Here is a 71,202-nt window from a genome sequence, read left to right as displayed (position 1 = left end):
GTGTGCACATGCACACCCACATACCCACACACAAACACACACGTATGCACGAACACACGCATGCACACACACACACACACACACACGCACACTAAATAAAACGTAATATTTTATTAAAAAATTATCCTCCCAGCCAAATACCTTCCCCATCTCCTTAAACAAAGGCCCAGACAGTTTCTTGCCTCGCCTCATATGGCTCCAGGAACAAGCCTTGAGCCTGTTCTCCCAAACCTTCCCGTTGCAGTACCCCTAACAGCAGCTAATGGCGGTGTCCACGGGGAGGCGGGACGCTCTGCCAAAGATGTCTGCAGCTCTTTTCCGTTCTTGTTCTCTTTCATATGTAATAAATTTTGTGCACACTCTGCAGATAATTAGGAGTGTTCTAATAAGATGGGTAATACTAACTGGTGTTTATATCACTAGGGACATGCACCCCCCCAGATCAAAAACAAAGTGTGCCCATTGTTTAACTAAGAATTTAATGTGAGAAGATGACAGTCAAAAATTGATTGCCTTTAAAACGCAGATAGTAACTAAGACCTGGGCAGCCAAAGGAGAGTTTAGGCTTATGAAACACCCAAAACTGAGAGAAAGGGGCCTCCAAGAGCTGGTACAGAGGCCTCTGCTCGTGTTATTTGGAGGTCAGTGGCCAATATAGTTATAGACATTAGAAGAAACTGCAACCTAAAAGTAGGCATAGCCTCCATAGATGGCTCCAGGAGTCAGTGGACTCCGGCGTCAGTAAGAGGAAACATGAAGGTGGGCTTCCCACACCCGGCTTGCAGCCCCTACCCGGCACACATCCCGAGGCTTGCAGCCCCTACCCCAGCACACATCCCGAGGCTTGCAGCCCCTACCCCAGCACACATCCCGAGGCTTGCAGCCCCTACCCAGCACACATCCCGAGGCTTGCAGCCCCTACCCCAGCACACATCCCGAGGCTTGCAGCCCCTACCCAGCACACATCCCGAGGCTTGCAGCCCCTATCCGGCACACATCTTGGCAGGATTGATGGGGTTTGCAGTCTCAGAGTGGGCAACATCAGCAGAGAAGGGTAGGAAGGGAGCTGAGAGGCCACAACTGACTAGCTGCCACACAACCTCTCTGCCCCAAGACAGTTCAAGTTGATGCTGTAGGAGAATGGACCACTACCTTCATTCTCTAGAGGCCTCCACCAAGCACTGACATTGGCTGAGACCAGCCAGGCAAACTCTGGTACCAGGTGCCAACTCAACAGCTTTCTCTGACCTTGAACACACCACTTCTTCAGTTTGTCTATTTTTACCATAAAGAAATTGAATCAATTTTTATTTATTTATTTGGTTTTTCGAGACAGGGTTTCTCTGTGTAGTTTTGGGCCTTTCCTGGAACTCACTTTGTAGACCAGGCTGGCCTCGAACTCACAGAGATCTGCCTGCCTCTGCCTCCCGAGTGCTGGGATTAAAGGCCTGTGCCACCACCACCCGGCTTTCAAATTTTCTTAAAACTCATCCCAATCTGTAATTCTTGGAGATCAATTTGGAAAGATTCCCCTCTAATCAGCATTGTTTTTGTGGGAGAGGGGGTCCCCGTGTCATGAGATACTGGGATCCAGAAGAAACAAAAGGTGAGTCGTGAAAGAGATGTAGGAGAAAGGAACAAAATCTGGAACAAGGCCACGGTGGCGCACGCCTCTAATCCCAGCACTCTGGAGGCAGACGCAGACAGAGGTATGGGAATTTGAGCTTACCCTATTCTACATAAATAGTTCTAGATCATCCAGGGCTACATAGTGAAACCCTGTCTCACAAAAGAAAAGTAAAAAGAGGAAGAGGAGGAGGAGGAGGAGGAGGAGGAGGAGGAGGAGGAGGAGGAGGAGGAGGAGGAGGAGGAAGTAAACGAAGAAAGAGGAAGAAGATGAGAAAGAAGAAATACAAAGAAGCCAAAGAGGAGCGATGGGTGTTTAAAAGGCGGAAGCTCACAGCAGGAGCATGCCGGGCATCTCTGTGACTCTGATCATGCGTGACGGACGGCTGCTTAATGGCTTCTGGTGGCTGTGACTTGGAAGCTCCGCATACTCTGGTAACTCCTGCACAGGCTGGAGACAGAATGGGCCCCAGCCGCTTCAAGGAAAACCCAGCAGTCTGCAGGAACGAGCTAGAGGCCCGATGCTGAACACCTACCCTCTCTTCCCCTCGGGGCCGTAAAAACTGAAGATAAGAGGCCTGTGCGTCCTACCATCTGCCACAAAGCATTTCTTGACATCCGACTCCCTTCATATAGATGAAATACTTTGTGCTTCTTGGCAGAATGGTGTTATTTCAATGCGCACGTATAACTCACTCCCACGCTGAGGGACGAATTGCTTCGAACTGAATCACAGAAAAGGCAGGTGACAATGCTGTGGCTGGTCTTTGTAAGTGTAGGGTGGACATCAAAACGCCGCCCCCCATAACTCTCCATTGAATATGGTCACAAATCACCTGATAATTAAATATTCTCTTCAACCCGTGGCTGATTTAACGAAGGCCAACCCCATCCTAGCACTGTTAGTCTGAGCGGGAAGAGCCTTTTCCTTTGTTTCATTTCCAAAGGTTTTTATTGCTAGAAGGTATTTGGTTATACTCTTTATTAGGCTGATAAGTTTTGAATTGCTTTTCACTTTATTATCACATTAGTTCCTTCTTAATGGTTTTACTGGAACGCAGAAGTCTCCTGAGTTTTAATAACCTCTCTTTTCTCAGTACTTATAGTCATGGAATTAATTGTATAGAATCATGATCCTTCACTGAATGTGTCACTGGGCCAAAAGAAGGAAATTCAATAAGAAGAATTGGACCTTGAAGAGTGATTAACGATTCATCCTGCTACAGATTTCTTACTTTAAGACTTTCATTTGCTTTGCAGGGGCAGAATGTCCCTTCTCTCCACCTTAAGAACTTCACTCAGGTTAAGGACCTCAGAATTCCCTGAAGTGGGGAACAGTAAGATTAACTGTTTAAACATCAGCTAAATTGTTTTTAACATATGAAAGGACTCCTTTTACCTTCCTAAGAATAATCTCTTTGTCACTGGCTTTGTTTAACGGATGGTAACAATAATATGTGTGGAAGCAAATTACCATATTATCAGGAACCAAAATTTCTTTGCATCTTATTTTCCTGCTAATTTTCCTTGCTCTATGGTGATAATAATTCTCCCAAGAATAAATACCTATTAATTGGAATACTGAGGTCAAATCCTCTTTACTAAGTCACAATTTAATTAATATTAATTAATATTGAAAGAATAAATGTTGGCTGTAACAAGCTCTAAAAGAACAGAAAATTTACATAATTTCTTGGATATTGTCAAACAATAAGACTATCAAGTGGAAATAGTCAAATTTTCCAAAAAGAACAAATAATTAAATACCAGATTACAGAAATAAAAGTTGAACAAATGAAAATCATATCTTCCAAATAAATCATTGAGCACATAAATATTTTTAATGATAGAAACTTTTATTTTTATCAGCATATAAGTGGATATACAGCTAGACAGATGGATGGATGATAAATAGATATTTCAGTTAACTTCTCTCCAGCAGCAGCAAATGAGAACGTTACCTCATGTCAAAGTCTCCCTCCTAAATCTAACCCATAATGGATGCACAATAAATGTCTACTAAATGAGTGGGTTTGTTCAATTAATGGATTTAATCAGATCAAAAGAACTGAGCCCATCAAAAATAACTCCTTGGTCTGACAAAGCTAAATGTTTTGCAGGTGGTCAATTATTAACAAAGTTCATCTTTCAGGATCTGAATTGTTTCTAAAGATATGTAAGTAAGCAAAATATTAAAGTGAGAAGCAAATTAAAACACAACTATTAACATGATGCATATTTCAACATCCTTCAAAGCACATGTAAATGGATTCACTAGTGAATTTTATAAAATGTTTAAAGAATAGTTAATTTGAATACCTTTAAAATACTACAAAATAAACATCAAAAACATCAAAGGGGTGGGTGGGGTATCTTATGCCTCTAATCCCAATCCCAATCCTTGGGAGGCTGAAAGCAGCAGAATTACTGGAAATTGAAGGCCAGCCACACTACATACTAAATGCCAGGGACGCGTGGGCTGAAGAGAAAAACCCCATTTCATTAAACAAAACAAAAGTATATCAAGGAAGAAGGAACCTTTGCCAGCACCTCTGAGTCCAGCATTACCCTAATACCAAAGTCAGACAAAGTCATCATGAGAAAAGAAAACTGCACAGTAACATCTGTCCTGGCTACAGTCACAAGTCCTCAGCTGAGTACTAGAACGCAGGAGCGTGTAAAAACTACTCACTATAACTAGGTGGGATCTACCCTAGGAGCACAAGACTGACTCCATACATGAAAATCTACCAAAGCAATACATCATAATGACAGAAGACACACACACACACACACACACACACACACACACACACACACACACACAGCATTTGATTGCATCCAACACCATTTCATGAAAACAATGTTCAACAAAGTAGGATGAGGGGAGAGCTTCCTTACCTGGTTAAAACTGTACACAGCCCACAGATAAGACTGCCTTTACTGCTGGAAATGGGAAGCTTTCCCCCGCAACTAAGGAAATCCTGAGAGCTCCATAAACTAACTATCATATCTAATATGTGCAAAATTTGTCTGCTGAAACTATGTAACACCAAAGAAAACAATTTTGGCTAGCCTAAAACTTGTGGCAATCCTCCTGCCTCTGCCTCCCAAATGTTGGGATTACAGCATGTACCAGCACCTCCAGCCTCGCCAGTTGGTTTTCAACACAGTAAAATTACAGTAACTCAGTTGAGAAAGAAACTAGCAGCAAAGACAAAGACTTTAATCCACACCTCACTCTATAAACAAAAATTAACCCAAAGTGGACCACAGACCTAAATGCAAAACTAAAAGCATAAAACTTCCCAAATTAAATACACCAGAAAAAGCTCTATGCCCTTGACAAAGATTTCTTAACAAAGACACACTAAAGCACAACTCAATTATTTTAAACACTTAATTATATTGAACTTTATCAAAATTCAAAACTCCTGTTCTGCAAAAGATATTGTTAAGTGATAAAAAAAGAAACACCATAGACTGGGAGAAATATTGGAAAAAACACAAGCCTGGTAAAGAATGTATATTCTATGGGGGCTGGAGAGCTGGCTCAGCAGTTAAGAGCATTGACTACTCTTCGAGAGGTCCTGAGTTCAAATCCCAAGAACCACAGAGTGGCTCACAACCATGTATAATGAGATCTGATGCCCTCTTCTGGTGTACAGGCAAACATGCAAACAGAACACTGTATACATAATAAATAAATCTTAAAGGAGAAGGATTTCTGTTCTAACAAAAGACCTATCAAAGCTCAATATGAAATGAACAAATAATCTAAATCCTGAAAGAGACAAAAGCTTCTTCACACAGACACTCCAGTCAAGGCAGCAAAAGCCTATGAGATGTTCCCAGGGTACATCATGAGGAGCCAGGAGAACACAGCAGGAAGAAGGAGTGAGGAGGACTGAGGTGGGAGCACCTGCCACCTCACAAGCTGCAGGCATACTCTGGTGCTTTCCTACAAAGCTGGCATGTCCTGAGGAACCCTACTCCAGTGGCTTCATCTGTAATCATCAAAAAAAGGAAAGAAAATAAATAGGTCAGCAAAGAGAGGTATATCCATACAGGGGACCCTACTCAGTAACATGAAGGAATCGCAAATGCATGAGCCCAGGTAAAAGGAGCCAGTTCAAAGAGCTGTCTCCATGACATCACTCATCCAAACATCCTAGATGACTAAAAGCCCAGGCACAGAAAGTGGACCAGTGGTTGCCAGGCAGGAGCTGGGGACCGGAGCCCTCTTCAAAAGGACACAGGGAATCTTATGAATAATGGATTCATTCTGTCTTAATTGCGGTGATTATCACATGACTCTGAATTGTCAAAACTCACAGTACTGTGAACTAAAAGATGTGGATTTTTCCACGTAAATTATAGCTTAAATGTTAGAGTGTATGGCATTTATAATTTATCACAGACACCTTTGACTATGAAGTTACATTTCTATAGTGTTTATATATATGTTACGATTATCAGCCTGTGCACAGAAGACAGTTCCAGTTTCTGAGGACAGACTATTGGTTTTTCTGAACAAAGGACTGAAAGTTGACACAAAAATACCAAGCTGGCTCTGAAGCTTCCCCCTGCTGTGGGGAAAAGTGTTCCGAAATTGCAAATCACACTGTCCTTTGTTTTCCCTCACATATAAACTGAGCATCAAACCTTCTTTTTTGTCTGTGTTCCGGCAACAGTTCTGGCAAAGCAAAAGCTTTGGGGAGAGACTTTATCACAATTCGTGACTTGTTTCATGCTTGCTAGCAGATTTCGGGATCTGAGGAGTAGTCATATGGATGATCTGAAACTTTTGTTTACTGTTATCAGCCTAAATATTATCTGCTGTGTTTGATACCAAAGTGATTCTTTCTGCTTGAAATAAAAAGCAGAAACATCTGTTTTCCTGGAAACTCTCCCTGTACAGGGTCAAATTTCATGTCTTAAGTGGCACCAAATTAAAAAAAAAAAAAAAAAAAAAAAAAAAAACTGGAGAGATCATCACCAAACAATTGAAAATACAAAATCCCGAATGTGAGTCACTTGACCATGCTGAGTAAAATATAAATCTACTGCACACTTATCTCTTCCCACGATGTGCTGAGCGCCCGAGCGGCTCCTCTTCTTCCGTCTAAGCACTAATGGGTGGAAATGTTTGCCTTTCCTTTACTGGAGACAGCAGCGATGCTGTATCAGCAGGCAGGCCACAGCACAACACACACTGAAAACAAGGCCGCCCAGCAAACTGTGAGCACAACAAAGAGGTTTCGCTGGGCCTGAATTTTGCAATCAAAAGTTAAATTCTGAAAAATTGAATTGTGGAAGGAAAAAAGCCTCCACTGAGGATGGAAAAAGCACCTGGCACAAACCAGGGCCTGGAGGACCGGAGATCTAAGACATACACAGCAAATCAACACCAAGCTGAGTGTCAGAGGAAGGTAACTTGACTTCCTCTGTCTGACACTTGGCAGCTTGACTCTCCACCGGTTGCAAAACTGTTAAGCAGGAAAGGATTAGTTACATGTAATAAAAGCAGGAACATAGCAAACATGAAATTCACACTTCTCTTGGAATCTACTACCTCAAAGCACACATTTTAATTAACACAGCAAAGGAAAAATGGTTAGTCGAAAAAAATATTCTCCTAGTTAATCATTTGTTAAAAGGAATTTTTTATTAAAAATTGCAAATTTCAGGCCAGCAGGATTACTCGGAGTCAAAGATGCTTGCTGCTAAACATGCCAGCCTGAGTTTGACCTCCAGGATCCACACAACAGAAGGAGAGAACCAACACCCATAAGATGTCCTCTGACCTCCACGTGCTGCTATGTACATACATACATAATGAATAAGTTAATGTAATTTAAAAGTTATAATTTCCTAATTTGGATCCATTAACCCAGGAAGAAGCTAACACTGCTAGAACTCCATGGTCATAAAAAGTAAATAAAAAAAAATTTTTTTTTAAACCAAACAAGGAGCAAAATGTACTCCAGCTAGGGATTTTTAACCCACAGAGGGGCAGCGCTCCCATTACCTGCTGTGAAGGAACCAAGACCACAAGCATGTAAGCATATACAGTATTATCAGCCAAGCCTCCAAGCGTACAAGCATAGGCAGTATTATCCAGAGACCCGAGCGCTCCTGTAAAGGAAGCAGATAAATTCTTACTGAGGATGCTGGAGAAAACGTGTGAAACAAGAGGTGATGGGGGTATGGCATGTACTGTGAGAAGAAAGAGTGGACAAAATCAGTTCTGAAACTTCAGCCCAAGGAGCCTGGTGTTGACCTGTGGTGACAGTGGGACACAGAGGGGTTCTGCAGACCGCAACAGGAAGCTGGGGCACATGACAAGATATGAATTACAAGGAGCCAATCACTGTCAGCATGGCTACTTTGTTTTAAACTGCAGAGACAAAAACCACTAGGGCCGGGGATAAAAAAGGAAATAGTGGATCTAGGGATGTAACTCTCTCTGTGGGAGAGCCTTTACCTCACACCCACAAATTCCCAGGGTTCAGCCCCAGCCCAAAAGAAAAAAAAAAGCAATCTAGTAAGAGGAAGCGTGAAGTGCAGTAAGCTACGGGGTCAGCTCCCCTGACAGCCTCTCCCAGATATTTAGTTCAGGGACATCTGCAGACCACCTAAGACATGCAGACAGGTGTGATGCTGCAAGCTGACCATGTAAGACTGGCACCCTGGTGACATGCTCACCTGCAAGGCCTTTAGAGCACCCAGAGCAGATCAGTCACTAGAAGAGCAAAATCCTACAGTGCCGTCAACAGAGCCAAGCAGACATGGATGGTGTGGTGGAAAGTCCCAGAATCTGATGGCAATCCTGTCTCATTCAAGCTGAGACTGTTTCTCTCCAGCAACACAGAGGAGAACACCTGCCCAGGTTATTAAAGTTCCAGTGGCATAAAGTACACAGGGACGACCAAACAATTGAGTGATTAAATTAGCCTCCCCCAAAAAGCTTTTAAAATCCACAGCAGTGGGCAGATCTGACATGGTAAAAAAAAATTTAAGAGAATATATATTAAAGGTCCTTCACTGCTGCAGAAACATGAAACACACTTGGGTCAGAAAATAGCTCTACTTATGTGGTTTATAGAAAAAACACAACAAAAATAATAGTATGTGGGAAATATAGCTTATTGAAAGCATGACTGAAATCCAAGTGAGTTGTCATCAAGGGCTTAGTTGAGGACAAACTGAAGACAATATGGGAGAGTCTATTCTTTGCACTCGGGGCCACACCTTCGGACTAGGTCCACCTTCAGAAGCCACTTGAACAGATGGCATCTAACCTAAGGTTAAGTACAGTTGGCAGCCTAAAGAACTGGGAATAGGAGAAAGATTCACTAGGGATAGGAGGGTACCCTTTAACTGCCTGAAGTTAGCCTCATGAAGAAAGCGTTCAGTGTGCTCTGAGTTGCTCTGAAGATTAAATTAGGGCAGTGAGGGCGGGGTGGTGGCAGAGTGGCATGTTTCAACCAGGTATAGAAAAGTTAAGCCCTACATTAAAAAGTGCTGCCTTAAAATTTAGTAGGAGTTAGGTGTGGTGGTGCACTCCTTTCATCCTAGCATTCAGGAGACAAAAGCAGGCAAGTCTCTGTGAGTTCAAGACCATTGTACACAGTGAGTTTCAGTCCAACTACATAGTGAGGCTTGGTCTCAAAAAGAAGACTGGGAATGAACTGCCCAGCCCTGGACACTTCCACAAGCCTCGGAAGGTATGTAAGATGTGCTTCAGACAGGTGTTAATGGCTGTTTACAGTCAAAGCCTACAGTTCCCTTCAGCACTGTTGGTGTATGACACTTGCTCTTCTGCCCAATAGATCCTTTGTTAAACAACACCAGGGGCAGACAGGCTCTTGGCTTGTATCTTGCCGACAGCATTTGGTACTGGTCATAACCAGTCAAAATTGGTCATTACTGGTCACAAAAGGCACTGAGCATTTAGAGAAGGCAAGCAAAGTCACTGAAGTCAAAGTACAGTCCTCTTGGACATGGCCACTAGGGAGCTAGAGTGTGAAGTAGGGAAGGGCAGTGGGAAGGTGTCGCCCTCTAGGTGGTCTACCAACACTTCTCCTCTCGCTCCTGGAGAGAGTCTCTGACTGCTACCTAACTCACCCACTTTTTGTTTCTTTGAGCTGCTGATTTAATCTCAAAACCTGTGTTTCTTCCTTTTATAATTTTCATTTGTTATGAAGACAAAGCAGGTCAAAGGGGAAGAAAGATGATAACATGTAAAAAATATCAGGAGACACGCTAAATAGCTCAGCAGGTAAAGGGACTAAACTGCACAGGACTATGACCTGGGTTTGATCCCTGAAACCTATGTAAATGTGGAGAGAACTGACTCCACAAAAGTATATTTTGACCTTCATATGCATGCTATGGTATGCACATACACACACACACATTATTTTATTTTATTTTATTTTCATTTTCTTGAGACAGGGTTTCTTTGTGTAGATCTGGCTGTCCTGGAATTTTCTCTATATACCAGGCTGGCCTGGAACCCAGAAACCTGCCTGACTCTGCCTTCCAAGTACTGGGATTAAAGGCATGTGCCGCCACCACCCAGCAAATTATTTTTTTATGATGAGTGAACACTATTTACACATTGTTCATCATAGACACCCAGGGCTCCATCTTCATGAAAGCCTACATGCTGATGGATTTACCTTGCTAATCCCCATAGTACTACTGACCAATCCAATAGTCACATCAGCTTAGATTTCAGCTCCATGCTATCACTATTTCCCTGAATTTATATGAGCTTTTTAAAGTTGCATCTTGTCTTAGTTAAGGTTTCCAGTGCTTTGAAGAGACACCATGGCAATGGCAACTCTTATAAAGAAAAACATTAATTGAGGTGGCAGGTTACAATTCAGAGGTTCAGTCCATTATCATAATGGTAGGGAGCATGGTGCTGGACCTGAGACTCCTACATCTTGCAGGCAACAGGAAGTCAACTGACACACTGAGTAGTATCCTGAGCATAGGAAACCTCAAAACCCACCCCCACAGTAACACTTCCTCCAACAAGACCACACCTCCTAATAATGCCTTGTGAGATTGCAGGGTGGGCAATTACATTCAAACTACTACATTCCACCTCCCAGTCTCCATAAGCTTGTAACAATATCATAATGCAAAATGCATTTAGACCAACTTCAGAAGTCCCCATAGTCAATAACAGTCCCAAACTTGTTTCAAAGTCCAAAGTCTCTTCTTAATTGCAATTCCCTGTAAAATCAAAATCAAAAAGCAGATCACATACTTCCATCATATAATGGCACAGGATACGCATTACCATTCCAAAATGTAGGGAAAGGAGCATAGTGAGGAAATACTGGACCAAACCAAGACCAAAAAACAGCTGGGTAAACTCCAAACTTTGCATCTCCGTATCTGATGTCAAAACACTCTTCAGATATCCAACTCAGTTCAGGTTGGTTTGGCTGCAACACACTTCTTTCTCTTGGGCTGATTCTACTCCCTGTTAGCTCTCCTCAGCAGATATCCCACAATTCTGGCACCTCTGTCCAAGGAAATCCAGGCTTCAACATCACAGCTTCATCCAATAGCCTCTCTACTAGGCCCCTATTCAGGGACACCCCTTAGCCTCAGCAGCTTTATTCCCTAACTCCTTCCTTCTATCTTTAACTCTAAAGCCAGAACCACACAGCCAAAGCTGCCAAGTTCTGCTGCTTACTGGGAATAGAATATAGCCCCCTCATTCAATTACATCTTTACCAGCTTTCTGTCTTACAATGCCTACGCTTGGCTATCCTGAAACTTGCTCTGTAGACCAGGCTGCCCTCAAACTCAGAGAGCTGCCAGCCTCTGCCTTTGGAGTGCTAGGGTTAAAGGTGTACCCCTCCACACCTGGCTCTAAGCTTTTCTTTAGTTTCTTTAGTTTCTTTCCATAAGTTAGAAACTTAGCTGGGTGGGCCCTTGCCCTGAGGTCACCACTCCCTTTATTCCATTTCTTAATCTGTTTATCTCCATGAATATGAGACTTACGTCCATTCCACTTCCTGGTGCTCTTTTTCTCCTCAAAATTTACATTTTGTAATTTGCTCTGCTCAGTTTGCGCCTTTTCATTATAAATCTTTACTTAACACTAATAACCACACAACAGAATCTACACTAGCCTGTTCTGAGACTTCTGCCATGGGAATTAATCCAAAACTCTTCACTTTAGTCTCAGGCAGACCCTTTGGATAAGGACAAAAAGCAGCCACTTTCTTCACCAAAATATCACCAGAATGATATCTATGCAACATACTAATATTCTTTTCCTCTGAAACTTCTTGAATGGGCCACCATAGTTTAAATAACTCTCAGCACCACTGTCTTCCATGCTCCTCCTAGTATGGCCCATTAAGCAGTGCTTAAAGCATTCCACTGCTTTCATAATCCAAAGTTCCAAAGTCCAAATTCCTCCAAAGAAACACATAGTCAGGCCTATCACAGCAATACCTCAATCCCTGGTACTAACTTCTGCCTTAGTTGGGGTGTTCATTGCTGTGAAGAGACACCATGACCATGGCAACTCTTATAAAGAAAACATTTAATTGAGGTGGCACAGTGACAGTTTCAGAGGTTCAATCCAATATCATCATGGTAGGGAATATGGCAGTGTGCAGACAAATGTGGTGCCAGAGCTCCTACATCTTGCAGGCAACAGGAAGTCAACTGACACACTGAGTGGTATCCTGAGCATAGGAAACCTGAAAGTCCACCCCCACAGTGACACACTTCCTCCAACAAGGACACACCTACTCCAACATAGCCACACCTCCAAATAGTGCCTCTCCCTATGAGATTATGGGGGCCAATTACATTCAAACTACCACACATCTCTTTTATAAATCAAAGCTAATCTTCTATTTGGGTGTATAAACTTAAATTTTCATCCTTTAACAAAAAATCAATTTGCTAGGTAGCTTTATATTGCTATGACATAATATCTGATTTACAAGAAAAAAATATTTGTTTTGGATCATAGTTTTGGAAACTTTTAGTCTATGGCAGCCTAGACCCATAGTTCTCAGCCTGCAATAAAGCCTAACATTAAACAGGGAAGAGGAGGAACACATGGTAGAAGAAGCCATGTAAACAGAAGTTCCTGTCCCACCAGCAACTACCAAATACCCAGCAGCCACTTCCCAAATTACCACACAGAGGCTTATATTATAAATACTCGGCCAGTAGCTCAGGCTTATTACTAACTAGCTCTTAGACTTAAATTATCCCATAATTCTTATCTATGTCTAGCCACATGGCTTGGTACCTTTTCTCAGTATGACATTCTCATCTTGCTTCTTCTGCATCTGGTGGCAACTCTCTGACTCTGCCCTTCTTCTTCCCCTCCTTAGTTTGGTTTTTCCACCTAACCTTAGCCTGCCTATTGGCCAAACAGCTTGTTTATTAAACCAATCACAGTGACAAATCTTCACAGTGTACAGAAGGATCCACCCACAGCAAAGCCACTTACCCCCAGGGAGGCCAGGAAGCTAAAGATAAAAAAGAAGAAGCCAAGTCTCCCAAATTCCTTTCCAGGGAATGTCACCAGTGACATAACTTCCTTCAGCTAGACCACACGTCCCAAAGGTTACACTAGTGCCCAACAGGAAAATACCTCCAACTCCACTTTTAGCATATGGGACTCATAATAAAATTATCTGGGTTCCGACAGCCTTTGGTAGGACCACCCCTCTAGTTCTGTAATCCACAGCACATGTAGCCTCTTTGGCCAAGTCGACTCTGTGCCTCAGTTTTCCTTAGTAGACAGCCCATGATCCTGACATCTCCTACACCCTGTAGCCTCCACTGTAACTTAGGCTTCACCTTAGGCACCTTCTGTAATGGCCTGTCAGATAACTGCAACTTGTGACATATTACCTAGCCTCAGCAGTTCTGGAACCTTAGCACAAGTCTCCATGACCCCCTCAATCTTGCATCTATCGTGCCTGATGAAAAAAGCGTAGTTTCATGCGGCTAAGGTTCCCAAGTCCTGCTGCCAGCTTGAGATGTATCCTGGCTGCCTGAGTGGCATCCTCCTCTGTATGCCTTCAAGGGCTAACCTTGGGAAGCACTACCCTAAGCAGTTGTTTTTGAGCAGGGATCCTGTGGTTCAGGTCCTCTCCAATCAAATGAATTTGCATTTTCACAGGTTAAAGCCTTTGATGGGTAGAGTCTTGACATCAGGGCAGTTCCCATATGGGCCCAGTGCAAAGTGAAGGGTCTCTCCTTAATGGTGTTTACATTTATCGTCTTTCTATTGTTGTGAGAAAACACTATGACCAAGTAATAGAAGAAAAGGTTTATAGGGGCAGGCATGGAAGCTGAAGCAGGATTCTGAGGGTTCACATCTTGAATGGCAAGGAGGAAGCAAAGGACAAACTAGGAATGGCTGAGTCTGAATTCTCAAAGCCTGCACCCCTGTAACAACTTCCCCCATCTAGGCCCCACCTGTAAACCTCTCCAACAGCACCAACAAGTGCTCCAGTGTTCAAACATCCAATAGTACGGGGACATTCCCATTCAACCCAACACAGTGTTAATCTCTACAACAGCTGTTGTATTTCCTATTTACATTGTACAACCACCAACTCACTCAAACGCCTTTCCTCACCAAACCACACAATCTGCCATCTTTCTTCTCCAGTTCTTGCTTCCTCTCTCACTGCCAACCCAGATAAGGAAGTGAACAATCACCACTCCAAAGTCTGAATGCTATCCTGTCCTGAGGCTCCTCTGCTAAATAAATTAGTCTGTTACTTTTTAATTTGGCTTCAGTCTATTTCTTAAGACACAGGTAAAATGTAGCCATCATTGGAATATAATACAAAGGACCTGTCACTCATTTCTAGTAGAGTACTTATTCCCCCTATTGCTGTGGAATGTTCTCTATGCTGTGAATGTGTTGTTCTGATTGGTTAATAAATAAAGTGCTGATTGGCCAGTAGCCAGGCACGAAGTATAGGCGGGACAAAGAGAGAGGAGAATTCTGGGAGGAGGAAGGCTGAGACAGAGAGACTCTGCCAGCCGCCATGATGAGAAACAGATGTTAAGATACCGGTAAGCCACAAGCCATGTGGCAACTTATAGATTAATGAGTTAATTTAAGATATAAGAACAGATAGCAAGAAGCCTGCCACAGCCATACAGTGTATAAGTAATGTAAGTCTGTGTGTGTTTACTTGGTTGTGTCTGAGCAGCTGTGGGGCTGGAGAATGAGAGAGATTTGTCCTGACCGTGGGCCAGGCAGGACCAGGAAAACAATAGCTACACTCTATGAAACCTCACAAGCCAGGTCTTTAATGTCTGCATCTCTCCATATTCTGGTCTTCCAAAACTCCCCCAAGAATGGCCCTTTATGCAGCATTCTGTCTTCATTAGCACAAAGCTCCAAACTCTTAGACATCCATCCCATAACCTAGTTTCAAAGATCCAAACCATGTGACAAGGTTTTGTCAAAGCAATTACCCCACTTCTGATAACAATTTCCTATACTGGCTACTTTCTTCTCTACTGTGACCAACATACCTCACAAAAGCAACTTAAGGCAAGAAGGGTTTATTATAGCTCACAGTTTGAGGGCACAGCACATCACTGTGGAGAACATGGGGCAGCAGAGGCTCAAAGCAGCTTGGTCACAGCACACCTGCAGTTAGCACACACAGAGATGTGAGTGCTGGTATCCACTCACCTTTCTTTTCTCAGCCCAAGACCTCACCTCATGTAATAGCTCTGCTCACATTCAGGATGGGTCCTCCCTCCTCGGTTAAAGTTCTGGAAACATCCTCACAGATATAGCCCGAGGGTCTTTCTCTAGATGATACTAAGGCCCATCAAGTTGACAATGAGGCTTAACCATAATATTCCAAATGCATGTGCTGACCTCTTAACACCTGGTGTCTCACAGCATGACACTGTTTGGAGATGGGGTATTTAAAGGGGTAAAGACTAGGGATATGGCTCACCGGGTGTTTGCTGGGCAAGCATGAGGACATGAGTTTGGACCCCTAGTATACATGACAATAAACGTCTGTAACACTAGTACTAGGGAATGGAGGGGGGGGGTCAGAGATTGGAGGACACTGGGGGCTTGCTGCCAAATTTAGCCAAATCCATAACTCAGGGTCGATGAGAAAACTTGTCTCAAAAAATAAGGTGAAGAGCCACAGAGGAAGACCCTCAACATCAACCTCTGACTTCCACAGAAGCATGCACATACATGTGCATGTACCAGCACACAAGCATGTGTGCCCAACACACACACACACACACACACACACACACACACACACACACACACACACACAAATAGGGATATTAGAGTGAGCCTAATGCAATTTGTCTTGTTTTCTTACTAGGAAAGCAGATGAGGGTGCACAGGAAGACACCAGGGATGTGTCTTTGAAAATCTATGTGAAGACACAGCAAGGAGGCAGCTATCCACAAGCCTAGCAGATAAGCCTCCAGAGACACCAACCTGTCAGTACTTGCACTTTGGACTCCAGCCTCCAGAGTAAGGAATACATTTCTGTTGTTTAACCCCAGTCTGTGTATATTTTCATGGCAGCTCCAACTAATAGACATACATGCATGCAATGCTGACTTTCTAATATGGCATGTTTGCACCGGAGTGTCTGTGAAGAAAACTGTAAAGCAGTTCTGCTCTTTGAAGATACTGCTTTGCTGACCCTCTTTAAAGTGGGTAGATTATCCTTCAGCATATGTCTCCAATCAAGGACCACCCTTTGCCCACCAGAGACAAGCCTGATTCAAAGAGGCTCAGAACCCAAGCTTCAGAGCTGCTCAGACGCTGCTAATGTCTGAGTTCATGCAGTCAAAGGGATCGGCTAATCGCAGCACGGCCTTGCCCATGCTCTGGCCAAGAAGTGCAAATAAGGAAAACACATGTGTGTCTTTACTGTCAGTCAGGATTAAGAGATTAAGTAGTGCATGTGCCTTGCCCAATGTGTCACTGACCTCATGCCTTAGTTTATCCAACAGAGAAATGCCAGGTCTACACTGCAGAGCTCACATGATTTTATTCTTCCCCTTTTTCTGAAACAAGGTTTCATGTCATCTAGGTTGCCTTTGAATTTACTATGTAGCTGAGTGTGACCTTGAACTGCTGCTGACCCTCTGCCTCCATCTCCCAAGTGTGGAATTACAGCTGTGTACCACCACAGCCAAGAAATTTTCCTATGTGTGCAAGGCCTATGGCAGACAGTTAACACACAATGGCAGTCATCATCACAGTTTCTCGGCGACAGACTTCTCATCACTAACATGTTCAGGAAGAGAAAACTCACAGTAGGCCAGCTTTGCCTTTCTGAGCTGTCATGGGTATGCAGTGCGGTGAGTAGGGATTGTAGACGTAAACCTGACATTTCTCCAGTACAAATTAGCTTTTTTCAGTCTTCCCAAAACCAAACTTATGTTAAAGAGATTCTCTGACAAAATGCAAATACCTTTGAAGATGCAGTAGGTAGGTAATCTATCTCTTAAGTTGAATACCTACGTGAACAAAAGGCCCTGTGACAAACTGATCTGTAACACATCAGGGACCAGTCAGAGTGGGAGCAGAGAGGGGAGAAGATCACAAACAAGCCGGAAGCTTCGCCTGTCTTGCTTGTGATTTTGCCAACTGATACTTACACTTACAGGGATTTAGTCCAATGCTTCCTGCCACACACTGTCATTCTACACACACACACACACACACACACACACACACACACACACACACACACACACCACACACACACACTACAGAGTTGAATTTACAGCAAACCCTTTAAGACTTCACTACCTAAATGCACCCACCAAATCGCAGAGATGTGTGCAGTTCTTGACTGTTCTGAAGCAGTGTTTTCATAAAGACTTGGACTTGATGCTTATTTTCCATCGCGATATGACAGAGAAGAAAACTACCTCAATGTCTCCCTTCCACCCTTGGATTAAACCCGCAGATCAATGAGCCATTGTTTGATCAATCCTTCTTGGATAATGTTCACACCATAATATTAAATTAGAAAAATAAGACATCTAATTTCCCCACCTATAAAAGTTATATGGTCCTTTTGTTCATGTTCAATTTGCATCAGCTCATTGAGTCACAAGTGTGCCGCTTCCAAGAGAATCATAATGTGTCATTATTACAGAGCACCTCAATCCAAAGTCCTCAGAGGACTCTCAAACCACCAGTTTCCAAGCTGAGAGACAGCATTGTGTTATTCAGATTCAGCTATCCTCTCATTTAAACAAATGTCCACCTTCCTGTTTAAATATATGATCCACACTGTCTTTAGGGATAATGCTTAAACCTGTTTGGGCGAGTGTTATTTTCATCAGTCCTGAAGGTTACCTGTGTTATAAATGGAATCCTTCCAGAACAGTTCATTCCATCTCTACATGTAAGGGCAGACTGGGCTCTGTTCCCAAGGGTCTCTGGTCCTGTGGACTGGCCCCTCCCACTTGGACTCCCACTCAGGAGTCTGTTAACTTGTCCTTCCAGTGAGCCCTAAAGTTTCTCTGGCATCCCTTAAGGGATGTCTGTAGCCAGTCTTCGTGTTCCCTACTCTAACGGAGTCCACATAGTTCCTGCCAGCAAAGAGTCTACCCAACAGTGTGCAGGACTCAACACAGATTCTCAACCCTGTTCTGGCTGATTTGGGGAGGTTTGGAAGGATGTTACAGCCCCACATGGTTGCTCTCTTGACATGACTGGAAGTGGACAGAGTCCCCTAAGGGAGAATTGGAAACCATTAGTGACCCATGCTGACAAGAGGCTTCAAGAACTAGGTCCATGGGTGAGCAAAAGACTCGGTGAGTAAAGGCCCTGGCCACCAACCTGGTGAACTAGGTTTGATCCCTCGGACACCCGTGATAGGAGAGAACTGATTCACACAAGTTGTTCTCTGACCTCCACATGTGTGTAGCTGTACCCTCACACACACCATGTACACACACAAAAATAATGTAAAATGATATTTTTTAAATGAGCTACATCCATTCTAGCTAACCACCAGTCCTGAAATTTTAGAGCCCAGCTTTCCTGAGGCCTCACACTTCATGGCTGTTCTAGTAGAATTTAACTTCATTCATCAGCATCCCACTTTTTCTACAAACGTAGTGAAAAACAGTTATGAGCAACTTACATCTGTGGGCATGGGAAGTTCTGTCAGAATTATGCTCCACTTTATTATATTGACCTTAGAGGTCTGATCAAATGAGTCAGGGGGCCTACAAAGAGTGGAAAGGCCCCCATCACTTTGGTGATGCATGTGTGCTGCAAACATTGCTTCTGCAACATCCCCACCAAGTGGCTGTCCAACTCCTGCTTCCCATCCCAGGAAGGAACTTCATGATCCAAGGCAAGCCTAACTTCAGGTGACTTCATGGACTGCATTTCTACTGGGCATGGACTTCCTGTCTACATCTTCCCAGGGATCCTCAAGGCTCTCCAATGCCAAGCAGCACAGTCTGAAACCAGGGCAGATGAGCACAGTGAGGAGCTCATGCTCATGAACAATGGATCAAAACATTTATGAGTGACACTGGGCATTGCCCACGCTAGGCAAGAGCTCCACCCTGGCTACCATTCTGTCTTCTTCAGCTTTGAATTTGACCAGGGTGGCACTTGTCCCTAATTCCAACCTGTTCAGACATGAACCTATTTTTAAGACATTCACATAGTTCTCATGAGCAAACCTGATCGGTGTCCTTAGCCTAGTAACTGATAACAATTCAAACTAGCCACAGAGAAGCCATATCTTTTAGTAGAAAAGTCCTCAAAGACTAGTGCATGACCTCACAGAAGCTGGTCAAAACACTCGTATGACACTCTGAGGTCACTGGACCTAGCATCAGCTAATGCTTACCACATTAAAGGGGAAGACGGTAAGTTATAAATGACTGCAGTTTGATCCTTTACAAACCCATCAGGAACGTATCTAGAAAACTGTGGGATATCTCCAGGCTACAGAAGACCCCACATCTACTCACTACATATGCCTGGTAAGGAACAGTGGTGGCCCCTCTCAATGTGTGTCCAGAATATAACAGCAGTAGCTAGATTAGGAGGTGAGAGCAAGAGATGGACAGCAAGATCTGTGCTTCCACCAAAAACCACCCATCCACCCAGAACTCACTCTTCAAGGGAAAATCAGACCTGGAAAGCCAAAGTCAACAACTGATTTAATGCCTACACCTTCCATGGGCTCCTCAAACAAACAAAGCTTCCATTTCTGAAATTTGCTGTTTCTGCCTCTACAGGAGAAATTCTGGAGGCCTGGAGCCAGGCATGTCTTCTCATCATGAACCAGGACAGCTTGGACAGACATCATGCATGTGATGAACAAGTGACAGAATGCCCGTGTCTCCAGTTGGTCCTCACAAGAAAAGTATCAAATGTTCCTCTTAAAATGAAATTCCCACTGGGACACCTTGGACTTAGGTCTCAGGTGTAGGAGTGGAGCCTGTTCTTTCCTGTGTAAGAACAGGTAAGTCGAGAGGCTGTGCCACCATCCAACATTCATTTTTCAGTCCATGAAGCCTGTCTACTCACAATCAAAGGCTTTCCCTGACTTGTCTTCTATCTAAATCAGTCAAGTCTCTTCTCAGGAGAAACGTTCCACAAATGGCTGTTCTCATAAAATAAGTGACTGGTAGAAATAATCTGTAACTTCCCTGCATAAGCTTTCCTCGGTGTCTAAATATAAACACCATTGACTGACCAAAGACAGACCTGTGTTCAGTGTGTCAGTGTCCTGGCAGCAGACACCAAGGCCCCCTGCTAACAACAGGAACTCAGTCACTCACTGTTATGTCCTTCCTAACTTCTCCCTGGGCCCAGGAACTTTTCTAAATGCCTCATCAAATCTAAGATATTACTCATGATAATGCAATGACACCAAACATACAATACTGCTAATTAAAGCCAAGTGCAATTTGTCACAGCTTCCCCAATTTTAAAACATGTGCATGTCACATAGTCTGTTTACATACAGTTGTACATGTACATATACATATTCGATCGATAATGTACAGTGAGCCACCAACATTAGGGCAAAATATTCCTTATAAATATTATCTTTTAGAAAATTAATTTAGCTACAAACTACAGAAAGGAGATAAATCTCACTCATGAACAAAACCATAGGAAACTGTAGGCATTTGCATAAGTGCCCCCTTCCTCTTCATTTAACTGGCATTAAACCACACTGTTTCGAGATGACAGCCTTCTGGTCCATAGACATGACTCAGTTATTTATATCTTTGAGCATCCTAGTGTATGAGACAGCAGTAAACCCATTCAAAATATTCCACTAAACAAATTGTACTAGGAAGGTAGAGGAGGAAGGATTAGAGGTTCAAGTCATCCTCAGCTTCACAGCAAATTCAAGGCCAACCTACACTATATCAAACTGCCTTTAAACCTAAATGTTTTTCTGAGCTCCTGTTCATTTTCTCCAAAAGGTGAGGACAGCAATGATGACTTCTCACTCCATGTCAAGGAAAGCGAAGGTCTACTGGATGACCCACTGGACGCTCATGGTCAGGACCTCCTTTCCCGTCCTCTGAAAGTGCTCATGTCGTACGCCCACACGGTGTCGATCCCCTCTCCAGTAGTGTGGTCTGGAGTCCAGTGTGGGAAAGGGAACCGGCAGGCAATAACTCTAGCATCGTCCTCAAGTTCAAGCTCAAGTTTCTTCTCCAGTTGCGGCATCTGTGGAGAACAACAGTCATCACATCCCCTGAACAGTGACAAAGGAGACAACTTCAGAATGCCTTTCTGCACTTCAAGTCCCTGAAAATACTTACAAACACATCACTTCAGGCACAAACACTTACCGAGTAACCTATCAACACGAAAAGACACATTAACAGCAGTTACAGGGACATCTTCTAGTACCAATTATAAGTAACCTATCTTAGCAGATAGGTATAATAAATCCTTGGTTTTCTGGCAAAAATCATGGTATGGCAATAATTGAAATACTAATTATTTTAAATGATTTATCTACTTAAGCACTTCAACATAGCATGTATTTCATATATTTAAGACACATTTTTCTATACTTTTAACATCTCTGAACTGGGACACATCAAACAACTGACATTATCCTAGAATTATAATCGCTGTTTTTTTTTTTTTCTTTACAGTAACAGTACACTGTAGCATCAACATTTTGAGTTGGTGAAATATTGTCTAATTAGACCATGAAAAAGTATATATACTACCATTTAGAAATAATTTTAAGCCGGGCAGTGGTGGTACATACCTTTAATTTCAGCACTCAGGAGGCAGAGGCAGGAAGATCTCTGTGAGTTCAAGGCCAGCCTGGTCTACAAGGTAGTTCTGGAACAGGCAGAGCTACACAGAGAAACCCTGTCTCGAAAACGCAAAAGAAAAAAAAAAATTTTAAATGTGTGCATAATGTACTAATGATGCATATCCTCCCTTAGGGGTGGTGTTCTACAAAGTACAGCCAGGACCTGACACACTACCCACCCCTCTCCCACTAAGCTACATCTGGAGCCACAACTTTAGTGAACTTCTAAACAATATAGATATTATATCAATCTCGTATAATTTTATTACTCAATCTACCAAGTGTTTTTAGTATTTGCTGAAAGTATTGACATTTTAATTACATCAACAAACAACTATTTAAAATTATCTGTAGTTTGTAAAAATGTATTAATACCCTCATATTCTAAAAATGTGTTTCACTTTCCACTTTTAACTGATTTTGAGATGGTATCAATTTGTAGACAAGCTGCCAGAAATGAACACACAGAACCCATGCGCAGTCCACTCCGGCTGAGGTCCAGCGCATGCGCAGTCCACGCCGGCTGAGTTCCACCACTGCCTCGTTGCTCACTAAGACCCTCCTCCCCAATGAAGTGACTGTAAACCTTCGAGAAGAGGCTGTGAACAACACTCCTGTTTCTTACAAACTCCACATGAGGCTCACATCAGGAAACTTACTCTGCCCACAGTAACTCCAGAACAATTCAATCTTTTTCTCTCAGTGGTGTCCTGAACCGCCCAGGAACCAGCTCCGCGCTTAGCCGTACGGTTCCTCTGGTCATTTGGTTTGTTGTTGTTCTTGTTTGTTTTGTTTTGTAGTACTAGGGGATGATCAGCCTTGTGCATGCTGACCCAGGACTCTACCCCACTTCCGTCTCTTCTGACCTGGGACAGTTCCTATCTTTCTTGTCTTTCATGACAATAGACCAATGACCCTCACCTCGGGTTCCTCTGCTATTTGCTCCCGATGGCTCAGAGGGCCTCTAGCAATGGCCCTGCTGCAAGCCTGTGACCTTATCAGAGCTCCAGAAGCCCAGAAGGCCCTCCTGCCCCTGATGGTGCCGTGCCATCAACCACTGTTCAGGGGAATCTGGCATCTCTGTAATGTACGTACTACCTTCCCTTTACCCTTAGTGACCCACTGTAAGAAACTAAGCACCTATACTCACAGACCATCTCTGCCCTAGAAGTAGCATATATTAAGGATTCTGACGGCAATAAATTTTCACTATAAAGGCTGCAAAGTGGCAACAGGCTGATCCATGTTTCCTCTAGATCAGCAGTTCTCAACCTGTGAGCTGAGATCCCTTTGGGGTCTAAACAACCCTTTTATAGGGATCCCCCAAGACCATCAGAAAACACAGATATTTACACTATGATTCATAACAGTAACAAATTACAGTTATGAAGTGTGGGGTCCTGGTAGATGTCAACGCAGACTGTGATCTGCAAAGAGATAAGAATGATTGACTTCATCAACCTGGATCAGAGTTTGGGGAACCTAATACCAGGTGGTTTATGTCAGCACAATTAAAACACAGTACAATTTGAGAACACTTTCAGGGAACAATCAGTCCAATTAGTCCAATCAGGAGCACAAAAAAGCTTAAGTCTCTTATGACTACATAGACTCTTTACAAAGTACATGTGACCATGAAGGTGCATTCTAAAGCTAAAACAAAGAATCTAGTGGGATCTCTGACCAACATCATAGAGGTCAGCAGGCCATAAAGCACTTGTGACCCCTCCCTCAGGGATGTGCTGGGGATGTCTTTCTGTATGCTGCGAATGTGTTGCTCTGATTAATAAATAAAATGCTGATTGGCCAGTAGCCAGGCAGGAAGTATAGTATAGGTGGGATAAGCAGAGAGGAGAATGCTGAGAAGTAGAAGGCTGAGTCAGGAGATGCTGCCAGCTGCCGCCTCCGCCACCATGAGAAGTAAGATGTAAAGATACCAGTAAACCACAAGCCACATGGCAACTTATAGATGGATAGAAATGGGTTAATTTAAGCTGTAAGAACTGGATAGCAAGAAGCCTGCCACAACCATACAGTTTATAAGTAATATAAGTCTCTGTGTGTTTACTTGGGTCTGAGCGGCTACAGGAGCTGGGTGGACTGGAGAAAAGTCCAGCTACATGGATGGGTAATGGTCTAGGGAGGGAAGAGTCTGGAATAACCATTCTGGGGAATTAGGGTGAGGTCTGCCTCTATAGAAGAAGGGGGTGAGGTCTGCCTCCACAAATAGCAAAAAGGTCACCAGGTTGTTAACAAAATCCACTCTGAGCTTTCTGGATGGAATGCAGGTATTTGATTTTTATCTCCTCCATTGAGGAGACACCCCTAGATCATGAACATTCCTGGTTCTCTTAGTGCTTCTCTGTGAGTACAAAGACATCTGTGCTTGTGCCCCCAACAATGAAGTAGCAACAAAAATAACTTTATGGGGGGGGGGGAGGTCACCACAACATGAAGGGTCGACCATATTAAAGGGTCGCAACATTAGGAAAGTTGAGAACCACTGCTCTAGACGAACAGTATTATGTTGCAAGGGAGAGCTTTCCCTTCCTGTGTCCCTCTGCCTCTCTGCCTGTAACATCTATCTATTGCAAATATACATATCCATATTTTAATTCCATTACGCTAATGTTCAAACTGTCCTAATTTGGCCATGGAGCACCTCCTGCATCTGGCTGCTCCATTCTTGGACATATTCCCTTTAAATATTTTGAGTACTTCCTCATGTTTGGACTAACAACATGTTCCAAGCTTTTGTACCCTCCCTCCTGTAACCCTAGATCAGCTATTCTCAAGGATTCCTAGTTCCCTGTAGTGAAAAATGATACTTAGAAATGAAGATCTAAGCAAAAACTACTCCCGCTAAAAGTAACTACAGCAAGACAGAGAAATTAGCAGGGCTCTTGTGAAGGTTTTATTCTTGACCAGCATCTTACAAAAATGACTTGGGGAAAAACCCAAGATACAGATGGAATAAGCCAAAATTCTAACACATCATTAGAATTGATAATGGAGATAAAAATTCCATTAAGGAGAAAAGATTTCTATTCTCCTAATGGCCAGCAAAGAACTAAAAAAAAGAAAGAAATTATTCCTTGAGGGAAAAATTAAATAAGCAAAAAATGAGACAACATGCATTTTTCAAAATACCAGGTTTCTTATGGTAATTTTGTTCATAAAAAGATAATTGTAAATGTATTCACATTCCTATTCTTTTCTCTTTTATAGTTTCTTTTATTTCAGAGTGACTGTCATATGCTAAGTCAAGATAAACCTAAAAATGAAAGAGGCTATTTCAATCATAAGAAATTAACTGACTAAATTACACATAAATATGCATCAAATCTGTCCTGATATCACACACGAAGAGAAGTAGTGATGTGTCATGCCTGTCTAATAGAATTCAAAATTATTCATATAATTATGGGTTTCAAAGTGACACAAACTCATCAGATTCTAATCATATCTTCAAAATGTGAAGCATGCCTTGAATCAGCTAAAGGCAGATGGCAGACCTATGGCTCCAAGGGTGAAGACACCCTTACCAAGATCTCCTGAAGCCTTGGCAGGTTATGCCTCACTTCCCAGACAAAGCTCAGGCCTTGGGCAGGTCCTCTCTGAGATCTGCCTGCCTCCTGGACTGGCCCATGGTTGTGCACAGTCAGGCGTGTGCATCTGAGCTCCAGACTCTTCCTTACCCAAGACTATCATGTGACTCCAGACTCTCCCTTACCCAACACCACCAGTGTGACTTCAGGAACCCACAGAGAGCTGCTACAGATGGCTCTGCCTGTGCCTCTCCCAGCTCACTCCTGGGGACCCAAATATCAGGAGCAGAAGACAAGAAGTAGCTGGCCTGAGCTCCTCTGTCTCTCACCAATGCTGAAGATGCCCACTACTTCTACTGAGTTTCTCTTTGCAGTGCAGCTGGAATTTGACATCTTCTCACCAGCTGACCCACCCCAGGACGAGCCTTAGTCTGTCACCTTGACACCCAAAAGAGCACACAACTGTCTCCCAATTTCTAATGTCTTGGGTCTGACCTCCATGCAGTGGTGGTGATCTTCTGTCCTAACCAGTCTCCATGCCCCATGCTTACCCTCAACAGTTCCTTCCCTTAGAAGGAACAGCATCCTTCATGTGCTGCTGGTCCTATTCCCTGGCTCACCTCAAATTCACATCACCCTCATCACCTGCATTTGCTCTCTGCTTTCCAGCCAATAGGCACTCACACCGTTCAGTACTGTGCAACTGCAGGTCCTCGGCATGAAAGACTGTTCATGGATAGTATCCTTCCAGGGACCCTGACCTGCTCCTTCCCTGTTCTGGACGAGCCCACAGAACATACTCTTCTCCAGTATATGGCATAGTCTATGTAGCTGTCTCATTTAACATATAATCTCTCCACTAGTAAGAGGGACTGTCGGAACACAGTCCAAGAATGGAGCTGTGCGAGAAGAACTTGGAGTGCTTTTATGAGAACACTCCAAGAAAACAAGACAAGGGTCTTGTGACCTCAGTTTCTTTAAAACACGGGATTGTTCTTAGACTGTTTTCGTGTTCTTCCCAGGTGTAGTTGCTAGGAGTGAGTTGACCAGATTAGTCATTATTGCTTGCTGTTGTTATGGAATTAAACCTTTCAACTATCCTTTCTATGACTCTAGGGAAACACGTCTTTGGCACATGTGGCTTTCCTTGTGACTGTGGACAGCTAGTGCTCCTGAGAACTTTACTACTCCTGTGGCCATCCTTAACCCTCGGAGTGTGACCTGTCTGGGGCTCTGATAAAGTTAGCTATTGTGTGAGGCTTTAGTCTGCCTCGTTCATGGGCTCCATTCTCGCAGCTCCCACCACCTCCAGAGCAGTGATAAGGTACCTCAGGGTGCACAAGTTCTGTTACTCACTTCTGCAGTCAGTGGTCAGGAGACCCTGCCTCCTGTGCAGCAGCCACACTTACTCCATGAACAAAGCCTGCAGCCATACAAGTGCACAGTGTACAGTGTTCACTGAATTCAACAGAGTGGAAGGTGGGGACGCTTCACGGGACCCCTGAGGACAGCTTCCCGGAGGAAAGGGTAGGAGTCAGTTCCCTCATCAAACCCTGTGCAGAATGGGTCTGCGGTCACCAAGAATGGATGGCACAGGCACTGAGGAACAGCACAGCCAAGTCCAGGGACTGACCAGATGAAGAATTGGGCAGAGAACTACTTAAAAAATGACTAAGACCAGGTCACAAGTGGGCAGGAGCCACTCCATGCCAATCTGAGTCCCATGGCATGTTTGGACCTTTTCCCTAAGTTAGCAAGAAGTCACAGAGGGTTTACTGTTTGGTGTTTTGGCTTTTGGGGGTGTTTGTTTGTGAGACAAGGTCTCACATAATCCAGGCTGACTTCTAATAGGCTATGTAGCCAAGGATTGCCTTGAACTCCTGATACTGTGCCTCTGCCTGCCAAGTGCTGGGACTACAGGCATGTAGCAGAACACCTGGTTTATACAGTGCTGGGGACTGAACCTGGGCTTCACACATGATAGACAAACACCACCTGGGCTACATCTCCAACCTCACAGAGGGTTTTAAACAAAGCCCCAGTTAACCTGCTCCACATTTTGAAAAGAGCCCCTTGGTGCATAAATTCAGGCTAAATATGAGAACATACAACCTTCGTATTGTGTTCACCAGGTCCAAATGGGACCTCCTCAGCATACTCTGATACATACTTCATTTTGAAGTGTTAGCTCCAATTTCCACCTCCAACTCACTGTGCCTTCAGGAATAATGCAGTTAGTATTAAAAGCAGGGCTGAGGCATTCCAATGTCAGCTCTCCTCCTCCACACTTCCCTGAGGCTCCTCCTGGCTCCACAAGTGCCCATCAGTGCCTCAGCTGTCCTTAGACACTTGCCTTGACATGCTCGTTTTGGAGGGCCACCTGATCCGTGCTCAAGAAAATGAGATACAATTCAACAGCATCCTTACACAGCCAGGTAAGGCTTTCCCAGGGCTAAGCTGATCTCCAACTTCGCAGCCAGCATTTCCTCCTGCCCCTCGATACTTCCACCAAAGTTTGACATGGGCTGCAAGTGGGGATTCCACAGGAGGCACTCTGCACTCCAGCTCAACAGATGCCAACTGAACTCCTCCCCACCCACTGTGTGCAGAACCCTGGCTGGCTCGGTCTTTTTTAAGGAACATGAATGCTCTGTGGATTCCCACTGTGACTTTTTCCCTAGAAACAGTGAAATGCTGAAATTCCTCAATTCGTCTGGGTACAGGAGGATAAGCAATAACTGCATGTATTTTTCAAAATAACAAAACTCACACTGCCCCTGAGGAAACAGCCCCCAACACTGTGCAAACCAACCCTGCCTGGGGCAGCAGAGCAGCCTCCACTCAGCATTACAAAGGCCACTGCTGCCCCCAGCTGGGACACAGCAGCAGGGCTTCAGAACCCACATCTCAGCTTAACTTTCTTTCTCCAGACAGCATAAAATTCCCAGTAAATCTGCTTTTCTACTTCCTACATTAAAGTTACTTGTCTCCAAAATGCTAATTATTATATCTTAGAAGGAAGAACTCAAACATCTTAAGTAGTAAGCCACCATCAAAATTCCCTATCTAGTCTATGATCCCAAATTATTTTTATTTGTGGGGTGAGGGGAGTTGAGACAGGGTCTTACTCTGTAACCTAGGCTGGCCTGAAATTTACAATAACCTTCCTCCCTTGGTCTCCGGAGTGCTGGGATTATGCTAGGATTGCAGGCATGAGCCGAGGCCTGACCCAAGCAAGTTTTAAATGATCAAGGACCAAGCCCTCACACCTGCCTTCACTTTCAGAACAAAGCACAGTTACTCACAGGTCCCATAGCAGACACACAGATACAGTCACTTTTGTAATGCCATCATTTCTGGTTTGTAAAAGCAAAAACTGTGCCACTGCACTACAAGTTCCAATGTGGGGATCAATTCTCAAGCAGTGAAGCACTGTGTATAAAAGTCCCAAGCCTAGCTGGGCATGGTGGCACATGTCCATAACCTCCACACTTGGGAATTGGAGGCTGCAGGTTGAAAGCCAGCCTGAGCTACATAGTAATTTCCAGGCCAGCCAGGGCTACACGGTGGCATGATACTCTAGCTCAAAAAAAACAACAAAATCTAAGGCATAAATAAGAAAATGAAACAACAAAAATGAAATTACCTTTTTATTTTAAATTAAAAACCCTATCCATTATATTGTGCCATTTCAGCAAACATGCAATTCTACCAAGATTATTATGGCTACAATTACAGACTTTGAGAAGTAAAAAGGGATTGCTTCCTCTGGTCTCTAAACCAGCACTGACAGTGAAGTATCTACCCTGACTGTCTCTGCAGAGGCTAGAGACACCCACTTTCAGTACAACAGTGTGGCATTTTCACTTTCCAAGTACATAATCAAAGTTCAATACTCAGCTCTTTGGCAAATCTGTGAAGTGGAGGAAATTGAAACCAGTCAATGCTCATCCACCCTTAAAATTATCTTCCAGCAAAACTGAAGAATGATCAATTCAAAGGGAATATCCCATTAACTTCCCCAAGTGATTGCAGTGGGGTGTGAGTGAACAGCCGTGAAAATCATCAACTATACTCAATGCTGGGACCTCATAAAACAGTTTTCAAACTGGGATTGTTAAGGCTTTAGTAGATCATTGAGATTTTTTTCCTCTGGAACTAAAATTTCAAAATGTGTCTGAATCTTTAATGATTAAACTTTTAAGGTCGTTAGTACTTTACTAAACCAATGAACTGAAATCCAATGTGGCCCTCAAGTCAGTGGGAAACCATCACTGAATGTGATGAACTGCATTCAGCTGATAGGGCCTGCAACATTATGGACCCCAGAGCATGGGGTGCATACTCACCATCTGGGGCACACCAAAAATGACAACATTGGAGTACTGTGCAAAGGTGACCTAAACAGGATGAAAAAAGAATGGTGGATTAATTCTAAGCAAACAAGCATCACAATAAACCTGCCTCACTGGAGCCCACATGGCCAGGCAGAAGGTTTTCACACACTCCCCCGAAGAATAGCATCCTTAAGAGCACAGCAAAAAGAACACATTGCCCACACTTTGATGCACGCCAGTCAAATGCATTAGCTTTCAGGATGCATCCTGGGCCTCATCTCCCGATCCTCGCAGGGACTCGATCAAGACAGAACTGTACCCTGCTGCCAGTCAAATCTCCTAAAACCACCTGTTCAGGCTTCGGCATCTTCAGAGTTCTAATCTTCTCCTCTTCCCTAAAACACTGCATTGAAAGTTCAATAAAATGGTTTTTGCAGCAATTGAAAAATGGGTAGAAGTGCTTTGCCAGTCTAAATTCTTATTGCCCAATAAAATCGTATTTGCTCTATGGAGACCGTTTAGTTATATGCAGCCTGAAAACAGCGCAAGCAAAGTCTAAGTGCATTTTTACAAGCTGCTGAGGACAGTGTTACAGTGGAAAATTCTTACTTAAGAAAAAGCACTTTGTGAAGCTTCCTAACACAAAACACGGGGATTTTGTTGTTTGGGTTTTTTTGTTTTGTTTTGTTTTGTTTTTTTACACCAATAGTGCAGACACTAAGATCAACAGTTAATAAATGGGACCTCATGAAACTGAAAAGCTTCTGTAAGGCAAAGGCACCAACCATCAAAGGACAAAAAGGCAGCCTACAGAATGGGAAAATATTTTCACCAATCCCACATCTGACAGAGGGCCGATCTCCAAAATATATAAAGAACTCAAGAAACTAGACACCATAAACTAAATAATCCAATTAAAGAACAGGGTACAGATCAAAACAGAGAATTCTCAACAGAGGAAACTCAAATGGCCAAGCAACAAAGAAATGGTCAACATCCTTAGCCATCAGAGAAATGCAATCAAGACAACTTTGAGATTCCGTCTTACACCTGTCAGAACGGCTAAGATCAAAAGCACAAGTGACAGCTCATGCTGGCGAGCATGTGGGCCAAGGGGAACACCCCTGCACTACTGGTGAGAGTGCACTTGTTCAGCCACCTTGGAAATCAGTATGGCAGTGTTGTTGGTTAGTCTCTGGCCTTTTGGGGGCCTGCCAACCAGCTCCCAAATAAATACACAGAGGTTTTCTTAATTATGAATACCTGGCCTTAGCTTGGCTTGTTTCTTGCCAGCTTTTCTTAACTTAAATTATCCCTTCTACCTTTTGCCTCTGGGCTTTTCCCATTCTCTTACTTCTGCAAATCTTACTCTTACTCCATGATTTGCTGTATAGCTGGGTAGCTGGCTCCTGGAGTCCTCCTCCTTTTCTGGTTCCTAGATCTGTCCTCCCAGATTTCTCCTTCTATACATTCTCTCTCTGCCAGCCCCACCTATCCTATGCTATTGGCCATTCAGTTCTTTATTAGACCATCAGGTGTTTTAGACAGGCACAGTAACACAGCTTCACAGAATTAAATAAATGCAACATAAACAAAATAACACACCTTAAAATAATATTTCCCCAACATGGCAGTTCCTTAGAAAATTGGAAATTGATCTACCTAAAGGCCTAGCTATACCATTCCTGGGCATATACCCAAAGGAAGCTCCATCCTATCACAAGGACACATGCCCAACTATGTTCATATCAGCTTTATTCATAATAGCCAAAAACTGAAAATAACCTAGATTTCCCTCAACTGAAGAATGGATAAAGAAAATGTGGAACATTTACACAATGGAGTATTATTCAGCAGTTAAAAAAAAAATGACATCATGAAATTTGCAGGTAAATCGATGGAACTTGAAAAAAATCATCCTGAATGAGGTAACCCAGACCCAGAAAGACAAACATAGTCTGTCCTCACTTACAAGTGGATGTCAGCTGAAAGTAAGAGAGTCCTGCACAGACCCATTGCAGGGGCAATGTAGATACCTAGTGCGAGGGACATTACAAGAGAAACCCTAGCAATAATTCCTAGTAATGGGGGATAAGGACCTGAACCGCCATCTTCTGTAACCAGGCAAGGCCTCAAGTGGAGGGATTGGGACACCAATCCAGCCACAAACCTACAGCTTGTCCCACCTGCAGAGTATTCTGGGACTGGTACCCAGCAGAATCCTCATCAAAGAGACTAGAGACTTCATCTAGCACCTGATGGGAACAGATACAGAGTCCCACAGCCAGACATTATGCAGAGTCCTGTAGAGGAGGTGGGAGGAAGGATAGGAGGAACCAGAGGTAACAGGGATACCAGGAGAACACAGTCCACAGAATCAACTGTCTAGGACTCATGGGGGCTAGCAGACATCAGGGAGCCTATAAGGGTCTGACCTAGGTCCTCTGCATATATGTATAGTAGCTTGGTGTTCTTGTGGGATTCCTAACTGGGAATGCGGGTGATAGACTCTTGTGTCTACTTATGGGACCCTTTTCCTCCTGCTGGGTTGCCTCATCCAGTCTTGACATGATGGCATGTGCCCCGTCTTACAGGAGAATATTATGCCATGTTTGGTTAATGTCCCTGGGTGGCCTGCTCTTTTCTGGGGGGAGATGGAAGGAGGGAGGATCTGAGAGACAGGGAAGGTGGGGGTGAAAGGCTGGGAGAGAAGGAGGGGAAACTGCAGTCGGGATGAAATATGAGAGAATAAAAACAGATAAAAATATAAGAATAAAGAGTACAAATATATTTAGAAAAATCCTTCCTTTTATGATTATGAGAAGGAGCCACCGTAGCAGGTTCATAGGCTTCTACCACCCGTCTTTGTCTCTCTCTTAACATGCAAGCACACACACAGAAGAGTCAAGTATTTATCAAGAATAATCTGACTTCTAAGTGAAATGGAATAGCTCATTATTTCACAAAAAAAGAAAATGCTTTAATTCAGTCAATAAATTCTTAGCTTTCATATGACTTTTATCAAAACTTGAAGCTTCTATACTAAAGTACAGCCTATCATAAATCTATGAGGTTAAAATGCATTTACACTTTGTTATCTAAATTTTCATTTGGACTTTTTTTTTCCTTCAACACACTTTCTTGTCAGTCACATTAATTATGAATGAAGAGGATCCATCGGATTTTCTAGCACCATCCTCCACATCACCTACCTTCCACAGATCTGAAACATAAAACTTGGCAGAGCCATGCACACCTTCTCTCCAGGCACGGTATCGGGAGTACCAAACCAGCCATGGATTCAGTTCGTAGCCCACAGCTGGGAATCCTTCCTTTGCAGCCGCAATCACCTAGACAGAAGCAGGGGTCAGCAAATGAAAAATGTCATCTTGCATGAGAATTCCCTATTTAGGGTGTGTAATATTCCATTAAAAAGTACTTCTTGAGAGCTACTGGGAAAGAGGAAGGGTCCAGGGAGAGGAGAAATATGGTAGTTTTAACGAGAACGGCCCCGTAGGCTCTTATATGAGTGAAACTGTTTGGGAGGGTTAGTAAGAGTGGCCTTGCCAGTGGTGGTGGTGCACACCAGCACTCGGGAGGCATCTTCGAGTCAGAGGCCAGCCTGATCTACAGAGAGGGTTCCAAGACAGCCAGGGCTACACAGAGAAGCCCTGCCTCAAAAACCAAAAACAAGTGGCTTTAGTCAAGGGGCTCTGTCGCTGGCAGTGGGCTTTTGAAGCCCATGCCATTGCCAGCTAGCTTTCTCTCTGCCTTCTGCATGTAGATCAGATGTGAGCTCTCAGCTATTGTTCCTGCACCCTGCCTGCTGCCGCGACCCCCACCACAATGGTGATGGACTCTAACCCTCTGTAAGTCCAAAACACTCTTCCTTCTCCAAGCTTCCATGGTCGTGGTGTCTTCTCACAGCAACAGAAAAGTAACTAGAACAGGAACTAAGAGATGGTAAGTGGAATGAGCAGGGATCCAAGTGTACTATGTACATGGACAAAATGTCACAATGAAACCCATTACTTCCTATAATTAACACAGGGTTAAAAAATACTTTTGGTGAAGATCTCATGTAAAAATGTTACATCTACAGTTCTATACTTGATGGACAACACATGACTAACCCAAAGATTTCTGCGTTTGGTCAAAGATTTTGCCTTGACTATCAAGAGACACTCAGGCTTGTGCTGGACAAATGCATCTCTGGTTCTGGCTCAGCTCACAAGCCCCATCCCTAGCTAGAGGAAAGCATTCAATGGTGGGCAGTGACGATGTCACAGAACTAAAAATGGTTAAGATGCTAAGTATTATGGTCCATAATAATTTGCCGGTCAGGTGGCAGTGGTGCACACCTTTAATCCCAGCTACTCAGGAGGCAGAGGCAGGCGGATCTCTGTGAGTTCCAGGCCAGCCTGGTATACAGAACAAGATCCAGGACCGGCACCAAAACTACACAGAGAAACCCCGTCTCGAAAAAAAACAAAACAAAACGAAAAATTTGCCACAGCACAAGAAATGCTTTTAAACTTAGGTAGAAAGCCTGAGTCACCTTTCAGTGTCCCCATCATGATTTCGGGTCTCCCCCAGAGCCAGTGTCCACAGGACTTGCGAACATGGGGGTCCTGCTGGTCTGCACAGCACACGCTGACAGAACACGAGCCTTTCCCCTGCTGTCTCCACTCCTGCTCGTCATCAGGGTGAGGCCTGCGGATGTGGACCCCTCCTCATGCAGGATCACTCGCCTGCCACTCAGTGACCTTCTCTTTACTCAGAGATTCAGGTTGGTTCACAACATGGTAAAGTCACTAAAATTCTGATTGTTTTTTCTTGGACAAGGCCTCGTGTACCCAAATCTGTATCTAGCAGAGGCTGATCCTCCTGCCTCCACCTCCCAAGTCCTGGGATTTCAGCCACACGTAACTGTGCCCACCCTGAATTCCTATCTTTAGTCAAGCAGGGCTTCCCCAATGGCCTTTCCTATTTTAACTTTCTATCAGCTCCTAGGAATCATCACTTATCCACATATCAATACAGAGAAACATAAAGCAAGCATCTAAACTGCAAAAAAGTCAAGGTAATTTAGCTCCACAACTCCACGTTTCTTGTAATCATGCCACATTTACTGGATCAAAAATTCTAAGACTATTTGGTAATTAGCAATTAATTGCTCTTTTCTATCTGGCATGTTTACAGAGTACTTTTCCTCCAAGAGGAAAAAAAATCAATCAGAGAAAAATGAACTCTAAACACATGCTGGTGGTCTAACAGTTAGCCAAACACAAAATGAAACACACACTTTTCAAACTGTCACATTCGGCAAGTCTTTGCAGAAGCCTCATAAGAAACATAAAGCAGAAATTTAAACAATTCTGGTTCCAAACCTTAAACTGTTTGGACATGACTCACAATGCGTCCATCACCACTGCCGATGTCTACGAGGGGTCCTCTTCTGTGTTGCAACATCTTCACAACGTTTTCGATCTGCTTCGAAGTGGCAGGCACGAACGGCAAACAAACTTTCCGGAGGGCTGGTGTGATAAACGGTGTAGCCACAGCATACAATGCCACCAATGCCCCACCAATGAGCCCAGTAAACAAGAACCCCCAATTGCTCTTCTTCAAATGGTTGGGATCCAAACTGGTAGGCAGAACAGGGTTCGGCTGCCTTTCTTCCTCAGGTGTTTCTAGGCATAAGCCATTGTTGAAAGAGAGCAGAAACAGTACACACATTAGAAAACCGGAAACTCTGCTGACACTTTTTCTTTGTGTTTGTGTACAGGTGTGTGTGCATGCACACACACACACACACACACACACACACACACACACACACACGCCAGCAGAGGTGTCAGATTCCCTGAAGCTGCAGTTATAGGTGGTTGTGGCTGCCTGACATGGGTGATGGGAACCAAGCTTGGGTCCTCTGCAAGAGCAGCAAGTGGTCTTGACACCAGGCAACCTCTCCATCCCAACTCATCTTTTTAAACGATACATTCACCGGATACAACCTAGTTTACAAGTATAAAATTCTACAGTGACTTCTAAACTTCACCAACAAAATTAAAGTAATTTGGGGAAAAATTCTTCAATGCTAATGAAAGATCTGAAATCTTTTTTTTTCCAATGTACTGGTTTGGTATGTGTCTAGGACTCAAGTAATGTGTTATCTCAATACCTATTATTGCAAATTTTAATCATAAATTTCACATTTTTACAGTCTGAACAAAGAAAGCTTCAAGAAAAAATAAGCATGAAAATGTCCAGTTATTGACCATTTAAAATACATTATGGCATCTATAATCTAGTTAGTTGTATAGCTACAATTTTAAGGCAACCAGGGATGAAAATTATATTTTGCTGGTCTATAATAAATATGGTAATAAAAAAGTTTAAAACACATGTGGGGGAGTCATTGCATTATTCTTAGCACAGAAGAAAGCAAACAAACTCTAATAGATGACTGCGGAGAAATGAAATGAAAGCCCCCTTAATGTTCCTCCTTCTGTGCTGGCCCTTTAAAATGCGTCCTTAGTAAGATGAAAACTGAAGGGAGAGGAAGCTGACTAAAGACAAGCAAAGCCCAGCTAGGAGCCAGACAAGGTGCCAGCTCTGTCGGTGTTGACAAGTGACTTCACAGTCCTCCTCCTCCATAAACCATGGGCCCCAATGGCTGGGAGAGGGACTGCAGGGCTGGGGTAAGACGATCCTAAGGCTCAGGTCAGGCACACAGCAAGCAGAGGCACCCAGTGTCAACTATTTCACATTACTGGAGGAACACTGTGGGCCCCACCCCCACTCCCACCCCCACCCCGGCAAACAGACCACTGCTGAGGATAATGAAAACACACGAATCCACAAGAAGCAGGAAAAGGTCGAGGAGGGTCAGCAGGCGCTTGTCATTCATATATGGCTGCTCACAGCTGTCAGAAAGCCATTCAAAAGGCCTGCAGTGCTTACTCCATGCTGCTGTAAGCAGTGACCACAGCCTTTCTGGCTTACAACACCTTCTCACCATCTGCTGGAGGTCAGGAGTCTGCAGGGATTGGCAAGGCTGCATTCCTCCTAAGGCCTTTGGACTGGGAATCAATTCCTCTGCATTTTCCAGCTTTGATTTAACCCCACAGCACCCCCAATCCCTGCTTCCATCCCGGTATCTCCTTTCTCCCATCCCTGTCCTCCTTTTTGACAACACTGTGCACACCTAGTTAGTCTAAGATAATCACTGATCTTCAGTCCCATTTGCACAAACTACATCAGTCAGAATGCTCATATACTGGGGCGAGGAGACATTCTACACACTAACCCATCAGTGGGGACAATCTATTCTACTGAGTTAAAACTGAACACAGGACACAATAGAAGGGGCCAAACAGCAGTAGGTCACAATCCAGGGCAGCTCTCAACACACAGCTTCCTCAGCTCAGCATAACTTTACTCTCCTTTGCTTCTGATACCACCTTAAAGTGAGGTTTTTGGGTTGTTTTGTTTTTGTTTTGTTTTTTTTTGTTTTGTTTTTGGTTTTTGTTTGTTTGTTTGTTTTTGGGGGTTTTTTGGTGTTTTTTTTTTTTGTTTTTGGTTTTTTTTTTTTTGGTTTTTCGAGACAGGTTTTCAGCAATGCCAGAAAGAGGCCTTTCACATGTGTCTGACTTACACCCCAGCTTTACAGGCTCTCCAACTAGGTCTGTGGACAGCAGGTATATTTCATCTGATACAAATGTAATCAAGAGTGCTAGTCTTGCGGGTACTTTAATGGACAGTCCGATGCACTTAGAACCATCTAATCAGGTTGGAGTGATCCAAAATAAGTCATGGGAGATGCCTGTTGATAAACTGGAGTCTTTAAGCATCAATGAGGTTATCTGCCCAGATTCTAGTACATCTGACCAATATTCCTCTGCTGAGAGTTTTTGTAATTCAGAAAACAAAATGTTAAGAGAACAAAATATTGATGGCTTATCCCTACACCAGACTGATCTGCCAGGAAACTCATGTGCTCAGGATCCAGTATCCTTTCTCTTGTTTCTCTGTAGCTTTGGAGCCTGTCCTGGACTAGCTCTGTAGCCCAGGCTGGCCTTGAACTCACAGAGATCCACCTGCCTCTGCCTCCAAGTGCTGGGATCACAGGCGTGTGCCACCACCTCGGCTGAAGTGAGTTTTAAAGCTGCTTTTGTAGTAGAGCGCCAACATGAGGAGGGGAAGTAAGCCTGCTGCTGGGGCAGTGATCATGGGAGGGAAGGGCAGGGAGTCTGCTGCTGATGCTGTGGTCATGTATAAAGTTACCTTTAGGTGTCATGGTAACAGAAACCTTCAGTAATTCCAGTTATCAGTGGACACTGAGTGGAAGAATATGCTATCATCATTGCACATTTGCTTATTTGAGAGAAGTCAAGGCTCATTGGTTGCCTTCATGGAGAGTCTTCCTACAAGGGTCCCAGTGGAGCACAGCACAGGTTGTAAACATATTTAAGATTCAGTCCTGGTGTCTCAGAACCTAAGCTAGCTGTTTAACATCTGATATTAAGCTGCTGTTGCAGTATGGCTTGCTAATCAGGAGAATTTTCACTTTTTTCTTCTGCACAACTCAAAACTTAAGAAAAAGAGTTGAATAATACTACTATCCTTCTCTGATTACCACATTTAAATTAATATGTATAAGGTATAAACCGAAAGACTGTGTAACAACTGTTAACTGCCATCCTTGAAGACTACCATTTGGAGGAGTGGAGGCTCCATTGTTTTTTTTTTCTTTTTGAGACAGTCTTGCTATATTGGCCTTGAACATACACTGACTGTCTTGCCTCAGCCTCCCAAGTTCTAGGATTATAGGCATCCACCACCACACTCAGCTTAGAAACCCAGTTTTTAGGCTTTATTGGCACATAATTAATACACCTTGTCCATTAAACATGTACAATTCAATGGATTTTAGTGGGTGTATGCAGTCCTCATCAGTCAGTTTCAGAACATGATTGCCCACGAGCCCCTTAACCCCTTAGTGTCATCTCCCCCCCCTCCCTCTGCTACCTGCCCCAAGTGACCACTACTTTAGTCTCTGTAGCCTCTACTTTGGACTTAGATCAAACAGCTTGCAAAGGCCAGGGAGAGGGCACAGTGGGGAGTGCTGCTTGTTCAAACATGATGACCCATGCAAAAGCCAGGCACAACCCAGCACTGGAAGGTAGAGACAGGTAGATCCCAGGGACTGGCTCACCAGCCAACCTAGCCAAAACGGCCAAGTTCCAGGTTCAGCGGGCAACCCTGTCTCAAAAAAATTAAGTGACCGAGCAGTGGTGGAGCCCGCCTTTAATCCCAACACTTGGGAGGCAGAGGTAGGTGGGATCTCTGTGAGTTTGAGGTCAGCCTGGGCTATAGAGTGAGTTGCAGGACAGTCAGGACTGTTACACAGAGAAACTCTGTCTTGAAAAACTAAAAAAAAAAAGAAGTGGAGTACAACAGAAATACATTATGTCAATCTTTGGCCTCTATGGGTACACATATGGCCACTTCTGCACACACACAGAGACAAACATACATGCTACAGTCTGTGGTCTTCTAACCAACTTCTGGCGTTTAAAATGTACTCTAGAATCCTTTGTGCTATTTCTTATCAGTGTTTGAATCCTTTTTACAGCTGAACATAATTCCCTAATATAAATAGATCACACTGTTTATCAAGTTGGGCAATAGTTAAACACGTGTCTGGTGGCCCAAATTCCACCTCACCTGTATATACATGTACCCATCCAGAAGCCCCACAATGTGTACAATAATGAGATCCTGGTCTCCGGGTCTCCCAGCTGGCCTGTGTAAGTAGTGGAGACCAACTGAGGCAGACAAAGGATGCAAGAAATATTATACTGAATACGGGGGAAATAGAGGGAAACTATAAGCAGAAAACTTGAACTGAGGGCAAAAAAAAGCAAGTCTGGGGACCAGGACATGGAGGCTGGACAGAGCAGGGCCTACTGGAAGGAGAGGAGCCTACAGAAGGGCAAGACTTTGAATACAAGTGCTCATCTGGTCTCTCCTTCAGCATGTGGGATGGAGATCAGGTCGGCAGGCTGGCAGCCAGTGCCTTTACTGGAAGTCTTCCGTGAAGCCAGCCTTGATGCTACCAACAGATGAATGGTTACAGTTCAGTACCTGCATACAATGGAGTCTTATTCAGATGTAAAATAAGAATGACTCAAAAAGAGAATACGGTTTCTCTTGATTGTGTGTGTGTGTGTGTGTGTGTGTGTGTGTGTGTGTTTCTGAGGGAGGCGGAAGAGGTCTAAAGGGAGAAGGGAAGGAAATTAACAGAGCAACCAGAGAGACAACATACTGCATGTTTTCTCCTATGTGGAACCTAGATTTGATGACATATAACATATGCACATATGTGATAAATAACGATTTGGGGAACAATGAGGAAATTCAAGTAAGAGGAGGGGGAGGGGAGGGGACAGTGGGGGTGCTTAACACAAGGTGCAATGACATAATTTTATACATGTGAAAGTGTTATCATGAGGCCTTATTTTGTATTTTTTAATGTCATCTGTGTCCTTTTGCTATATATCCCCTACTGATACTAGAAGTCATCCTAGACAGGGTTCTGACAGGAAATAGGGTGCAGAAGACGCTGTGGGATTATTTTCTATTCTCAAAACAACAGCAAGAACCCACCATTTGAATATTTAAAAACACCAACTCAACAAAACTGAAGGGAAATGAGACTACTACAAAACACAAAAGACACTAGGTGCATCACTGAGATTAACACATCAGCAACTGTAGGACAGCAGGCTGCTTCCAGGTCCGTGCTGGTGCACGCATTCTAATTTTGAGTACCTAGTAAAACCCGATAATAAAACAGCAGGAACAGTTTCTGTTCTGTGGAGTACGGGTGGAGAGATTGGAAGTTCGCGATCAATCTAAGCTTATAAAATGGATCGTGATTTCGGGCCGACCGACAGCGCAATTAGCGCTCTGGTATCTTTCCAAAAGCAAAACGCTGGGGTTAAGAGACTCCGAACCTAGCACAGACCCGTGGGCAAGTCACGGGGTCTGTGCAACGCGGGGAGTGAAGAACCAACACTGCGTGCTGACGACCAGGCGCTCTCCTCCTGAACACTGCCAGCAACCCTGTCAATTATTACTGGGTTTTTGTTTTTTGTTTTTTGCAGACAAGAAAATAAAACCGCAGGCTCAATAACTTCAGAGCAGCGGCTCGTCCACGACAGGGCTGTGACTCCAGCAGCCCCAGGTCTTAAGATCGGGCTGAGCAGCGAGTCGCGCGCACGGAAGCGGGAAGAGTCCGCAGCAAGCACTGTGGAAGCCGCCACCCAGCCAGGAGAACACGGGCAGGGGCGTGGAGGACGGCGCAGGCGGGGAGCGCGGCACCCACGCGCGCCCGCGACCACACCGGCTGCCGGCCGCGCACCCGCGCACCCGAGCCCCACGCGCGCCCGCACCGCAGCCCACTAAGGAACCCGCCGCCATGCCGGCCAACTCTCACCTCCTCCCTCCATCGCGAAACTTCCGGGGGGGGGGGGAGACCGGAAGTGGACTCTACCACCTTCCCAGAGCCGAGGTGGGAATAAAGGAGAAAATGTCCTAAGGAAATTAGCTCCCCGCTGCGACTCTGCATTCAAAAACTCTCAGAAACCAAAAACCTTGAATAAGTGACTGAATTGGATCTAGTATTAGTATTTGGGTTCTAGAAGTTGCCTTCCGAGTTTTGGAATAACACTCCCCCTAGCTTCCTGGGCAATAGAAGTTTCCAAAGGCGGAGGATTCCAGAAGGTACTCTCTGGCGTTAAAAAAAGTCACAGGGGGAAAAGAAAAGTCTCGCGCGGCCTGTACTGCGCACGCGCGCGGGGGGGGTTTTGCGTCCTCTCGCGAGAGGAAGGTGCCATCTCTATTCCGGAGTGGTCCCCAGCGGTTGTTAGAAAGCGCCTGTTCTCCTTCGCCCACCATGGCGTCCGTGGGGACCCTCGCCTTCGATGAGTATGGGCGCCCCTTCCTCATCATCAAGGATCAAGACCGCAAGTCCCGTCTCATGGGGCTTGAGGCCCTCAAGGTAACGGCCCGGAACGCGAGGCAGCGGGATGAAGGGAGGCGGCCGGAGCGCTCGTGTGCGCCTGCGCTGGCCCGGGAGCCGGTCAGCCATGTGCTGGCCCGAAAGGTCGACGAGAATCCCCGGTTCCGAGGGGCCGCTCTGGGCGCGGGACGGGGCGTAGAGGCCTCACCCGAAGGTGGGGTGGGGAGGGCCGCCCGGCCCCTCCGAGCTGGGTGGGGCCGCATCCATCAGCTCACCTGGGGAGCCGGCCTGCGGCCCCCGAAACGGAAGGTGTCCCGCAATGGTAGAAAGTAGTTAGAGGCGTGGGAAAGGGGGCGTGCGACCTGCCGCGTGCCCCCGGAGTGGCTGCTTGCAGGAAGGTTACTAATGACCGTGGAGGGAGCTCTTCCAGCTTCTGCTGCAAGGAACTGTCCGGTCCACACGCACGTGTTTGAAAGGGTGGAGCCCAGTTGGCTGCAGATTATGATGCTTCCCCCCAAGTTGGAGCTCTGGAACCCCCATCTCAGGGAAACAAAGAAGTTACCCTGAGGGAAGGCAGAGCCGAATTGTTGGGTAGGAAGGAATGAAGAGGGCCAAGCCCCAGAGCTTAGAACCCAGATGAGAAAGGAGTGTCATTGACCAGTGTTGCCACAGAAAACGCAGAGGAAGGAGGGAGCCCCGTCTGAGGTTTGATGCGTACCAGTCATGCCTCCAGGTTTGAGGTGTCCTTGTTCACCCAGTGTTAGGGTTTTTATTTAAACAGATTTAGAAATAATAACACCACCTCACTGACTCCAGCTACACAACCTCTGTCGACCCGGTTTCTCAGTGGGGATTTTCTGTCGTGCCAAGGACTTGATAGTGTATTGAAGTGTCTGAAGAAGTGGACAGAGCGATCGTAGACGCTTGGTTCTGTTTCCTTTCTAGAGGAATTATTTTTTAGGTAGTATGATGCATTATGTATTCAGTTCCATCCCCCACCTCAGGAGACTTGCAGATTAAGTAACATTCCAACAGACAGAAATTTTACCAATGTTAACAGGTTTGTGCTAACTGCATGGACTGTTGTAGGTGGTCCTCACTCAGGGTAGGTCTGTTTACAAAATTAGGCACTAAGGGACACGGTCATAGGCAAATTGCCAAAGATTTCACAGCTGCTATGATAGAGAAGGTATGACTTCAGTCTACCTGAGTCAAAGCTGGTGGTCCAAAGCAGTGAGCTTAGCCTTGGCATTCAGGGCCAGATTATTTGTTCTATGTGTGATGTTGAACTGTTGGTCTCTGCCCAATATATACCCTTTAGCCAACCAAAAATATCCTTGGGCACCCAGAGAGTCATTTCCCTGTGGTGGGTATTCAAAAGGCCCATTGTGAATACATACTTTCAAAGTGCAATTTAAGAGTCACCAGAGTTGCAAAGACAAATGAACTTGGTGTTTTGTAATCAGCCATTGAGGGTGACAGGAGAAGTTCATGAACTGTGTACTTGCACAGGTCTGAAGATGCCCAAGATTTCTGTGGTTAGAGAAGTTTATATCCACCTGCACCTTGGGGATGAGTTACAGAGTGCTATGGAGTGCTTTGCCTTTGAACTTCAGTATGAAGGCGCAAGAGTCCTTTTAAACCTTTGGAATTGTTTCTAAAGGACTCTTTAGAAAATGAGTTAATTAGCAAACAGGAAGTGGAGGGAATATGGCTTTGGAATTCTGTAGGATGATGTTGACCTGAGTTGGTGGTGGCAAGGATAAAAGAACGTGACATTGAAGGAAATGAGAGCCAGGCATGTCTGGGAACAGGGAAGGGTCCTTCCAAACTTGTATAGTTAGTATTTTAATAACATTAATGTAAATCCTGGTGTGGGGAGATTGTTGTCATTAACACCTGAGTTAGAAGAATTTCAATGAAAACTCATGAACCAGACCAGATGTTGCAGTGAAGCTGCGGGGTGTATTCCTAGAGTGTAAGGATCAAAATCTCAGGCTTACGAGGGTAGTGGTATGGGTGCTGTAAGATTGGGTGTTCTGGGTCAGCCCCTTTGACTGTTGAGGTTCTTCTGTTTAGGGGCATGTTGTTGGCCCTTGATCTTGTAGGACTTCTGATGCACTGAGCCAGCCAAGATGACAGAAAGTACCATGTGCTTGGTGTGGGTGAAGGTCACATGACCATAATGCATATGTGGGTAAGGGTCACATACACTGTTCTCCAGTGAAGTTCTACATTACCCGGGGTATAGATAAAATAGGCATACAGATTAAACCTTTACTGGAAATAAATCAGAAAAAAACATTAACTTTAAACAATGTAACTTTGCTGTTTATTAAAGACAAAGGGCAGACTTGTGTAATAATGAGATGTCTGTGTGTTGGTTTGGGGTTTTTTTAGATTTATTTATTCTATGTGTATGTGTGAGTACCTTCAAGTATGTATGGTGCACTCTGTTGCCTCTGGAGGTCAGAAGAACTAGAGTCCAGGCCATTGGGAGCTGCTGTGTGGGTGCTGGGAACTGGACCTGGGTCTCCTGCAAGAGCAAGTGCTCTTGACGGCTGAGCCATCCTGTGCGTGCCGGGCAGTGCTGTCAGTGAGCCACTCCGGCCCTTACTCTCCAAGTGTGGCCTGTCGTTGTTCAGGGGTTTCGGGTGGAAGATGAATCTGAGAGCAGTCTCCAGCTTCCGCGCCCCGTTGGGGTCACTGGTAGAAATTCTTAGCCATCATTCAGAACTTGCCTTTTGAAAATAGTGTTTGCTAAGAATGTTAGCAAGGGTGGCTCTCCTGTGTGGGGTTAATGCTGTATATCTCTACAGTGAGCATTAGTGAAAACTGAAGGTGTTCTGTGTTTACAGATGGACGTTGTGTTCTCAGAGTTCAGTAATGGAGACAGCATGCTTCCTTCCCATGCTGAAAATGCCTGACACTAAAGCTTGTAGCTGTGTTATTGCTCAAGTCAGACCTCTCTGTTGATGTAGAAATTTCTAGATTTTAGAGATTACATCCGAGGGCCGTTTTTCCCCCTTAACATCAACTGTATACCTTTATTTTTTGAAATGACGTGTAACGTGTGCTTTTTCTGTTCCATTTAGTCTCACATTATGGCTGCAAAAGCTGTAGCAAACACAATGAGAACATCACTGGGACCAAACGGTGAGAGAACCATTGATATTTTTAATAAAGGTTTGAAGTCATTGTGCAGTCAATAGCACCTTCAGAAATGCAGTGGAGCAGTCTTCCAGCTCAGTTCAGCCAAGCCGCTCTGAGTGTCTGGGCTTATAGGTACAGTGTGCCCACAGCTTTAGATAGGCCTTTTTTCATTTCATTAGCATGTTCCAGAGCACACCAGTGTCTTGAGTTAATACTGTATGTAACAGTGTTCTGTATATTCGATTAGCTGATGGAAAGATATCTTTGGTGGATGTTTTATACGTGTTGAATTACTCGTTTCTAATTAATTTCATGGTAAGAATTGAGATGCTCTCTAACCCCTGTAGTAGTTGACAATACTGGTTACACATTGTGTTGTCCAACTTCTTTCTGAACGTTTGTCTTTTAGGGCTGGATAAGATGATGGTAGATAAGGATGGCGATGTAACTGTAACAAATGATGGTGCCACCATTCTAAGCATGATGGATGTTGATCATCAGATTGCCAAGCTTATGGTCGAACTGTCCAAATCCCAGGATGATGAAATTGGAGATGGAACCACAGGAGTGGTTGGTAAGAAAAGAAACAGCCTTTCTAACTTCAGAGGTTGTTTAGAATCGGAACACGAGCTGATGTTTCCGCATCCAGTCCTGAGAACAGTGGAGCAGACTGGAGTGGGACATGTTATGGCACACGTGAGCCAGACTGAGAATTCAGTGTTGGGAAAGAACAGAGAGGAGGCAGGGAGAGTTAGCAGTGAGGTAGGACAGCTTCTGGTGTGTGCTTTAAGCTAAAGGTTGTTCCCATAAATGTGGAGAAGGTAAAATTTTGGCTTGTGGGTTGCATTATATTTTATCAGTGTTCATTGTCCTTGAGCTGACAGCTCTATCCTGATTATACAGAGAATGTCCTGGTTGTCATAACAAAACATAGGAGGGAATGACATGCCTTGATTCCTGCTCCTAATTCTCAAAGGGTTAACTGGAAAAGGTGTATGCATCTGAAGAGAAAACAGGCATTATCCTGTTTGTTTTTACTTTTCTTAGCATTGTTTCCCTGAGATTTGAAATCTTCAAAATGATCCAAAGTTTGAGGGCCAGCAAGGTGGCTCATCTTGCCAGTAAAGCCTAAAGCCTGAATTTGATCCTTGTAATCTGGAGAGAGCTGACTCCGGCTTGTTATCCCTCACCTCCACACCCATGCATGCTTGTGATACATACAAAAATAAATCTAATTTTAATTGCTTTACAGGTCAAAGGAGATGAAAACACATTAGCAGAGTTAGCTTTGCTTCAACCAATTTAAAGTCATTCATTCAACACTCTTAGAACTTACAGCAGTGCTTGGAGTGCAACAGGTTTTAAATTAGCAGAACCAAACTCATTTCTGTCACCAAGATTGGAAGGGAAATGTGTTGATGCTTAGGGATCAGGCACTCAGCAGCCCTCCACAAGCCAGGATTCCCTGGCCACAGAAAAACAGTTTGCTACTTTACATTTAAAGTGTTGTTCTTGCATTGTGGCCTACGTCTTTCTGTTTGTACATTTACTGTGAGGAGGGTCATAGGACGATCAGAAGACAACTTTTGGAGTCCGGTCTACTATGTGAATTCCAGTGCTGTCAGTATTGGCAGGAAGCGCCTTCCTTAAACCACAGACCCATCTCACTGCCCCCACTTGCCTAAGTGTTTATTAGTCAAATTCATTTTTAAGGGGCAGCTTATTAGACCTTGACTATGATCAAACTAAGAGAAAGAGAGAGAGGGCCTCCTCCCTTTCCATCATAGCCTTAGCTTCTAAGGTTATATCCAGCCCAATTCTAGAACTTTCTTAGTTTTGTAACTTAAACTGGTTGTCTATTGTCTCACTTGCAGTCCTGGCTGGTGCTTTGTTGGAAGAAGCTGAGCAGCTGCTGGACCGAGGCATCCACCCAATCAGAATTGCCGACGGCTATGAACAGGCTGCCCGAATTGCTATAGATCACCTGGACAAGATCAGTGATCATGTGCTTGTTGACATAAACAACCCTGAACCCCTAATTCAGACTGCAAAAACCACGCTGGGCTCCAAAGTGTAGGTGTCCTGTCAGTAGAACAGTGTGGTGTGCAAGCCTGTCCTTTGGAGGATGGCTGTTCACTGTTCTAAAAGGCGGCAGTATGGTTTGCTGAAGTTGCTGTTAGATTTGCTTGTTCTTCTAACACTTTTTCCCGTCCCCTCTTCACTAGGAAGTCATTCTAGGGGAGCATTTGTGTTTTTATCCAATAAGCAAATGGACTGCTCTAAAGTTTTAATGTCATTGGGAGGATGGTCTTAACATTGACCTTCCTTCCTGTCTTACAATTTCTGTCAATATCTCTTAATGTCTGCTCTTGCCCCTGACGATTAAGTGGTCTCGGCCTAGGGGTGTTCCTCTCTAAGTGGCTGAAACTCCAGTCTGCTGCCGAAATGTGGCATTAAAACCCAGCAAAAGTATAACTACACATGAACTCATTTTATTTAGTAGCACATAGTAGGAGCTTTATTATGACATTTCATAAGTGTTTCCTTGTACTTTGCTCCTGTTTGTCCCCCTCCTGCTCGATACCACTTTTTTAAATGTAAATATTCATAAAAATGTGGGAGAAAATGGGGTAATTGTCTTTATTTCCCCGTTATTACTCATTTTACATTTGTGTGTGCGTGTACAACTTGTGGGAGTCTGCTCTCTCCTACCAGGTGGGTCAGCAGGCTTGGCAGCAAGTGCTTTGACCCATAGAGCTATCTCGCCAGCCTTATAACTCTTTGTTAAGTCACCTAATGATGTGAGCAGTATTTAAATGCAAAGCTGTTGAAGTTTTTGTATATCTGGTAGTTTTAGCAGAAGGAATGGTCTCAATAAAAGGCAAATGCAGTAAATACCCAGAACAGAAACAAGGCTAGAATGTAGTTAGTATCCGCGTAGATAACTGAGAATCCTGCTCTAAGGTGGACCTGGCCACCCCCAGATGATTTGTACATTTTTAGAGGAAAATCAAAGTACACTTAGGTGTCAAGACTTGCAAGTAGAGTTAGTTCCAATCATAAGGTGCTTGCACAGCTCAGATTTATTGCTTTGCCTAGGCCATTAGTGTCCCCGGTTTGCTTTGAACTTGGAAAGGAACACTAGTTTTCCTAGACCCATTGTTGAATTGCATGACGTGCTGGATTGCTTACTGTAGTAGTGTAAGGAATATGAGAAAGGTGTCTTTTCTCAGGGTGAACAGCTGTCATCGACAAATGGCTGAAATCGCTGTGAATGCCGTCCTCTCTGTGGCAGACATGGAGCGAAGAGATGTTGACTTCGAGCTCATCAAAGTGGAAGGCAAAGTGGGCGGGAGGCTGGAGGACACAGAACTTATAAAGGGTGTGATCGTTGATAAGGACTTCAGTCACCCACAGATGCCAAAAGTAAGTTAGTGCTCCTGCACTTGCCCACTGCTCTGAACTAAAAACCCTCCACTTACGGTGTTACTGCTTTCCCCTAGAAAGTGGAGAATGCTAAGATTGCAATTCTCACGTGTCCATTTGAGCCACCTAAACCAAAGACAAAGCACAAGCTGGATGTGACCTCTGTGGAGGACTACAAAGCCCTGCAGAAATACGAAAAGGAGAAGTTCGAAGAGATGATTGAACAGGTCAGTCCTCTGCTGCTCCCTGAACCAACTCCGCAGGACTAACTGAATTACCATCTGGGGACTTTGTCACATAGCTACAAATAATGTGCAGTGCAGCCTGTGTTCAGTGTCAGTTGTAAAAATAAGTACAGTAAGAAAAACCAAATGGCATAATAGGAAAGCAGTTGGTTTGCCCTGAACTTCCTTGAGGGTTTGGCGTCTTAGCTGTGCCTTTGGTTAGCAGCTCTCCGGGGCTTGAGTGGAGCAAATGAGAGCTGTGAGTAAGAGGAATTGGAGCACAGTTGGAGAGCAGAGTGGGTTAGTTGGTGGTGTTTTAGTACTGGAAGGAGATTAGGGTGCACACTTGGGTATTTCTTCTCTGTGTGCTTTCCTGTTCTTTCAGTGCACGGACTTCACACACTCTGCTGTGCGTCCCCCCTTTTTTTCAGGTCATGTAATAAGGACCAAATAACTACTTGTTTACTGATAAGAGTTATGGCATTTCTTTTCCCAGATTAAAGAAACTGGTGCTAACCTGGCTATTTGCCAGTGGGGCTTTGATGATGAAGCCAATCATTTACTTCTTCAGAATGCCCTCCCTGCAGTTCGCTGGGTAGGAGGACCTGAGATTGAGGTAGGAGGCTGGCATTCAGAGCCCTTGCTGAGTGTGGGGTGAACCTGCAATGTATGCTTTGTATTAGGTGCCACTTTGACAGCTTGCCTGAAATAACCATCGCACACCAAAAAGCAACAGCTTAGAGAAAGAGTAACTGGAAGAACATTCTAGAATCATCTTTATTTGAATGACAGTGTGTTGTGGAGTCAGCTCTCTGGGCTTCCCTGTTAACTTTCAGGGCAGGAAAGCCTGGCACTGTTTCTTCAGTGGCAGCAGAATAGGAACAGCTCTCCTAAGCCCTGGGCTGGACAAGCTTTGCTTCTCTTCTCCTTCTGCAGCCTGCTGTACTGTGGGGGCATGTGAGCTGGGTTTGCAGACAAGGCCGCCCAGACTGTAAGACTGAGTTGGGGTTAACTATGATAGAGCTGGGTAGCACCAGCGCCCCAGAGCCTGTTGGTCTAGCAAGACATTGAAACTTTGCCCATCCCAGAACAAGGTGGTCTTATGTTAGATGTGGTTTATTTGTGGTCCACTTGGAAGTTCACTAGCATTGATCACACTGTCTGTCCTCTAATAGCTGATCGCCATTGCAACAGGAGGGCGGATCGTCCCCAGGTTCTCAGAGCTTACCCCTGAGAAGTTGGGCTTTGCCGGTGTGGTGCGCGAGATCTCGTTTGGCACTACAAAAGACAAAATGCTGGTAATTGAGCAGTGTAAGAACTCTAGAGCTGTGACCATTTTCATCAGAGGAGGAAACAAGATGGTAAGAATCTGTCCTTGAGCTGGGAGGTGGCTCAGTTGGTCCAGGGTTTTGGTCCAACTGCATGAGGAGCTGAGACATGACCTTCTTCCCAGATCATTGAAGAAGCAAAACGATCCCTCCATGATGCCTTGTGTGTCATCCGGAACCTCATCCGAGACAATCGAGTTGTATATGGAGGAGGGGCTGCTGAAATAGCCTGCGCTCTGGCAGTCAGTAAAGAAGCAGATAAGGTAACGGGCAGAATCGCAGTGAGAACTACTGTCTGTGGTTCAAGACATGTTTTATATCCCACCACCTTCATTCTGTAGATAAAGTAACCATGGTTTCATGTCCTAAGTTTTCCGGTGCATACTTAGGGAACTGCTGTTGGGTCAGGTTGGCTCTTGCCAAGTGTGCTCACTGCCCCTGTGCCCTTCCAGTGTCCGACTTTGGAGCAGTATGCCATGAGAGCTTTTGCAGATGCCTTGGAGGTCATCCCCATGGCCCTTTCAGAAAACAGTGGCATGAATCCCATCCAGACCATGACTGAAGTCCGAGCCAAACAAGTGAAGGAGTCCAACCCTGCCCTTGGAATTGACTGTTTGCATAAGGGCACAAATGGTGAGTTGTTGGTCTGGGGTTCTGTGAGTGAACCAGGTTTCCACTGACTTGGAAGATGTGTACTCTTGCTGTGTGGAGTAGTACATACCACAAGGCTGTCTGTTGTGAGTTCTTGAATGTACTTGGCTAGTTAAGTTCTTGGTTTGAGTATTTGAGTTGATTGCTGTGGGACCTAGTCTTAGTGACACACTACACTCATTTTACTACAGTACAGTACTGTCATCCTTCACACAGATGTCTGTCAGATTTCATACAATGCAGTTCCATTAACAGCATGCCACCTGGCTGTCCTGTGACTGTGGAGTTTTGGTAGATTTATAACTAGCAGCTTGGCAATTCAGTTGTTGAAAGAATGGCAGACATTTAACTTGGTGGAACTTTGCTACATTACTAATAGACCATGCCTGCATTCCTGCAATGAATTCAACCACAGAACTTGATGGTTTAGGAAAGTATTTTGACAATAGCAACTCCAGCATCCAAAACAAAAGAACAACTCTTTTAACTTTTGTTGATATTCTGACATGAAGTGTCTACTGATTGAGCGTTACAGAGACATGATTTCACTGCTGTGCCTCTGGTGCTTTGAGATGTCATGTTACTGACCCATGAGCCCTGGCAGTTCTACCATTTTTTACAATGTAAGCATGTCCTCGGTACTAAGGAAATTCATCTGAAGATGACATGGGAGAAATTGACTGCTACAGCTTTGGGATTTTCAGTTTGGGTTTTTGTTTATCTGTTAAAATTTATAAGCTGTGTGGTGGTGGCACACACCTTTAATCCCATCACTCAGGCAGAAGCAGGCAGATCTCTTGAGTTCAAGGCCAGCCTGGTCTGCAGAGTGAGTTCCAGAATAGCAGAGCTACACAGAGAAACCCTGTTTCAAAATTTTTTCTTTTATGTGCATGAGTGTTTTCCCTCGGTGCACTTAAGTGTGTATTGCTTGTGTGTCTAGTACTCTTGGAGACTGGAAGAGAGCACTGGGATCCCCTGGACCTGGAGTTAACCGGATGGGTGTAAGCTGCTGTGTGGGGCTGGGAACTCAGGTTCTCTCTAAGAGTGCTTGATACTCTTAATCACTGAGCCATCTCCAGCCCTTCTTTTTACATATACAGTTCTTATTTACTTCATTGTTGAACACTTTGATATGGATATAGATGGATATAGATGCAGATATGATGAATTCTGAATACTCTTGCCCCTATACCCTGTTTTCCTCCCTATAAATCTTTTTCCTACATTCCTACCTTTAGTTCTATTAGAGTTTAACCAGGGCTATCTCTATGACCATAGGTTTGTAAAATTGTCCGTTGGAGCCCAGTGGGCTCTCTCTCGTGGGCACAACTGAAGACATCACCCAGAGTCCACCAGGGGCCAGTAGTTAGCAGGGAGAGGTAGGGCCCCATGAGCCTTTCTCTGTCCGTGACTAACAAATGGCACAGTCTTAAACCATTTTTGTTTTTGAAGTGGAATTTTGCTATGTTGTCTAGGCTGACCTTGAACCTCAGCCTCCCCAGTAACTAGGAGCACAGATAAGCACACTACAGCCTGCTACGTGTCTTAAGCTTTGTGGTGACTGCATGAATTCAACGGCTTGTTGACAGTAAATTTGGGTGCTCTGAGACCACTGATTCCTATATTTGTTTTTCAGATATGCAGCACCAGCATGTCATAGAAACTTTGATTGGCAAAAAGCAGCAGATCTCTCTTGCCACACAGATGGTTAGAATGATTCTGAAGATTGATGACATCCGTAAGCCTGGAGAATCTGAAGAATAAAATATACCGTCCACCACTGTGACTAATAAAGGGTGTGTTGTGCTGTGTCTGCACTGACCACTGGTCCTCTCGGTGTGTGATGCTGGAATAAAAGCAGCTCTTTGGTAACTGTGCCCCTTGTTCAGAGCTCAGTGCAGGATACCTTCTCATGGCTTCTGTGTTCATTAGATATCGTTAAGCATCCTTCATCTGCACTTAATCATGTGAGGAAGCAGATACAGATGACAGATACTGGTTCAACAGCTTAGCTGTCCTGTTGTTGGGGTTTTGTTCTACAGTTGACAGGACATGAGCTCCCGTCAGAAAGCAGAGGCAGGGCAGTCCTGACTGTAGAGGTCCATGAGGGTACTCCTGGGTTGTACAAACACTTCAGGATTGATGACACCAGTGCTGGAGACCAAATCCTCCCTCTCATGCCCCAGGCTTGCTGGACAATGGCCACAGTTAGCTCATGTGCCAGTCAGAACTGGCATGGGCAGCACTGTGCCTCTAGCATGTGCTTAGAGGGCATTTGAGGCACAGGTGCCTTCTTGGCTCATGTAACATACTGCTTAACCCTGGGAGGTCAAGGCCAGCCCAGGCAAGCTGGCATTCCCTGTTTCAGGGGGATCCCATGAAAAACAGGACATTGTTGACACCTGGAGCCTCATTCCTTGCAGATGTAGACTATGGGCTCTATCGTCCTCCACCTCCACCAATTTAACGGACCTTTGGAGCCCAGTCTTGGACACAAAATGCCAATCCTTGAGGAAAGTGTGAGACACAGCAGGATAATAACTAGTCTTACCACTTTCTGTCAAAAATGCCTACAAGGTGGTTCAGGCTGAAAGTTGCCACCAAGTCTGGTGACCATGATTCTTGGACCCACGTGGTAAAGACTACCATTAGTTGTCCTCTGACCTCCCCCTGTGGTGGCACATAAAGACACAGATGCTTGTTTAAAAGTGAAGCTACAAATTTTTAAAAAATCAGTTTATTAGATTGAATAATTGGATCTGTGGGAGCTGAATTCCAACACTACTCACACCAAAGTGCATATGGGTGGCATTGAGCTTCGCCAAAGCCCATAAACATCTTGGGAGGTTTAACCTACCTAGTTGAAAACTTGTGATCTTCCTGGCTTTGCACATGACTTGTTTTAACAGTCTTCAGTTAACAATGTAAAGCCACATCTGAGAACCCAGCTGGTCCCTGAATGGCCCCAGAATCCCCTAATAATTAGTTACACTATCATTTAAAGTCTTCAGGTAATGAGCATTTATTAAAAATTTCTATTGTGTGTTAAGTATTTTTTGCTTAGTTTTGGCTGTGTTTCAGAAAAATTTTAAGATTCCTGTATTTTACGTGGAGTAAGAAATCAGATGGTTAATTGTGTCCAGGCAGACCTGAATGACAGCTGTCATGGGCTTGAGTGCTGTTAAATGAACTTGTTCAGCCACTCAATGAGATTCCTCCTCGCCTCCTCAATGTAGGGCTTGTCAGCAGGGGAGCAGTCTTCTCTCTTCCGATGCACAAAGCCATGAGTTTGCCCAGAAAATGTTTTAACTTGGTAATTAACTATGCAGTGTTCTTTGAGTTTCTGGGTCAACACAGAGACCTAGTGCACAAAAAAATAAAGTGAGGTGTTGGGACTTTAACCCTGAGCTGGCATCATGCCTTACATAGAGAACTGGCTCCACAGCTACTGAATTGACAAACAGTTCCTGGCCCATCAGAGGGGTTGCAGAGCAGCATAGGGATGATGCTATGCCAAATACAGAAGCTGCTACATTTACCCTAGGCCTGAGACCCGACAAATCCACTGTAAGTAAGTTAAAAATACTATAGGTCCAAAGTACACTGAGTATGGTGGTGAACATTTTTACCCTAGCAGAGACAGGCAGGCAGATCTCTGAAGCCAGCCTGGTCTATGTAATGAGTCCTTTGTCTAAAAGGGATGCTCAGTGGTGGAGCACATACCTAGCATGTGTGAGGCCTGCTGAGTTCAGTCCCCCATAGCACCAGGCAGGTTGGACAGTGAATACAGCTGCCCTGCTGACCGTCCCAGCTCAGCAGAGCACAATGTGACCATAGGGCTGATGGGGACATGTATTTTATCCCAGCTACCAACATCATGAGACCATGTGCAGGTGTGGCTAGTCCAGGAAAAGAACTGAATTCAAAATGGGTCTACTGTGTGTTATACTTTTGCACTATAGTAAAATTAAACCAAATATCTTAAGCTGGGGACTGTTGAAAAGGCACAAATGACTGCTTTTAACTTAGACTTTTTCCTAATCAACTTCCTGGTCTTAATCTCCAACTTTATGGTAACAGTGGGTTATGGTGGAGACCATTCCTTCTCACTGAATGGGCTGTTGGGAACATTCCCTTCAGCTCTCATTCTGAACAGACCCATTCTGGGCTTAAGTTCCATTCTTAGTAAATTTTCATCATTGGAAACAGTTCCAGTGATAAATGAGCTCTTTGGAACTTACTCCAAAAATGTCAGGATATGCTTTTAAGGCTGCCCACTCACCTGCTCAAGTGGGATCACGGTATCATTTTCTGCAAAAATGAACAACGTTGGGTTCTTCAAATTATAAATACCTTCGGACTCTCTGATGATGCCTGGAAAGAGTTGAGGGAGATTGACTTCCACAGAAAGCTGCCTGGATTTGGTGTGGTTTTACAAAGTAAAGCATGTGTTAAGAGATTTCCGTGAGGTGGGGAGGTATGTGCATGTGTTGATGTACGTGACCACATGGGGTCTTGTGCACAGGTGTAAGTGTGGAGGCCAGATGTCCACATCCAGTGTCTTCCTCAATCACTCAACATCTTAACCTTTTGCTATAGGGTTGCATTGAACCTAGAGCTCAAAGGTTTCCCTAGACTGGCTAATGAGTGAATTTGAGCTGCCCTTCTGTCTCCCCCTGTCTGCTGCCGGGGTGAGAGACATGCAACCTCCCAGCAGGTTCTTATGCAGATGCCAGGGATCTGAACTCAGGTCTTCAAGGATATGCAGTCAATACTTCACCGCCTTGACCATCTCCCCAGCCCTTGGTTTATTTTCATTTTGAGCAATTCGACAGAAGCCTGACCTCTGAAACTGTAAAAGTGCAACTGAGTTAGCCAAATCCTTCTTTGCACCTTGTTCAACAGGAACCAGGCCAATAAAGTTAGTGCTGTGTGCTGCTGGTGTGTGGGGCCAGGGATTTTAGAGATGCTCCCTCTTGAGATGGCTGTTGCATCAGGTCATTTTTAAACCACTGCTCTACAAGTTTCTATGCAGGCCCCACTTGTTCCGGTTTCAATGAACTAGACAGTTTTATTCATAAGAACGACAGCCATTGGACCAGGATATTAATCCAACAAGACTCCAAGGGTTCAATGTCTGCTCTGCAAGTCATTGTATGAAATTCAGTGTCCATAGTTGTCTCTAAAGGTTAATTAGTGCAAAGACCCAGACAACCCCTAGGTGTGTTTGCTTGGGGAAAAAGCAAGTCCTGTACTGTTGGAAGACTGGACAGAAAGTGAGTCAGAGGATTCACTTGCCAAACAAGCCTAAGGATCTGAGTTTGATCCTGGAACCTACATAAAGTTGTTCTCTGGCTTCCACACAGGCATTGTTGCATGCAAGTCCACACACGCACTCTGCACACATACACGTGATCATGATGATTTAAAAAGATGCGAGAAAAACAATTTTTTTCCCTGCTTTCTGCCCGTGTGATAGCAGAGCTAAGTAGCACACAGCATCTCTCTTCCCCATTACTCCTCTCCAGAAGGCAGCAAGCCACAGGAAGGATGGTAGTGCTCCCTGCCCAACTCCGGTAAAGCCACATAATGGGTCTGGATCTTTAGTGGATGTGTCGTGCCCAATTCCTGCCATTACCTTTCACTCACAGGCTTCACAACAGCAACCAGCAGGTGGCGCCAGAGACCCATGCACGCCAGAAGCAATATTTTAATTCACCGATAGGCACCCTTGGCCTGATGTCTAAGGCCAACTGGTGATTTATTGAATTTGTTTTGTTGTTTGAGACTGGCTCTCACTATGTAGCTCATGCTGGCCAGAAAATTCCAATCCTGCTTCAGTCTCCCAAGTACTGGGATTACAAGTTGTGTGTGTGTGTGTGTGTGTGTGTGTGTGTGTGTCAATTTTCTTGCATCATCTTGACATTTTAGTCTGGATGCTTTTAAATTCCCTGTGCTGCTGCTTCCAATGGGTACAGAGTTCTTATCTCATGCTTAGAGTAACTTTGTTTCCATTTGGGTAAATGTAAAAGTTGGGGCTGGAGAGATGGCTCACTAGTTACTGGCTGCTCTTCCAGGGGACCCAGATTCAATTCCCAGCATCCCATGTGGCTCACAACCACCTGTAACTATAGAGGGGATCTGACAAATGTCTTCTGCCTCCATAGGTACCAGGCATACACATGGTGCGCAGACACACATGTAGGTAACATACCCATACACATTTTTTTAATCTGCTAATTTTTTTAAAAAGATGGAAGTTGCTGTTTGTACTTTAAAGTAGACTTTGCTTTTTTTTCTGTGTCTGTGTGTGTGTGTGCATGCGCGCATGTGTGCACACACTCACACACAGTTGCATATTCTTCCTTTAACTGGTGCATAGGTGCACGTGCATTTGGGAACAGAAGACAACCTTGGATGTGTTCCTGAGGAGCTTTTCCACCTAGATTTTTGAGACAGAATCTAGGACTTACCAAGTAGGCAAGGCAAAGTGCCCAGTAAGCCAAATCTGACCTGCCCCTGTCTCCCTTAACACAGGTTCTGAGAAACAGATTCAGGAACTCATGCTTGCAAGACAAGAACTCTACTGACCCAGCTGCCTCCCCGGTTCTGTTTTCAGATTCAGAAAACCATGCTAAGCTGGTTCCTCTCACACCATCGGGTTTTGTATTGCAGCATTGGGAGAGGCCTGTCACACACACACACACACACACACACACACACACTCCCCTTTCTTTCTCTTGAGGGAAATGCACTAGGCACTTACCATAAACAGACACCCCTGCCCTGACTTCTGGGTATGTCATCATCACATGGTGCACAGCAGCACCTCCCCAGCAGAAGCCTACAATGCCAATCTTCTGGGCATGACACCGTTGTGTCAGATACCTCATGACAGCCTCCACCTCTCTAGAGCAGAAAGAAAAGGCGTTGGAAAGAGAGGGCTGATTCGTGAGCCTCCAAGGTTCTGGTGACGGGAATGTCTCAGTGGATATTACTTGAAGTTTTTTGTTTGTTTTTAACTTGTTTGGTGGTAAGAACCAGGATTCCTGGAAAGAAGCTGTGACTGCAAGGCTGATGGACTGCTTGAAATGAAAGCTTGAGCAGCTGTGCCGAGTCTGGAAGGTTGCAGATCTAGAGCCTAATTACAATGTATCCCTGTCTCTAACCCACTAATGAGCCATCCCTTGTCCACCTCTGTTGGCTCTAGCTCATATCATTAGCAGGTAAAGCTGAACCTAACATCCTGATAAACAGATAAAAACCTCTGGAGTGCATCAACTCAATAGAACCCTATTCTCCACCAATCACAGAGCTCAGAATGCTATCAGCTAGCATCTGGGGCCTGCAGCTGAGATTTCTCCATTCTACTGTAACCACCTAATTAGTGTTTCCACCAATGTATTTCAAGTGTCTTGACTTAGAATTTATCTTTATGCTGTTACTATGAGACCTTCATGACAACCTTGTTTTCCACAGTGGAATGTGGAATTTGAGGTCAACTAAATCTCTGTGGTTGCAGTGGTCTGTGGCTCATACCTGACCAATCAGAGAAGAACAATCTCCTAGTCAGGATGATGGTTTTCCAGGATGGGTTCCAGAGCCCATCATAACGGGAAATATGATGCTCTCCAGGTTGCTGGGAGAGAAGCTGTGGAAGAATGGGCTGCCTCTGAGGTGGGGCTTCTTGAGGATGAAGCCAGCACACATGAAGTGAGGCTGAGCAGCGATGGAAGAATGAGAGCTGGGGAAACCTTTAAGCTACAGGCCAGTTCCTACTTGAACCCTGAGCTAATTTCCATGGTTCTATAAGCCAATAGCTCTTTGAACTGCTGATCCACTTGGGATAGGTGTCCTAACACTCGCAAAAAACAAGCACCTATGTGGATACAGGACTTTGAACTCATTGCTTGTAAGAGAGGTGAGCAGCTATGCTTGCTGGGGCAGTGGGGCAACGGGTGTGTGTCAGCCTCCATCCACAGCTCATAGTGTGCTGGAGCAAAACTTTCCCATCATGCTGTTGGAAGGACTTTGATAAGGCCAAATGAGGCCCTACCCCATAGGAAGGGAGGAAGGGAGAAGCAACCTGTGGTGAAGCCCGCCCCTCTTTGGGTTGTGTCACATACAAAACCAAGCCTGTTGATAACTTACCTATTGATATTTCTGGGATTTTTTGACTTTATCCACTCAGGGAATGTAGACCAGTCACCAGCTGGGTCCCATGGCTCTTGCCCCACAAAGAAGTCTGGGACGATGGTTCTGTAAAATATGGACATGAATAGGCCTTTGATTGCTTTGATTCAATGTTTGTCCAGGCTTATTAAGCACCTTGTTAGGTTGACAATTCTTGGCAGAGGGAAGGAAGAACATGGGCTATGAAGGCCACCCTTGATACATCTGGAACCAGGCCACTTTGCCTCAGATTCCACAACTGCAGCTACACAGCATCCAACAGCTTGGGTGTGACTCTGATTCTCAAGAGCTGTTCCAGTGCAGAAGGAGAAAGACCTGGTATGGACCCTGAAATGTCCTTCCTTCCTCCATGGAATTAGTTGTTCCTCTCAACCAGACGCAGAGCATTGGCTTTGGCCAAAGGTCCCCCCAAAGAAAATGAATAGTCACTGTGATCAGGTAATGCCCCACCCCAGCCTCTGCACAGCCTACCAGTTTCCTGCCCCAAGAGTAAGGTCCACAGCACGTTCTAGAATAGGCCAGAGAAAGAGTAAACAAGCAAAGTAAAGACTAACAGAGGTTGACCTCTGCCCTCTATGTGTCATTACAATAAGCATGAACCCTCACTCACACACACATATATACATTGTACACATGCACAAATCATACGATCAAATAATAGAGGACCCAGCACAGGTGATTGGCACAGTTTGGAAACCATGGACATTACTAATCCTAGTACTTGGGAGGGCAGAGGCAGGATTGCACATTGGAGTCCATGCCATTCTCCTAGAAGCCAACTCAGGAGGGATGGAGCCAGGGCCACAGTCTCCCAAAGGAAAGAGTTAGCTGTGGGTGTGATTCAAGGCACCAGCCCCTCTGCTGCACAGGTGGGCAGAAAACCAGGGACTGGGCCAAAAAGGTCAGGTTCGTGTCTCAGTACCACCGTATACTGTATAGCAAGACCTTGACAAGTAACTGACCACTTTCATCCCTCACATTCTTAATTATTTATTTTGGTTTTTCAAGACAGGGTTTCTCAGTGTAACAGTCCTGGCTGTCCTGGAATTCATTCTGTAGACCAGTCTGGCCTGGAACTCACAGAGATCCACCTGCCTCTGTCTCCCAAGTGTTGGGATTAAAGTAGTGCGCCACCACTGCTTGGCATCCCTCCCATTCTTTAAGATTTATTTATTTGTGTGTGCGTGAGTACTTGTCTGCATGTATTACGTACATGCCTGTTGCTTGCAGAGGCCAGAAGAAGGTGTCAGATCCCCTGAACTAGTTACGGACAGTTGTGAACTGCCACGTGTGTTCTCAGAACCAAACCTGGGTTTTCTGTCAAGTCATCAAGTGCTTTTAAGCATTGAGCCGTCTCTGCGGTCCCTAGCCTCACATTCTTGAGCAGACAGACAGACAGATATGTGCACTGCCCGGCTCCAGACTGCTCTGCGTAAGTAAAATGAGCGGTGTGAAAGGGACAGAGTCTTGTAAGTCCTGCTGCCATTCAAGGAGCGACTTCAATTCACCAGAGCAACTAAGGGCCTCTGTCTTTGTGCCTTGACTCCCCAGTCTTCGCTATGGGGAAGGTAATATCCCTCCCAGGGCTGCTGGAAGCATGACGGGCGGTCCACATTGACTATCATAGCTTCATTGAGAGGCGTCCCCCAGGAAATGGTCCCACTCTCCTCAAGGTCGTCTTTTCATCCCTCGATAGGTCTGGTAGGTCTGCATCGGCAGTGGGGGAGAGAAGACAGGCTCACCCTGGACTTCCAGCTTCCTGTGCACTGTGAGCCCAAGTTCCCAGAAAATAAGTCACCTTGCCTTTGCAAAAGATGGCGCTAGGCTCATAAACTGTGGAGAATTTGGAATGCTGCGGGCCCAGAGCCCAGTTCTCCTGGGTTGTCTTTAGCCCTCGTAATCTATTCTTTACCATCTCTGGGTCTGACCTAACAGCCCTGTGACTATCAGCTAAGTCATACAGAATGCAGTAACAGCAGTAGCAGCCACCAGCACAAGAGCTAAGAACATCATCAGATATCCTGTGACATCCACAGCAGACGGTTTGGCTGGAACTCACCTGAAATTTCCACTGATTTACTTTAAAAGAGCCTTGACCTGTGACTTTCTTTTGTTCTGAGTCACCTTCCAAGAAGACCTGTGAAACCCACCCTGAGGCTGAGATGCTTGAGTGTGCACAGGTGTGCTCACATATGCCTGGACGGGACCCTTTGTGGGGACCCTCTGTCCAGCATGACTGTAGGGCCAGGTACCACTGGAGACCTGATGCCCAGGGATTCTGTTGGGAAGGGTTGGCTCCACCAGGTCAGTGTTAAATTTCAAAGGACAGTTCCCAGTTCCCATCACTGAAATAAGGAAATAGATAATGTAAATGAGAATACAGCTCAGGCTGCTTGGTTTTGGTTTTGTCTTTTGGAAGGGAACAAAATGGACCACAGAAATGTACATGAATTTAAGCAAAAAAAACAGAACTTCATACATACGTGTATCCATTTCCAGCAATCATGTCAGCCATATACCTAGTGTTAGGCAGCTGCCAGCCAAATATATCCTGGACGACAATCACAGCTTTGCCTGCATCCACAGGGGACCGGGTGACATATGCCTTGATGTGCTCAACCTGAACTTCCTGGCCCATGCCACCGTACTCTAGCTTGTGACCAATGTCACATGGGCAAGGGTTAGCTTCATTAGCCATTGGGGTCTTGATGTCAGGCTACAGAGGAAATGAAATAGTCATTACATGCTGACTAGTACAGATCTAAAGATAATCTATACTAAACAAAGTATCATCAAAATTACTGGAAAAAACATCTAACTCCACCTATGACATTTATTCTGGAATGACTCAATGTTGTGCTGGCTAATGTTGACTGTGACCTTGACTGGATTAAGAGACAACTAGGTATTTAGTGAACCTGTCGTTTCCAGAGACAATTAGATCATAGCATTAGGACCTGTTCAATAGATTAGTCCTTTGATGGTTTTATATCAGGGGGTATACAGGTAATGCCTTCAGGAAGCATTGGCCAGGACAGTCTTTTCAAAAAGATATGAACAAACTCTCCATATAGTAACTTTGGTGTAAATCTCAACAAATATTTTACATAAATGTAATAAGTGTGATAAAAAACCAAACTGGAAATTAGCTCAGTTGCTAGAGCACTTACCTCGTATGCATGAAGAAGCCCAGAGTCAGACCCTAGCACTTCACTGGAAAACCAGTGAAGTCTGGCAAGCATGGGGAATACCAACTTAGGGCTCCACTTGAGTCGAGATATGCACACATCTCTCTTCTAATAACACACCTAGCAGCCTAGAAACCTGATCTGCACACACCATGCACACATACCCACTCTGAACAATACACATAGCAACCTGGAGCTCCTGGCATCAAGCTGTGTGCACAACCCCTCAGAACAATGGGATAAGTTTCTCCTCTCCTTAACAATCTTCAAACTTAGATTCTATTCAATTATGCTCCAGTTGTGTTACAGTAAGGAGGGGCTGATCTGGTTTCAACTGGTTTGGTGGGCATTTGCAGTAAAGCAAACTCTGTCCTCTAACTGAACTTTTAGGAAAAATCCTCTATTTGGCATCTTGTGTCTACTCATAATTGAATATACATATGATTAAAACCAGGGGCATTATGGGAAGGGATATGCACAATTAAAAAAAAAAAGATTATATAGCTTAAAAACTGAAATAGAGAACCACAAAAAAAAAAAAAAAGAAAAGAAAAAGAAAAAATAGTCCAGGCATAGTGGCACATGCCTTTAACCCCAGCGGAGATAGATCTTCTAGTTCAAGGCCAGCCTGATCTACATAGTTCCAGAACAGCCAGAGTAACACAGTAAGACCTTGTCTTAAAACAAAACAAAACAAACACAAAATATAAAACCACCCAAATCATCCCCCTATTGACTAAGCTCTCCCTCCTCTCAAACTCTACAAAAAGAAGGCCCACCGCGGTCAGGGCTGTTGGGTACTTTTTCAACCCTATACTTTGCTGACAGTGACCCGTTCTAATGCTTTGTTTTAAATAACATTGCCCGATCCTTGGAGATTCGTGCAAACCTGTATTTCAATTCTTTGAATAAGAGACAGAGAGCCTGAAAACACCTGATTGACCCTGAACAGTTGCCCTGGTTTGTAAGTCAATCAGCATGTAGGAGGTCGAGGCAGGAGGATGAGAAGTGAGTTTAATGTTATCCTCAGCTACATAGCAGACTATGTGAGAGAGACCATGCCTCAAAACTAACTAGTTAAACACAAGAAGATCATACTACAACAAACTCACAAGGTTTAGAAATCAGTTACGATGGAAGCCTGCATAGTGAGTCAGTACAACTCACTGCAGAGAACTCTCCAGTCTGCACGGCAAGTGTTCAGGGGGCAGAGTGAAAATGAGCTCAGCCTCAAGGAGAGTGAGTCCACTTAGGCTGCTTCAACAAAACAGAGCAGCTCGGAAGCAACGGCATGGTCTTAAAGACTGTGGGAGCCAGAAGCCCCTGATCAATGTGACCGTCGCTCCGCTGTCTGTAGCAGGCATCTTTCTGAACCACAGATGTCACCTCCTTTCTGTGTCCTCACATGGTAGGAGCAGACAGACAGTCTCTGGAGTCTCTTATGAGGGTGCTCATAAAATCCGAAGAGGGGCTGGGCCTTTGTGACCTTCTCCTCTCCCACAGGCCCCACCTCTGGATAGCACGTTTCTTCCAAGTGTAATTGCTTCGGAAGTACATGAACATTCAGATCTAACAAATCCTTCAAAGAGATGAACAATAGAAGATCCTGGAAACATTAAATTCTGACTCTTGGAAGAGTTCTAAACCAGGCTCACACACAGCCACGATGTGACTAATATAAAAAGTGGGAGGGAAGGAGAGAGGGAGAGGGAGAGGGAGAGGGAGAGGGAGAGGGAGAGAGAGAGAGAGAGAGAGAGAGAGAGAGAGAGAGAGAGAGAGAGAGAGAGAGAGAGAAGCACAGGAAGGAAGCAGGGTGGCGCGAGAGCGCTGGGAAGGAAGACAAAACTAAAATGTGAAAGGTGTCCGGCACCTGAAGAGTGATACCCAAGGCCATCTTCCAGCCTCTCTATGCACACACACACATACACATGCACGCCTGAACACAGACACACACGCGCACAAATAAAGAAAGTAAAACATAAACCATCTGTAATTAGTGGTGAAATTCCACAAAACCAAGGAGGGGTAAAAAACACAGGAGAGGACTGTGTCCCAAGGTCAACTGTGGGGACCAGAGTCGCTTCATTTGCTCACAGTGCTAAAGACTAAGAACCAGAGAGGTAGGAACCTAAAATGGGGTGGGTGGGTGGGTGGGTGGGTGGGGAACACTGTTCTAGACACCCCGAGCCTTGTTTGTGCAGTCAGGTGTCAGGTGCACAGAAAGGCACAGCAGAGATCTGTGTGGTCATCCACAGGCCAGCAAGACACACTAGTCAATCCACATGGGAAAGACAGACTGGCCAGGGTAGGAACAACAGAAACCACATGGAGTGGCCCAGCTGAGAAAACAAGTCACACAGAGCCCTCGAAGCGCAGCAGAGATCATATCCCAAGACGCAAAACCCAAGCAGAGAATGCAGAATTCGCCTGCTCCGTGTGAACAGCTTCCCTTTAACGTTGGACTGAGGCCTGATTTCTTAAAGGAGACTCCAGAATCATCCCATCAACAAGGAAAAGATTAGTGAATTTCAATCTACTTTAACCAACTGTTAAGGAATAAAAAATGGTTGGGACTGGAGAGATGACATGGTGGCTAAAAGCACTTACTGTTCTTGCAGAGGATCCAAGTTCAGTTCCCAGCACTCACATTAGGTGGCCTGTAACTGCAGTTCCAGGGGCTCTGAAGCCCTCTGACCCTCGGGACACCAACATGCATGCAGTGCACATAAACTTATGCTGGCACACACGCACAGATATAATGAATATATATTTTTTAAAGAAAAAAAAAAAAAAACAAGCTGGGTACACACATTAATCCCAGCACTTGGAAGGCAGAGGCAGGTGGATCTCCATGAATCTGAGGCCAGCCTGGTCTCTCTACAAAGTGAGTTCCCAAACAGTCAGGGTTACACACAGAGAAACCTTGTCTCAAAAAAACAAAACAACAACAAAAAGGGGGGGGGGGAACTACAGACAATTGAATGTTGAGTAGACATTTAAAGATGCAGAGGACTGCTGTTATGATGGTGAGGGAGGGTACTGTAGCTGGGTTGCACAGTCCTGTCTCTCCTAGACAAATGATGTCTGTACAGATAAAGATGCTTGGGATTTGTTTCCCTGTGTCCTGGGTGAGGAAGGGAGACGGTCATGTTTCATTAGAGTCTGCAGTGAGTTGTGAGTTCAAGGTTGTCCTAGTCTCTCTGCTTAGATATCCTTGAGGTTGTTTCACCAGCTTTCAAATGTTCACTATAGAGAAGCCAATAAAGTTTCTAGGAAGTAATTAGGATAAATAACAAGACTGAAAGGCAAAGGGTGTCGTGATGCACACCTTTAATCCCAGTACTCAGGAGGCACAGGTGAGCAGATTCCTTGAGTACGAGGCCAGCCTGGTCTTCATAGCAACTTCTAGGCTGGACTGGATGATATTCTGAGATGCTGCCCAAAAATATGTTAGAAGGCTCAAAAAACTCAGGTATTTTATACAAAGAGAACAAACACAGATGAGATGCGTGTCCTGGAGAAAGTCACAGGGAGATGTGCACACACTACCACATTAATGATGAAGTTACAGGGAGGTGTGTGCACACACACACTACCACACATTAGTGAAGATCAACTTTTTTTTTCTTTTTTGTTTTTTTGAGACAGTTTCTCTGTGTAACAGCTCTGGCTGTCTTAGAACTCACTCTGTAGAAGAGATCCCTGTGTGTTTGAGGCCAGCCTGGTCTACATAGTGAGTTCTAGGACACGCAGAGCTACATAGTGAGACCCTGTCTTAAAACACAGACACACACAAAAGAGAGTTGGCAGGGGCGGGGGAGAGGGTAATATTGGGCTATATCAGTAGTTCTCAACCTTTCTAATGAGTCAGGAAAAGTCCACCCTGAACACTGCTCTGGGCAGAGGAGGAAAACGAATCTCCCAAAAAAGAAAAAAGGAAGCAAGCGAGCTGGCTGAGCAAGGCAAGGGGAGCAAGCCAGTAAACAGCGCTTCTCCATGCCTTCTGCTCCAGTTCCTGCTTCCAGGTTCCTACGCTGAGTTCCTGCCTCAACTTCCCTCTGCAATGGACTGTGATGTGAACATACAAGCCAAATAAACCCTGTGCTCTCCAACTATCTCTTGGTCATGGAGTTTAACCACAGCCATAGAAAGCTAACTAGGACACAGGAGGATTACAAGTTGGCTTGGGAGCCAACCTGGGTCAGAGACCCTTTCTCTAAAAGGAAGAAGGAAAGAGGGGAAGTGGCTCCTTGAGCTGCTCTCGGCTGCTGTGAGGACCCAGGGGAGCCTAGCCTCTCCTCCAAGGCCACCAATAACAGGCCCTTTTGACTTGAGCTCCAATTACAAAAGGAATTTTTACATCTAGGAGCGCCAGGGTTTTTTTTTTTTCCTGCCACAGAATGGGGTAGAGCCAACACAGGCCCAAGAGTGCCACGTGTGGAAGGCTGGAGTTCTGCCAAGCTCTTTCACATGGTCTCAACTGCTGAGCCCAGCCTGGAAAGCAGGAGCCAAGTGTACTCTGGACAGGGCAGGAACAGGGCAGGCAGTTTCTACCCACGGATTGGCCTGTTGGAGTCCAGGCTAAGAATCGGGAACACATGCTTAACCCTTGGCAGCTTATGTTTTCTGCGTCTGTCTTCAGGATTTTTGCTTTTCCCCATGACACATTTTCTAAAAGACAGGATAAAGCAAAGGTGTCACTCTCCTACAGACATAAAAATGATAGCCCGCCTCATGACCAGTGAGACCAAGTCTGAAAAAAGATCTGGGTGGGAACAAACCACGGGACTTGAGGCGTCTAGGCTCAAGAGTAGCACAAAGCACTTCTCAATTGTATTACTAAAGCAAACAATACATGAGGTGACATTTACAGTTAGCTTAAGCAAATATAAGACCAGCGAGGGGATGTGCCTGGTGTTATACCTTAGCATCTTTGGTCCTGTGAAAACAGCATGGAGTGAATATTCTCCCAAGGCCTTTGCCTTTCCCCATGTGGACATGCCAGGGCATGCCTTCACATCTTTGCTTTCAGGTGCATTCATGTATGATAGTGTATGCAGTTCTTTCTAGAAGGCCACCTTGTGAGAGCATTTTGCACTCTTTCCCATCCATAGCTCATAGTAAGTTCACATCTGGGGAGCCGGGAGAGGAAGGGGGAGATACTCTAACTGGCTGGAGCACATGCCCCCAGGAAGGTGGGATGAAGTCCGCATGGATACAAGCTTTCTTCCCAAGGAAGTGAGGAAGGAGATTGATTGTGTAACAGGCAGGACAGAATTTAGAAATCTATCAGTCTACCAGTTACCCCTGACCTACAAAGAATTGCAAAATGACTCAGATACACGGAATAGGGCTGGACTCCAAGAGCCAGAGAGTGGGCCAAAGAGGAAGGACACTTTGCACGGAAGCATGGTTTCTTCTGCACATTACCAGATCCTTCACAGGAGTGGCAGGGTCCTGTCCCTCCATTGTAGGGTAGGCTCATTAACTGAGTGAGGACACCCCCTCAGATCAGGTCCATGGCCTCCACTGGCAGAGCCTCCAGAACTCAGGGAACTTTTTGTGCCACCAAGAAATAGTGGGACATTCCCCCATGGAGGGCATCCTGACAATTGTGTCTCTGGCCAGAGCCACAGTGGCTAGCCGCAGAAAGTACTGGATTCTCCATACACATTCATGGAAGACACTGCAAATGTATAAAGTTCTTGTAGTAGGACATGTGTTGCCCCTCCAAGCCTGCCTCCCACAGGCAAATTCCTCTGTAAATTATAAGTCAAAAGACAGGGTGGGCTGGGTTGCATCACTCAAGCTGGTGGAGTGCTTGTCTGGCAGGCATGGAGCCCTGGATCCAATCACCAGCTCTCCCAAAATACAGCATGGTGGCATAGACCTGTAATCTGAGCACTGTGGAGATGGAGAATGAGAAGTTCAGGGTTGCCCTTGGCTACATAGGGAACATGAGGCCAGCCTTGGCTAGTGACCCTGTCTTTAAAAATAAAAACAAGCCAGTTGTGGTTTCAAATGCCAGTAGGATTTGCTGAAGGAGGCAGAGACAGGAGTTTGAGGCCAGCCTGGGCTACACATATGTCTGGGCAGTTGTGGCACATGCCTTTAATTTCAGTACTCTGGAGACAGGGGCAGGCAGATCTCTGTGAGTCTGAGACCATCCTGATCTACAGAGTGCGTTCCAGGACAGTATGGGCTACACAGAGAAACCTGGCCTTAAAAAATAAGATAGGTAGATAGGTAGATAGATAGATAGATAGATAGATAGATAGATAGATAGATAGATAAAAACTCTAAGAGGGTTCCTGTTGTAGGTGTGATGTACAAATTTCAAGGGCTCCTTCACCCTATCCAAGAGCTCCCTCACCCCTTCCCAGAGCTCCCTCCCACTCCAAAGGCTCCCTCACCCCTCCAAGGGCTCCCTCATCCCTTCCAAGGGCCCCATATCTCCTCCAAGGGCTCCCTCATCTCCTCCAAGGGTTCCTTCACCCCCTTCAAGGGCTCCCATATCTCCTCCAAGGGCTCCTTCATCCCTTCCAACGACTCCTATATTTCCTCCCAGGGCTTCCCATGTCTTCTTTCTCACAGGCACCTCTCTGGGGCCTTTCCTCACTGGAAAGTCTGCACTTTCTGATTTCTTTGAGTCAGCTAAGACATCTGTCTCCTCCGTCATGACAAACACAACACCTTTACACCTGCCTGGAGAAGCCTGTGGTGATATATTGTGTCCCCCGATATCGTGCACCCTAATAAAGCTTATCTGAGGATCAGAGGAAAAAGGTGCACCCTAATAAAGCTTATCTGAGGATCAGAGGAAAAAGCCAGACACTATATTAAATATAGAAGTCAGGCAATGGTAGTATACAATGGTAGCATACACATTTAATCCTAGCATTTGGGAGGCAAAGATCCACCTGGATCTCTGTGAGTTCAAGGCCACACTGGGGAACAGAGCCAGGCATGGTGACTCACGCCTTTAATCCCATCACTAACCATAGAGGTCTGGAGGTCTGTACCAACAGACAGGAAGTGATGTAGCTGGGTGGAAAGAGCAAGTGAGATTGTAGAACAGAAAGGCACATAGGCATGGGTATGCAGGAAGTAGGTCTCTTTGGAGACTGAGGCATCAGTAAAGTGAGGTTGGCTGTGGCTTGTCCTAGTCCTCTGATCTCTCAGTTTTAACCCCAATATCTGGCTCCAGGTTTTATTATCATCGTTGTTGTTGTTGTTGTTGTTAAGACCATTTAGCACTTTGTGTCACAGAAACCTTTTGTGGAAAACAGTCTTTTAGTAGCAGAATTCAGTATCAACCCCCAGAAGTTAGCCAGGGCAGAAAAGCATGTGGGAATGTAGTTTCCCTGGTTTTATGCTTTCAGGATTTGTGTGGCTCAGAAGTCAGATCACACAATGAAGTTGTCCAAAAGAAATGGGGAAATAAGTTCAGCAAGCTCAAGGCACAATCAGGATTGCAACAGGAAAGTCTGCAGATAGGACTCAGGGTGCAAGCATGCATTTGATTCTGCAGAAAGCTGGCTGGCATTTAACAGGGAAGGACTGGAGGTTTGCCAGGTTAAACTTCCCTGCTCCTGATTTTGAGTCCTGCCCTGGAAAAGGCAGAGCCAACTCTTAGCCTTAGGTGATTCTGCCGTCCCTCCACGTACTTAGTTTTCTTGACCATGCTTGCAATTTGCCTATCTATTATTTGGATAGCATTAGATAGAAAGCTAAAGAGGAACACAGCAACCTCTTTAGACGTGCCAATCACAACCTGCCTCTGGCCTGTTCTCTGGCTGTTGGAGGCCCAGCAGGCTGTCCCTAGTGTGCACAGGGCTCCTTTCTAACTATCTTGTTTTAAACGGGCTCTGAAAACAACAGGTGGCCTTTTCTGTCAGCAAGTGGATATAAACTGCATCAGCCAGTCTCTGCAGAGCCTGGGCCAGACCCAGTAGCCATGGAGTGTAAAACCGCACTATCTCTCTTGGCAAGACTGACCTGCCATCTAGGATGTCATATTCTTATATGACAGCACCTCTTCACAGCACAGAAGATCTGCCAGACATGGGTACTGATTTTGATGCAAATATGCTCAGTTTGTTCATGATTACATGTTCACAAAAATCATACAATAAAAATGCCCAGCTTAAAAGTAGTATTTAAGGGCAAGGGAAAAGGGTTCACGAGTTGGTCTACAAGCTCTCGGCTGTTTTAAAAGCTAACATCTGAACACCTACAAGAAAATATACTCCGAAATATAGGGTGGCTGCCGAGGTCTGGATCGGGGTGTGGTCCTTGTCTTTTTTTTTTTTTTTGGCAAGGACGGTATAAACTGTCATGAAAGTTCATTTGGGAAGACGGACTTGGAAGTGCCTCACCTCTACACCAGCAAAAACCCTTTGCTTTACTGCAAACCCACGCACAGGTTCAGCAGGCTTGACCTCCCCAGCGACCTGCACCTACCTTGTCTGGTGGAGGGGTGAAGAAGGCAGGCAGGCAAGCCGCGGGAGCAGACGCCCTGGAGCTTACTGCCGGTGGAGAGCGGTGCAGAGCGAGGGTGAGGGTGGAGCCTGGTCCAGCACGGGAAGAGGACGCGCTGGCGGTGACGGTGGCCGGGTGACCTGTATTCCCGGGAAAAGCCTGAGCCAGGGAGCAGGGGAGGAGGAGGAGAACTGAAATCAGGGGGGTCTGCAGGGATGGCCAAGGGGCTCTCTCTGGGATGGAGGCAAGAGGGCAGGGTGGGAAGAGAAGTGATAGGAAGAAAGCAGAGGCCTGAGGAGGCAGCGGGGCGTGTGTTGGAGGGGAGCCTGGGACACTGCCCGGTGCCTATCTGCTGGGACTCGTACTTCTCTGTTGTCAATCACAATCAGGCTATTTCAAGGAACGAGCTACTGCATTTCTGTACTTATCCCCCACGTCCATGTTCACCTCATGCAACCCAGATCATTGTCCATAGAGGAAGGAAAGTGAAAGAAAACTTTGAGAAAAGAAGATGGAGTGGGTAGTGGTGTCCTGCTGCCCTAACTTTCCCCAAAACAACCCCAGGCAAGGGCTGTGAAACCGGGTTAATCTTCCTGTACTGTCCGAAGATGTAGGGGCTGGTTCATGGCCTTCCTCTGGGTAGCCCTTGT

At 44.9% G+C, this 71,202-nt stretch overlaps 3 protein-coding genes across 3 annotated transcripts; 1 reads left to right on the top strand and 2 right to left on the bottom strand.

Moving 5' to 3' along the window:
* Positions 1–18,626: 18,626 nt before the first annotated feature.
* On the bottom strand, positions 18,627–41,404 carry Atpsckmt (ATP synthase c subunit lysine N-methyltransferase). The gene is made up of 5 exons (XM_036207016.1): positions 41,384–41,404; positions 35,293–35,570; positions 33,090–33,227; positions 29,890–29,940; positions 18,627–21,385 (listed from the first exon to the last, which is right to left on the bottom strand). Exons 1-5 carry the CDS (start codon positions 41,394–41,396, stop codon positions 21,215–21,217), a joined length of 651 nt encoding a protein of 216 aa, XP_036062909.1. The 5' UTR covers positions 41,397–41,404; the 3' UTR covers positions 18,627–21,214.
* A 308-nt stretch (positions 41,405–41,712) lies between these two features.
* On the top strand, positions 41,713–52,595 carry Cct5 (chaperonin containing TCP1 subunit 5). The gene is made up of 11 exons (XM_036207014.1): positions 41,713–41,947; positions 45,004–45,064; positions 45,471–45,635; positions 46,936–47,134; positions 48,295–48,487; positions 48,565–48,714; positions 49,208–49,327; positions 49,887–50,072; positions 50,165–50,302; positions 50,492–50,672; positions 52,327–52,595. Exons 1-11 carry the CDS (start codon positions 41,843–41,845, stop codon positions 52,452–52,454), a joined length of 1,626 nt encoding a protein of 541 aa, XP_036062907.1. The 5' UTR covers positions 41,713–41,842; the 3' UTR covers positions 52,455–52,595.
* A 796-nt stretch (positions 52,596–53,391) lies between these two features.
* Cmbl (carboxymethylenebutenolidase homolog) lies at positions 53,392–70,863 on the bottom strand. Its single transcript, XM_036207015.1, has 6 exons — positions 70,535–70,863; positions 61,367–61,599; positions 58,842–58,949; positions 57,457–57,599; positions 54,973–55,064; positions 53,392–54,051 (listed from the first exon to the last, which is right to left on the bottom strand). The coding sequence occupies exons 2-6, from the start codon at positions 61,579–61,581 to the stop codon at positions 53,872–53,874; spliced, it is 738 nt and encodes a 245-aa protein (XP_036062908.1). The 5' UTR covers positions 61,582–61,599; positions 70,535–70,863; the 3' UTR covers positions 53,392–53,871.
* Positions 70,864–71,202: the final 339 nt, after the last annotated feature.

Source organism: Onychomys torridus, chromosome 15 (genome assembly GCF_903995425.1).
Source record: "Onychomys torridus chromosome 15, mOncTor1.1, whole genome shotgun sequence".
Taxonomy (NCBI): domain Eukaryota; kingdom Metazoa; phylum Chordata; class Mammalia; order Rodentia; family Cricetidae; genus Onychomys; species Onychomys torridus.
Note: the sequence above shows the minus strand (reverse complement) of the source record. Positions and strands in the feature narration are given on the sequence as shown.

What these genes read in the sequence shown, in the direction of transcription:
- Atpsckmt (XM_036207016.1), bottom strand. An exon ending in GCAGTGGTGATGGACGCATT is followed by an intron (nt 33,228 to 35,292) that starts GTGAGTCATGTC and finishes GCTTCTGTCTAG; the next exon opens with GTGATTGCGGCTGCAAAGGA. An exon ending in TTTTTGGTGTGCCCCAGATG is followed by an intron (nt 21,386 to 29,889) that starts GTGAGTATGCAC and finishes TGTTCTCCACAG; the next exon opens with ATGCCGCAACTGGAGAAGAA.
- Cct5 (XM_036207014.1), top strand. Translation starts at nt 41,843, where the DNA reads ATGGCGTCCGTGGGGACCCTCGCCTTCGATGAGTATGGGCGCCCCTTC. An exon ending in TCGAAGAGATGATTGAACAG is followed by an intron (nt 48,715 to 49,207) that starts GTCAGTCCTCTG and finishes TTCTTTTCCCAG; the next exon opens with ATTAAAGAAACTGGTGCTAA. An exon ending in TAGGAGGACCTGAGATTGAG is followed by an intron (nt 49,328 to 49,886) that starts GTAGGAGGCTGG and finishes GTCCTCTAATAG; the next exon opens with CTGATCGCCATTGCAACAGG.
- Cmbl (XM_036207015.1), bottom strand. Translation starts at nt 61,581, where the DNA reads ATGGCTAATGAAGCTAACCCTTGCCCATGTGACATTGGTCACAAGCTA. An exon ending in AATCCCAGAAATATCAATAG is followed by an intron (nt 57,600 to 58,841) that starts GTAAGTTATCAA and finishes TTTCTGCTCTAG; the next exon opens with AGAGGTGGAGGCTGTCATGA. An exon ending in CCGTGATCCCACTTGAGCAG is followed by an intron (nt 54,052 to 54,972) that starts GTGAGTGGGCAG and finishes TTTGTGCACTAG; the next exon opens with GTCTCTGTGTTGACCCAGAA.